This window comes from Ixodes scapularis, unplaced genomic scaffold, assembly GCF_016920785.2.
Source record: "Ixodes scapularis isolate PalLabHiFi unplaced genomic scaffold, ASM1692078v2 PGA_scaffold13__105_contigs__length_92229423, whole genome shotgun sequence".
NCBI lineage: Eukaryota > Metazoa > Arthropoda > Arachnida > Ixodida > Ixodidae > Ixodes > Ixodes scapularis.
Window position 1 is genome coordinate 81,867,206 of NW_024609839.1, and position 70,721 is coordinate 81,937,926.

A 70,721-nucleotide genomic window follows, 5' to 3' on the forward strand; every position below is an offset into this window, starting at 1 on the left:
CTGGGTCATTCAGTTCCCACTAAACTACCCTATCAGTACAGGTGCGGATGCAAGGGGGGGGGGGGGGCAACAGGAGCGCCCCCCCCCTCCCCAAAAACAATTCGACCCCCCCTTCTCGTAGGGCAATTTGACATAGGCGGACACCCGGTGCACACGAAAGAATGGGAGAATAGCATCCTTACAAATTCCCCCCCCCCCCCCCCCCCCCCCCCAAACGGAGTTCTGGATCTGCCCCTGCAGGGGTCCAGTTAGTCATTTGGACCCATGTAGACGTAGCATGCTCGAATAATCACAGCAATAGTGGGTGGAACAGAAACCTTCTTGTACTTTATTTAAGCTGTGGCTGCTGCTGTTGGTGACCTCCGTTCCTAGAATAAATAAGGCTACAATAAATTGCAAACCAAAGTGGGTGTTTGAGTGCTATTTGCCTTAAAACTGAAGATATTCATACCTTCTTCTCTACCCTGTGTCTTCATCTCGCATGGCTGCTTCTGCAGCAGCAGCTTCTTCAGCCCTAGAATGACAAATAGCCTTAATAAGAGAAGAGAAATTTGTTCGAAATGTTGCATGAGCATTAAATGTATCAATAACGCACCTCTTCGCCCGCCTCCTCAAGTCTCCAATTTTCTCATTGATGAGGTCTGTCACCTTCTTCTTTGACTCCTCAGATGCCAGGTTCTCGGGCATCCCCATTTCCCGAAGCCGCCTCTTGTAGCAGTCTGGAGCAAACATACAGTGCACAACAGTACAGCTAAGTTAAGGTGAAAAAAAAAAAAAAAAAGACAAATTGTGAATCATAAGATCTCTTCAAACTGAGCAAGCTGCACCAAAAATTGGCTTTTGGCGCAGTCTTGGCACAGATTGCCCCAATTTCTATTAAATGTAGCAGGGTTAGCCTCTTGGTGCAGCAATTGCATTGCTGTATGAAACAAACATGCATGACCACAAATGAAATCGGGCGTATACCTTGGATGACTGCAAGCTTGTTAGGCGAGATCGGCCGTTTCTTTGGCTGGTTGGGGAACCTTGGGCTGTGCCTGCCTAGCAACAAAATAAATCAAGAACTAATTATGCACAAGAACCTGTAATCAATGCTGAACAGTGTATAAGCTGAAACTACAAAGCATATTAACTTGAACTTGCCAGTGATAACTCTTTAATTTAAGACAATGAATGGCTTGAACAAATTGCAAATACACCCTCTGCTTCAGGCTTCTGCAGCCACCACTATCTGGAACGGCTAAATTGAGTGGGCAGTTAACATACTTTCTTTCATACCATTACTGTCCCTTGCAAGAACTACCGCTGTATGCTTCTATCAATTTGGGTATAGCAAAGAAAAAAAAAAGTAGCCATTCATCACTGTGCTTAAAGCCATTGCGTAGCAGGGGGTAAGAGCACCTCCCAAAGTTTTAATATATATAGGAGGTAGCTAAAATTAACAACCTGTCACTAAACATTACTAGGCCAATATCTTGCATGTCAGTCTGCCGAGTGCCATACTTCTAGGTGGATTGTATAGTTTGTTGTACTGCTTTTTTTTTATAATCTACAAACAAGCAACTGACCACAAAGAGATGAAAGCGGGCAATTTTTCTTTCTTTGCACTTGGGCTAATATGCTAGTCTAGAGTGTTCTTTACGTTTTAAGAAAGACAATGTGTCGGTCGAAGATTAACCACAATCTTGTCAATTTTCGAAAAGCAGGGGTAATACAAACACCAAAGGAGTTCTTCGGGCATTTAGCAAGGACCTTGGAAATGCCATTGAAGGCACGAGCATGCCATTGAGTTTACAGCCAACCAGTTTTAAGAAAAAAAGAAATAACTCGAGGCTGTGCTTCCTAAATATGCGCCTTGCAGTGAACAAAAACAATCGCCAGCACATTTTCTGCAATTAGAAAGAGCAAGGTTATCGTGACCTTAACTACTTTTTGAAGGATATGACTGGGGAAAAGACCTGGCTTCTATGCCAACTTTAAAGGGTTTAACTTGTAACTCATGCCCATCTCTTTTGTTCATATTTCATCACCATGTTTTACTTAAGTCATGACTACTAAAGCCCTTTTTTCTCTTTAACCATATCCCAACAAGTGTCTTGTTCTTGGTGTTTATGGCCCTAGTCGCAAAAACCCAATCCAAATCCAAGACTTGGCACAATACTTGTGATTCACAAAAAAGGCTACTATTTTATTTAGTTTAACATTGGATGTTCCTTTTTTTTTTACTCTCTAGTGGTTCATTCTTCTAAGCACTCGGGCCGCACACGGTTAGCCCAGCCATCACAAAAAAATTTCTTTAGTTTACTGCTCGTTACACAAAAACCACCTTGCAAAACGAGGCACCCAAATAATTCAGAACCTTTCTATGGCAACCGACTACAGGGGCTCCTGTGTAAGCTTGGCCTTTCACTCCTCTGCATCAACTATCACAACACCTGTTGAAAGAATGCCATGCACCTGTAAAAGCTTGATTATTGAGCACCCACAAAATTAAGAATACAGCTTACCTTTGGCTGATCTTGCCATCAGTTCCTGTGACCCATAAAGAGCCAAGGCCAGCTCCTTCACAAAGATGGAGGTCTTGGCACATCCCTGAACGTCCTCCCATGCCTGTGATGCCAGAAAGATCCCTCTTCCAAGGTCTACCTGTAAAAGAAATTTATAAAATGTAACTAGACAGTTTATACAGAAATGACTGGCAAAAACTGTAGCTTCTGATTGGGAAGTGAATTTTTGTAATGAATGAAGGATTATAAATTTTAAATTATGTTCACAAATATGAAATCAATGAGTGAGTCAGAATTAGCAAATTGGCAGGAGTTAGTAGATTGACTGCAGAACATATTTTCTTTATGAACAAGACATGAGATGCTTCATTATAAGATTAAGCTATAAGCACTGTTCAAAACTTGGCAACAGAAAGCTGTCTATACCATGTCTTCCTTGGCGGTCATAAGTGAGTCGTCATCCCGACAAACACTCAGTGGGGCGTCTTTCGAAGGCTGCAGCTCACCGAGGCACCTTCTTTTGGGCACTGCTGTAATCAAGCAGAGGGACTATGAAACAATGGGCATTTTCTGAAATGTTGGGCACCATCTATCGGCAAATCAGGAAGAAGTCGTAGTTGATGCAACTAAGACTGTAATCTTGCCGCAGTCGGAGATTAGTAATAAGGCATGCTAAAACTGTTCTAAAATGTGCAGCACCCTTCCCATTACAAAATGTAGCACCCTTCCCATTACAAAATGTAAGCTGAGCGAACTGTGCAGGCCTGGCTTTAGCATACGGCAAAGGTAATGGGAGGGAGAACTTATGTGAGCGGGCAAGGGGAAAGTGAGCGACTGTGCTTAAACTCCCTATTCTTACTTTTTCCACATGCTTGATCCTGTGCAAGTGAGAAGGAACCTACAGTTGCTCGCGTGCGACATGTTGGGATCTTTAGTCTAGTAACACACTACACTACCCCCGACAACTATTACTGGCCACCAATATGAAAACATGTGCATCACTAAGAAATTTAAATTAGTCACATCTGTTGCTGCTAGGCATAGGCAGCCTTGGAGGTTACAATATGGCTGATTGACCTATAGCTAAGACGTCACATTCGTTGGTCGTCGTTGGGGTTGTCGTTGGTAATACTAACTGGTACATGAAAAACCTTGCAAACAAGGTTTTCTTGGTAAATGACTATCTTATAACAATAGCCAAACTCTTGGGTGCGTAGATGCTGGGAACTTGCTAGCAAATAGTATACAAGCTTCAGTTGCCTCCTGCCTCCCACAAAATCCCTGGTATCACAGGTTTCACTGGTACAAAAACACCCCCCTCCCTTTCCTCTCTGTAGAAATCACAAATGGTGTAGTTTTTTTATAGTGACAAGCATGGTGAGAACTCGAATCCCTAACAGTTAATACAACAAAAGCCCACTCTTCGTAGGCTTTTGTTGTGATCAAGAGACACAATAACCCACCCCAGAACACAAGATAACATTCTCTTCTGTCAATACTCAGATTTTAAAGAAAACAAGGGTGACCTCTTAGCAGCACTAGTGACCACACATTCAGCTATGCCCATGTAAAGTATGATGGCAATCTTTCTTTTTGTGTGGTCATTGTGTTGATATTTCAAGTCTTTCTGATAAATCTGAATTGCAAAAAATGTTTCCAGAGAGTATTTTTTGGATTTATCTGAAAAAGTGGAGCTTTACCTATGATTGAACATTCACATAACAAATTAGCTTGAACATTTCCTGCATACTGACCACTCTCATCAAGGCCGACCAAGGTTTGTCTTGGTGAAGACGCTGTGCTCATGAGATGACTTGCTTGGTGTGGTCTTCCATTATCTGAAACACATCAACCAATTGAACTTGTGTGTAGTATCCAAAAAGGTGAATGCACTACCAAACAATTAAATAATCACACGGACATACAAATGACATCATAAAATGACCAAAGAAAAAAATATGAATTTTGTATTAGTGCCCATAAACATACAGATGCAGTGAGAGCAGAAATGGCGCATTCACGGCATCACTTCGCTCACTCGAAATATACTGTAGGCCATTGCAACTCAAGAAGGTAGGGTGAGGGAAATGAAGGCTGGGGAGGAGGGAACAGACGGAATGTTGGAGAGAGGGGGAAACCTCCTCCTCTTTCCAGTGTTCCACCTGCTTCCTTCTCCTCGCCCTACCTTCTTGAGTTGCAACGGACTATAGTATGCTATTAGTTATTCCCCATCTTACAACTCTTCGATCGAAATGCTTGTGATTGTAGTTGTATCATACCTTCCATTTCTTTCAGCAGCTGGTCTTGAAGTCGCATGTTCAGGCCCCTTACTTGCACCAGCTCCTCCTCTTTTTGGGCCAGCTGTTTTTCTAAGCTTTTGATGTGCCTTTTGTCTTTGGTGTGCCTCTCTAATTCTTCTTGGCCCTGCCTCGCTGCCTCCCGCTCCACGTTCTGTTCTAAGTTGGCACTGTCCATTTTTTTCCTTTTTTTTTCCAAAAGCCTTAAGAGGCTTGCTTTCCCGGATGTCTCCTGACGCTCCTTCATCTGCTTCTATATCATAAAAAAAAATTTAAGGAACGTTAACACCATATACTGCTAGTGTGATCTAACATGCAAATCCTAAAAATCAGTAAATCACCTTTTCTTGTCTCTCTGCGTCCTGCTTTTTCTCGGGGACTTCATCCTCAGAGGATTCTGAATGCAATACTTTTTTAATCCTTATTCGTTTCCTTGCCATCTTTGCAGCAACGTCTTCCTTGGAAACTGTAAAAAGAAAAGGAATGTACATTGCACATGGAAGTGTGCTTATATAGGGGGTATTTTCTTAACGCCAAATGTGTGCCTAATGTTCACAACGCATGCTTAGAACGACCATTGACTGTATGTTCCAAAAGCCTTGTCCGTCTGTACAGTCGGGGACAAAAGTCTCCAGGACACGCAAGCTGCGACTGAAATGCATTGCTCTGCCATCTGCCGGCGGGTCGCCTGGTTTCGAGATCACAGAGAAGCGCAAGCGCGTCCTACTGTGCCTGCCAACATGTGCGCTTTCCCGCTCTTCTGCGGCGCGGCTCCCAACTCGGAGTCGGGCGCGTGGTACCGCTTCTGAGATAGCGCTTACTGACATGGCACCTATAGCTTATCTGAGCGATAAGCTGAACTGGTTATAAAGCAACGTGCGCTGACACGGCGAAATGCGGCGAAATGACCCAGGCGGTATCTCGAGTTTCGGAGTGTGTAGCCGACGCTTGTCAGCCGCCAGCGCTATCTCCGAGGCGGTATTACGCGCCCGATTCCGAGTTAAGCGCCGTGCTGCAGAAGAGCAGGAAAACACACATGTTTGCAGGCAGAGTAGGACGCGCATGCGCTTTTGTGTGATCTCGAAACCAGGCGACCCGCCGGCAGATGGCACAGCAATGCCTTTCAGCCACAGCTCGCACGTCCTGGAGACTTTTGTCCCAGAAAATCATCAAATTTTGCGAAAATCAAATGATTTTCGCAAAATCATCAAATAGCATTCCAATTTTTGGGCTATGTGGCGTTAAAACTCACTAAATGGACAGGAAATAAAATCAACACACATATTATTGCCTTAATTTTTGGCAAAATAAGCGCAAAGTAAAGCAATGTTTCCTTCTTCTTTTTTTTTTTTTTTTTTGAGAGAGGAAAAGTTTTGTTTATTATTTTTTTTATTAAAATAAGGGTGCGTCTAGGCACTCTTCCAGAGAGGGTTCAAGTGTCGTCCGAAAAAAAAAAAAAAAAAAGACTTGGCCCTATCGTACACGATCAAAAAAACTGCGCCGACTTTACTCAACATGATTAACAATTTAATCAAACGTTTCGTCTCCCATGCGGGAAACATCGTCAGTGAAACCTTCAAGCAGGAATGATCATTATGACTCCCGGCTTTTAGAATATTTTTGCACCCATCGTGCACGCAGCTTCGCGGCATCCAACCGGCAACCTGAGGCCCGCTGTTCGACTTTTTTTTTTGAGCGATAATTGTAAAAAAAGAAATTACGTAAATATCACTAAATGTTCAAAAAAAAAATGGCTACTCGGGATTAAACCTGGGTCCGCTCAACACGTCCGCTGCGCATGAAGCGGACAGGTTTCCCCTAAGGTTCCCTACAACTACAAAAAAAACTTATTTTGACAATTCGTTTTATACGAGACTTTCGGACGGCACTTCAACGTGCGAGTAGAGTGCCGTCGAACGGCACTCTAGACTCCACGCACTTCTGTGTTAGGGTTAACGATCGCACACATCGCATGCTAAAACTGGTAGCAACATTTACTTAACGCTAAAAAGACCATTTGCAACCCATAAGTCAGATTCTTTCACTAAAAAAATAAGGAATGTCCATTTACCTCCCAAGAGTAGAATTCTCGCTTTGTAATAACTTTCTTGGTCGTCTTCGTCGTCGCTGTCGCCATCCCCGCATGTCCAACGGACGGAATATTTCGCACGATCATCGAAATCATTTAGTCCTTTTGGTTTGAAGTCCTTGACGTAGGAAACCGGCACAATTGCCTGACAGTGGTCGTCTTCGTACCGTACGCACGCGTGCGTAATCATCCTTAACAATAGCTCACGAAAACGAACAAGGAACGGGGTACAGGCACATACGAAGTAAGAACAACGCGCGACACGAAATGCGTAACCGGATTGGATTGGATCCGCCTTCGAGTTGAACCGAACCACTGCGGCATTCTTGTAGGCATCTTATTTTATTTATCAGTATAACTTTTATTAAACATGCGATGATTCTTTTTAAGAAACTAGCATTATTATTAAGAAGTTTTACCGTGTAGTCTGTACCAACCACTGATCTCACCAATAATTGTTGGGAGCACTTGGATTCAGTACCATTGCAGTTAACATCACGCCAGGACCATGGCTGCCATGGCCACGAGCATGTGCCGTACCACGAGCGCACGAGTACGAGGGCACGAGGGGCCCACCACCCGCTAGCATCAACGTTGGTCTGTGTGTGCGTGTACGAGTGCATGGCGTTGTAGTGCATTCTTGTGAAGTTCATTTAAGAGAGGCGCCTCCTTTCATACGAACAACAGAATGGGCAGAACGGGGGATACACCCCCGCCTTCGTCGTCGGGACGATCTAGCACGCGTCGAAAGAAACGAACACGTTACAAGCAGCATTTATATCCCGGGTCCCAAGAAACAGTCCCGCGGTCGACGTGGTATGCACGAAAAAAACAGAAGTCTTCTGAAGTTGAAGAGGTACGTATATAAATAACTTTTAACGACGTTTGCTGAATGCATTCAGTCCCGGATGTCTATGTACCGGCACATCGGTGTATCGGTGCGCTTCATACAAAGCACGGATGCGGTTCCTAATCTCGATTCAACACTGCTAGCGCTGAGTTAGCGCTGCGCTATATGGCATAGATAAATGAGAAACATTGCAGCCAACAAAAGAAGCATTGAAGCTACCCCCAATAAAGAATATTATGCGCTGAGATGGACCGCAGAAATCGGCGACCTGACGCGTTAACTAGTACCTTTCCTCACATATTTTACTGGTCACATTTATACGTTCAAATTTCATTCAACTTCGAGTAAAAAAAATTATATATAATTTTCTTTTTTGAAAACAGGGCACTTACATTTTTCTTTTTTTTTTTCCTTTTTTTTTTTTTTTTGTACTCTGGAGTTTATAATATTTAAAAATTTGAGGCACAAATAGGACACATTTGCAAAGTTTCTACTTGATGCATTAAGTTATAATTTTTGTGGGCCATTAAACTTAGCTTAACTTTGTACTTTGCCGTAGCAAGGGGAACAGCTTTGTCATGTCAGCAGATGCACTTAAAAAAATATATCGGCACATTCTGGAAGTGTGTCGACCACACAGTATATATGTTTTGCAATACAGCTAAGTAAGGCCCTAAATATAATGCATAAACAATTTTGAACCCAAGTGGATTTGGAGGGAAGTGTGCTAACAAACCATATTTAATTATTCAGACTGATCCTACTCCTGCTTTGTTTTAGGCACCTTCTGAACCACAAGCTGGCTCGTCACGGGCTAGTAATGAGCGAGCACAAAGTTTGAACTTTGGTTACGACAGCGACTCTGTGAGCGACCCTGTAAGTATATTCTTAAAAATATCTAGCTGCTGATCTGTGTAAACGATTTGCACCCACGTTTGATACTTTTTAAGTTTTAGGCTGAATTACTTTTAGTGCGAGTGAAACCGAAATGACAACACCCCTTCTGTTTTGTTTTAGATGCCGTTGAGAATGCAGTCACCCTCCTTGCCTTGCTCTGGTAGCGAGCATGCAGACAGTTTGAACTCCAGCTACAGCAGTGACTCTGTGAGTTACCCTGTAAGTATATAGTTTCAGGCTGAATTGCAGTCAGTATGATTGAAGCTAAAATAACAACATCCCTTTTTGCTTTGTTTTAGACACCCTTGAGGTTGCAGGCACCCTCCTCGCCTGACTGTGGTAGCGAGCATGCAGACAATTTGAACTTTAACCTCAGCAATGACTCTGAGGATGATCTTGTAAGTATGCTTCTTTGAAAATTATTGCATGGTATACACCAGTGACTTGTAGTAATGTTAGAGATTCTTTTAGGTTTCAGGCTAAATTAACATAAATATAATTAAAATGGCACGACTGCACCTCATCTCATTTTTTTTTGGCCATTTTTTATTCTTTTGGAAAGCATAAAGAACAGCAAGCATACCTACCTCCAGTAGGGAGCATGCAATAAGTCAAAGTCTAACTACACAACTGGTTCTAAAAATGGTCTTATATATTCTTAGACAGTTACCATTGTGGATCCCCAATTATATTATTTACAAATTTTATTATTCTCCCATGATGAAAGCAGCATGCTTATTAAACCATTTTCTTGCTTTGTGGTAGGTGTCCTCAGAACAGCAAGAGCTCAGTGGTCACACCTCTAGTGCCGAGCATTCACAACTTTCAGATACCAACTACGACAGTGACTCTACAAATGGTGGTGTAAGTATATTCTGGAAAATAGTTACATCACACATATTGTATAGCTAGAAGAAGAAAAATATGAAAAATACTGCAGAGCCTTGAAGCGGGTGGTTCAGACGGAGCTCAGCCCTGAGAAACTATCTATTACTGAAACATCATCTGCTCTCTTGAGGTTTACCCAACCCAATGCTTCCTTCTCTTCTTGTAGAACATTATAATACCTGAGAAGCCTGTCTTATCGCGTGTTTTTCTCCACCCTGCAAGTTTTGTAGAGTACTATCAAAAACACAGAGTGAAGCACTCGGCAGGAAAGGAAAAGTTCTACCTTTCTAAATAGTCGTCGTGTACCTGCCCCACATGCCTAGTGGAGATCACCTTATCCCCTGGAGTTTATATAAAAGAGCCATGGTCTCTCTTCTCCTGATGGGTTCTATAATGCTGCTCAGAAATTCACATAGGGCATTAGCTAATGTAGGTTAACTGGACAAGAACCATTGTACTTGATGCAACTGCACTGCTTTGTTTACAAATTGAGTTTAAAGTTTGCGTTTCTGTCTGAATCAGGGCCGACACAATGTTTGTCTTTTAGCAATAAGCACTAACCTGGTACCTTTGAAAAGTGTGAAAAATAGGCAAAGGACATATTGGGTACCCTTCCCAAAATTATACACCTACCCAGTGAACAGATGCTCCTCTGCGTTAGCCATTTCTCTAGGTGCACGAGCACTGAGAGGCGAAGCTCCCCCTATTTTTACCTTTTCCGAATTTTTTCCCTTCAAGAGGTATGGGAGCAAGCACCCATACCTCTGGTTTTCAAGATTGATCTTCAAATTTTTCGTCGGAACTTTCTCGATATTTTACACTTGTCACTGTCATTTGACATTTTTATTGTTAGTGAAATGTTACATATGTTGGAAAAACATGTTTGATAATTTAGGGCATTCGAGTGCCCCAGGAAATGTGAATAGTGTAGCACTGATATTTTATTGTCATGATCATATTGTAACAAAGTAAATCACCTTTTTACTTATACAATGCATTGTAACTTTCTCTATTTTTCAGGACTTGCGCACTGAAGATGCTGAGCTGAACGGAAGTGAGCACCCCACGATGCAAGCTCCTGCGGACGACGGTGCAACATTCTTTGCAGATCTCTTTAAAGAGATTATCAAGGAACAGGTCGTAGTGTCAAAGGGAGAACTTTTGCTGATGGTTTTGAAGTATGCTGTGAGTAGCAACCTCACTTTTACAGGTCTTTCTAACCTCCTGAAAATGGTGAACTCTATGTTCAGCCAGCCTGTTTTGCCCGAGTCGCGTTATATGATTTCCCAGGTGCTGAAGGACACCAACAGCGATCTCACTTTTCATTTTTACTGCATTCACTGTTTTTTTTACGTCGGACTACTGGAGGACTGCTCTTCATTTACATGTCCGCATTGCACCCGTGTATGCAAGGTGTCAAGCCTGTCCGAGGCACCTTTCTTTGTGACGCTTGACATCCGCTCGCAACTGCAGGATATTTTGAAGTCTGGAGATTTCTTAGATTTAACTCAGCCTCTTCCTTTAGATGACACTCTCACGGACATTACAGATGGGGAAATGTACCGGTCATTTGTCAAGGCTACTGCCAAATATGGTCACAGAGTAAGCATGACGCTGAACACCGATGGGGCTCCAGTGTTCTCATCTTCATCCACTGCAATCTGGCCCATCCAGCTCACCATTAACGAACTTCCTGCTCCAGTTCGTATGGGCAAGCTTGTGCTGGCAGCTCTGTGGTTCGGGAAATCGAAACCGAAGATGGATGTATTCCAGAATGTTTTCGTGGATCAGGTAAACAACTTGTCCGTAGAGGGGTTTAGTTTGTTTTATAAAGGTGCCACTGAAACTTTCAAAGCATTTTGTATATGCTGCGCTGTTGATTCAGTGGCCAGAGCCCCCATGCAAGGCATCCTCCAGTTCAATGGGTATTATGGATGCAATTGGTGTTTGCACCCTGGAGAGCGGCATGGGGGTTCTGTCAAGTACCCTACCCTGAAAGACGACCCTCCAGAGAGGACGGAAATACAAATGATTGCAGACATGGAGGAGGCACTTGACACTGGGACGGTAGTTAGAGGAGTCAGAACTGCATCTCCCTTAATCAACCTGGAACATTTTGACATAGTCTGCGGGTTTGTCCCAGACTATATGCATTGTGTTCTCTTGGGGGTGGGGCGCCAGTTTCTTGAGTACTGGCTCGAAGCCACAGGAGAGAAATTCTACATTGGGAACAGAATTGCTGAACTTGATCGGAAGCTGCTGGCAATGAGGCCGCCAAAGGATGTGAGGCGAATGCCACGATCCCTAAAGGAAAGAAAGTTCTGGAAGGCGAAAGAGTTAGAGAACTGGATCCTGTACTACAGTGTGCCGGTGTTGGATGGCCTTCTGCCAAATCAGTATCTCCGGCACTGGGCACTTTTGGTAGAATCCTTGCACGTCATGTTAGGAAAAAAGATCCCCGTCTCGGATATTGATGCAGTTGATGGGATGATGCTCGAGTTTATGATTACCACCCAGCTTTTGTATGAAAAACAGAGCATGACATACAACCTGCATCAACTTGGACATCTTGTTAAAAGTGTCCGCCTCTGGGGACCCTTATGGTCCCATTCTGCTTTTCCTTTTGAATCGGGAAATGGCTTCCTTAAATCTCGTATCAAAGCTTCTAACGGAATCCCGCAACAGATCTGTCGAGCAATGGCACTTCAGACTGCTGTGTGCAAATTGAGTGAGCAAACTGTCAATGCCAAGGTTTCACAGTATTGTAACTCACTGGATCTGAACGTAACTCAGAAGACTATGCTAGTGTCAGGGGAAGGAGTGCGATTTTTTGGCAAAGAAGCCCCATATGTTACGTTTCGTGGTCCTCTCCGAAATTCTCCGGCATTTTCTTCTCGGGCTGTCGAGTTTCAACGCGCGATCAAAGACAAGTCCATTCTGACAACTTATTCCTACAGCCTTAACAAGAAAACTAACAACTCTTTTGTCGAACTTGCAGATGGAACATTTGGCAGGATTGAAAAGATAGTTTATGACACTTCCACATTTGTCATCCTGACACCCCTAAAGTGCTTGCCAGCCCCATACTTCCCAGTGTCTCGAAAGAATCATTTTCATCGGGTGTCAGGAGATCATGCATATGCGCAAGTTGTCCCCATCTCTGAAATCTCAAACGTGTGCACATATGTGATGTTACGGAGCAAGTTCATTGTAGCTGTTCCCAGCGCTTTGACATTCTAAATCGTGAAAAGAAAGCATGAAACATAAGCTGGCATTGGGAAGCAACATAATTCTTTTTTTTATTACCGTAGAATACCGCACATCCGCCCAGTCCACATTAAGCGCCCATTCCCAAATTTGTAAGATCTGAGAAAATATGCACATACATTTATATGTAAAATTGATGACCAGACAAGCGCCCATCCCCCATTTTTTTGTGATTATCTCCAATGTTTGAGTGGGCGCTTGCCCAGTATTTTACGGTAGTTGTGTTCATCCTAACATTTAAAGTCGTTCATGCCATATTTTGTGCTGAAAGTAGTCGTTTCTTGGAGATTTTTTTATTTATCGATTTCTGACGTCGTATAGGCACATAGTGACACGTCTTTCATGGTTACAGCAAACTACTGAGTTAATTATCAATCTTCTAGAGATTATCACCAGAAAGGATTGACCTTCGCATGCCATACAGTTGAGCCGGTTTGTGGGTCAAAACACTGTAAATGCCCTTTAACTTAAAGGAGTTGTGCAACAATTTTAGGGCTTTACTTAAATAATTGTGGAAGTTGATGCCTGACACTTCTGAAGTGAACTACAGAAAAAGATTTTGCCTGGATACCCTAGCTTTTATTTAAAGAAATGAAAAGGATCAAGGTTTTTGCCACCTTTCAACTCGTACGTCGTCTTCCGGGTCACGTGCGCAGTGATGTTGATGGTGTAGGCGCGGGTTCTGCTAAAGTTCTCTCTTTAGAGCCATCAGTGAGCAGCGAGAACTCATCCGCTTGTGACCGCGTGACCACGTGCTGGCGGGCGCCGCGCGAACAATACAGTGAAAGGAGGAAAGTCTCATCCGGGTCCGGCCATACCCGTCCAGCCCTGTCCCCCTCCAGCTTCTGTCGGCTGTTCGCGGTAGCTTATAGAGCTGACGGTTTTGTGGACCTATATAGGATAGCTGGCGCCACTAAACCTCCGTATAATAAGAGTTTTGTCTATGATACCAGGTTTTTGATGCATTTATATCTATGTTGGAACGATATAGAAAAGTTACCTTTTATCGAGCAGGTATTCAAGTAACTTGGTCTTTCTACAAGATTCTCCATTGACGTCATGCCGCGTGTTTCTCATGGCCGCCGCTCGCGGCTGCAGGTCAGGGAATATTCTCAGTTTTGCCTCACTATTACGCGGCGGAATCGCAACATTTCGATGAAAGGAGGTGTGTTTTCTGTCATTTGTGACAAGGTGAACAATATCAAAAACAGAAGATGCCAATTCTTTCCACGTTAAAATCGTTGCACAGCTCCTTTAAAAATTCAAATCCCATCTCCTCTCATCCTGTGCTACTTTGCATACCTTCTTGATCATATTGTCAAAGTTTCATACCATTAATATAAATATTTTATTGCACAACTAATTTTTAAAAAAAATGTTCCAATTCAGTTTCCACTCCTTGTTTCTGAATTGCTCATATTTGCATCTGAATAGATAATAGTCAGTGTAGATTGTCACGGTTGTCATTCAATCACACATTATTACTGGTTGATCAGTGGTCATTGTGCTTACATGCCAGAGCTTGGCAGCCTGTGTAGGGAAAGTTTGTGCTGCAAACCTTTAAATAGAAGTTCTTTTCTTACTCCTGCCTCTTTTGATTAAGAGGGGTGTTGTACACTGCATTTAGGCAATCCCTACTGTGTGATACTCGTTAAAAACACCAGGTTACCTTTACCGCTTCACTGCCTGAATTGCCACGCCACAGTGATTTTGTCAAATGCTAGTTGAAGGCATACTAACTTCCCGCTGTCTAAAACAGGATGTCTACCAAATTACTTCTTTCAAATTCCTTGACATTTCCAGGTTTTTCTGACTATTTCAGTTAGATCCTCGACCATTACTTTTATCGAAGGAGTGCTCTTTTGACCTAAAAGTACGACTTTGACATACTATTCGTCTTAGAAATCAATAATGGCTCTTCCTTCTTAACCAGATGGTTGCTTGTTGTTTAGTGATATTTTGGGCAATATTACTTACCGCAGCCGTACAACGCGCAGCCATCGGGCTTCATTGCACATTGCTGTGGCACTTGCATGGGTCATTTTCCTGATTTAGCGAACGTTTTTTACAATTCCCTGATAATTCTGACTTTTCCAGATAAGCAAAAGTCTCTGACAGTTCTAGATTTTCCAGATTAGTAGACGCCTTACTAAACATATGCAGTATGAACTCGTTAAAACAGACCTGGTTACAACAGACATTTGGATATAACATATTGCTTTCGGAAGTTTGGTTAATTTGCCTGTCTGTACCCTTGGTTCAACTTCATATCTGGATACAGCATACTCCTTTTGCAGCAGACTGAAATTTTGGTCACTATCAAGGTCTTTTTAACCAATTTAGATTGTATGCAACATATTTGACTTCGACATCACAATGCCATAGCTTCATGGACTTAAACCAGCTGTGACTATGTCAAAATGTTCCTGGGAGTCCCTTCATAATGATTAAAAGTTTAGTAAATACCCCTCCTACTTTCGGTTTCGGTTTAGACGGGTGCTGCACCAGCATGCACATTACGAGTCACCTTCTGTCATGCTTGCTAGAAGATGAGAGTCACAGCAGCTCTCTTTTATTTAGATGGTGGCTTGCATCACTAATGACGTTTCGGCAGTGCTGAGAAGTACTTTACCTAGAATTCTGCGCATTCGCTCACTCCACATTAAGCGTCCATTACCAGATTTGCAAGATCTGAGAAAATACGCACTGTACATTTATATGTAAAATCTATGACTGGACAAGTGCCCATCCCCAATTTTTTTGCGCTTACCTCCAAAGGTTCAGTGGGCGCTTTCCCAGTATTTTACGGTATGTACATTATACATAAAGTATAATGTACATGATTTAACACTCCTTATACCCTCTTCGGTGCAAGCAGTGCTAAATGAAGAAGTCAGAGAGACTTCTGAATTCGGCGCAATTTTCGAAAATAACTATACTCTGTGGCCACTTGGCTTTATCCAACATTTGCCGCCATTTCCAAAAATAACTGATGCACCCCTGATTACCCCTGGAGCAATGCGTACCAGTTAACAAAAAACACTAGGGAAATGAAAGGGTGTCATGAAAGATTGTATAAAAAAATGCTTGTACTTTACAATTAAAGTGCATTGTATTTATAGTACTTTACTTCAAATACACTATATGCATGGTACTTCATTTACCGCTTTACTTAAAGTGCATAAGCTCTCATTCACTTTGTACTGTACTTCAAGTACTTTTTAGATGTACTTTACCCAACACTGCATTTCAAGCAATGTTACTCAGCGTGGTTGTTCCGATGCACGACTGCTGGGCTTTAGTGTACACCGCACAACGACTTTTACGGGTCATTTCCCCTGATAATTCCTGGTATTTCAGAATAGTACACATCTTGTAGTTGGAGTTCCCTAGCCATATCTTCATGTGTCAAATAAGACAGAGCTGCGACTACATCGTAATGTTCATGAGAGTGTCTGAATTCTAAACAAAGCCACGCTTAGCACATACATGTTACTTTGTGGCAAATGCTAAATAGACCTTTTCCATAACTTGTGCTTGTAAGTGCTACTCCTGATGCTTCAAGAATGTGAGGCAAGTGTAATCTCACAAATGAGTGTGCCTGATGTATTCTAACACTTTTTATTTGTATGTTGTGTTATAGATAAAAAAATGTATGTTATATATTATGCTTTGTTCGTGCACTAGGCAGTAAGTATTCAATTGTTCTAAAGGTCTGATTTATGTATGCTTTGTTGTATGATACTCATGACCCTTCTAATGGGTAAATTACAAGTTATATGTAACCTAGAAGTGTTCTTCAAGACTTGAGGTCTAATCTGTTATCTTGCTTTATTTAAGTATAAAACTGCCTGTTCCCCTTTGAAATAAAGCTCTGTGATAAATTGCTCTCGTGTCCGTAGCACTTTTTTTATGAGCGAGATTGCAACTCTGATGCTACTTTCTGTGACAAAGTTTCTACAGCATTCAACCATTTGTAAACCTGTATAAACTATTCTTTGTTTTGCAACCTGCTTAAGTTAGGGTTCCACATCTAATAAATGACAAATGTAACTGAATTGTTTCAAATATTGAACCATCTATAAGCTATTTCATGCCAAATGCCCTTAAATTAGAATCTTTAAGAATACAGTTTGTTTTTAACTGATATTTTCTTCATTTCATTCCGGCTATTATTTTGGGCACTGGTGCCAAATGCAAGACTTTCTCTTTATTTTTCATTTTTAACCAGATAGTTCAATTTTTATTTGGAACCTTATTGAGATGCCAGCTGAAACCCATTAAATCTCCAGTTGGAACCTAGTGAGAAAACAGGCTGAAACCCATTGCATTTCCAGTCGGAACCTATTGAGGTTCCAGCTGACGTCCATTGAATTTCCAATTGGAACCAGTTTAGCTTCCAATTGGAGATGTGCCAGTTAAGCTTCCAATTAAATCCCATTGGTTCCAGTTAGTGCCAATTGGAAGTCCCATTGGAACCAGTTAGTGCCAGTTGGAAGTCCAATTGGAACCAGTTAAGCTTCCAATTGGAAATGTTTTGCCAGTTGGAACCAGTTAAATCCCATTGGTTCCAGTTAATACCAATTGGAATTCCAATTGGAGTTAATGAGATTTTTCAACTGGGCAATCAAGCGTTCGGGAACTCCTCAAGACGTTTTGGACCTTGCGCATGCAACTTCGTAAAATGCACAGTTCAAGTAACCATATTTCAGAAAATCATCAAAATTCGTCGGGTCATTATCTACCGCGAAAGCACTTCCATAGGATTTCATGATTTCATCTCATAGTCAGTTAATTTGTCCTTTGATAGAAGCTTCCCATGTGAAGTAAAATCACTAAATGATGAGGGCAAACGTAGGGGTTCAGGCAATCAACCCAACCATTTTCGATGCCTTGTAATTTAATAAAACAGACAGACAGCAGTCACATATTAATCTGGCCATCAATTCCAAGCACTGACCTTGCTGAATCAACAGCCATATTTATTCTCTAATCTCATGTCCACATCTTATACACCTGAACAGCGTGTCCCCCCCCCCCCCCCCCCCCCCTCCCCAAAAAAGGTTAGTGTTTTTCCCACCGCAGAAATGAACCATGCATCGCCGAACGGTCATTCTCCACCCAAAATCAGGGTTCTCCCCAAAGTGGGCGGCAGTGGTTTTGCCACCCACCAGTCTGGCTGACTGTCTACCTCTATATTTAGCCTCCGCTGGACAAAAATACTGATTTTGTAGATGCACGACAGCCCAGATTGTTGTGTTTGGCAGACTTGTGTGGCACTATGCAAGAGAACCGCTAAACCCCCTAAACGAAATCAGTCCTGTGCAATAGAGAAAGTTCTGAGAACTCCAATACGCTCTTCCCTCCTAACACCCTGGAAACTTCCAGATGTCCAGATCTTAAGCATTTCTGGAAAGAACCCTGGCCCAAATGTAGCGCCAGGGGTCCGAATAAGATGCCAAAGTTTCAAAGTGATTTTCCGGATATTTCAATGGGAAAATGGGGCCAATTTTAGCTCGTTTTCGTAAACTGGCGCCATAGAGCTCCATGTATTCTAGAACACCATCGGTCGTCATTTTCCTATTCAAAAATTTAAAAATAATGTTTAGCTCTGAAACCTTGGCATTTGGTTCAGATTGCTACCGCTACATTTGGGCAGAAAATGAGCATTTGGCGATGCATAGTTTATTTTTTCAGCAAAAAAAAACACCTTTTAAATTTTATATTATGGACTCGTACGCTGTTAACGAACATGTCAGCATTTGGCCACACCAGGTGTGGGTACTGCACGTGCGCAAAAACCATGTTTGTGTAAAGCTACTGCACAGGCACCTTGCCAACAAAGGTGCCTATATACTGAAAGGTAGCGCAAACCTCATCTCCCATGCTGTTTCCTCCTTTCCACTGAGGCAAATCCTTCCCGCTCAACACTCCCTCCCAGCAGCCGTCCTGACTTCAATGCGCGCCTAGACACACCTAAGCGGGCCCGCTTATAATTGTTTGGAATCATGTGCGGGGGCTTGGCGAAGCTTGTTCTTGAAATACAATGATAACTCTGTTTTACAAAAAAAAAAACAACTAGTGTTTCTGCCGCTTTGTGCCAGAATGGTCACAGATTAATCTGTGTCCTTTAGTCCCTGCTACACAGCTTGGTTTGTCTGAGACTCAACTCCTATGGAAATTCAACGAAGCCACCGGTCTCCAAACAATAGCGAGCCCTATTCTTTAAAGACCGGTGGCTTTGCAATATTTCCATAGGAGTTAAGCCTTTTTCTTTTTATTACTTTTTCCTCGGGTCAGTTTGCTCTTTGCAAATTTTATGGAAAAAATGCACCACCTGTGGGCAACGCTGCACAAAATCGTAGCGCGATAGTTTAAGAAACCGAATTTTGTGGTCGATTTAAAGAGCCTGGCCTCAACTTGAGACACCCGGTGTTTGCACCACACGCAGCACAACAGGGGCTTTAATCTAGACACTTGGCAAAAAATCCGGCGGCTATGATTGGCCGGCGCCGAGGTCAAGTCCGACGTTGGCCAATCACGACTGTCCGATTTCTTGCCAGCTTTTTCACCAAGTGTCCAGATTAGGGTTCCAGGGCGGCATCGCGTTACAAGAAAACAAAAAGCCCACACGGTAATCAGAGGAGCAGCGGGCCCCCTCATGGTGTGGTTTCGAAGCAGACAACAACCAGCTGAAGATAGATTCACGCGTGCTCATGGGAGGTTCGGGTCATGTGTCAAGCCCGATCCAATTGAGGAGATGAAAGCAATCAGATTTTAGCGAGAGAGAGAGAGGTCGTGGGAGGGGGTGGAATTTCTCTTTCTCATTTCGAGCCTCCACTCTTTCCACTTAACAAAGGCGAGTGAACTCTCCTTCTCTCCAGCATTCGCTAAAGTGGAAAGCTTTGCGGGAGGAACTAACCCGTGCTCCTAGCTTGAGACATGCATTTCTAGCGAAAGTACTGGCTTTGTGGAAGAACTTTTGAAGGCAGAGACCTCGTGCACCTTATGCGTTCGTGCTTGTGACATTGGCCGCAGTCGTTAACCAGTCATTGAAACAGCCCATGACACGGCAGAATGGCGTAAAGCGAGGCGACACCGGCATACGAAATGAAAGTTTGGGCATCAACCATGCAAACAGCACAGTTTTGATACTTGAACGCATTTCATAAAACCAAAGGATATATTACCAGGTTTTTCGTGGGGACAGCATCCACCCTCAAGCGCACGGTTTGTCCAGTCCTGTCGAAGCACTCTTTCTCAAAGTGGTCCGAGCACACCACACTCTCCCCGGACGGCTGCCAGTTTCGTCTGCCCCCGCCGATGTTGATCAACCACTGTCGATAGATCTCTGGTCGACTTCGTGGAAACCTTAGACAAAAATACAAATATGCACACTGGTCGTACCGGAGTGACGAGAAATTCGCGATACTCACGAAGGATGGGATACTCACCGGTGAAAAGTCGCCGACTTCTGTTGGTGATTAGAGTTCCAACAGGAATATACACAACACACTCTCATGCCTACCTTTATCACGTTTGACGCCTGAAGACAAGCAAGATGGCTGATCGAGCCAAGTTGGTCAAGCCGGCCAAGTCAAGCCAATCATTCATGAATTGAGAAATCACGACTCCGCAAACATTTTGATAGTAATTTATTGTATTCTATTCCCCCTCGTCATTTTATTTCTGTCAAGATAGTTATTGAGCGTTGTTTATTATTATTTTTTTAATTACTGGCACATTCTACCTGCCCAATTTGTTGACGACAGCTAAAAATGGCGACTTGGTAAACTTTGCTAACCCGTTTGACGACACTGACAACAATGGCGGCCTCGTAGGCAGCGAAGGCAGAAAATCGCTTGGGTGGTGTGTTTAGCTAGGCTTCTTCCCGTCCGGTTTTGCCATATTTACCCGTGGTTGCGTTTAAAATAGGGGCCTTTCATTCACGCGTACCATGTAATAGAGAGTAACGGAAACGCGCTAGGACCCAACCCCCCGCGACAAAATGAATTCCGTCGTACCGCTGCCGCGGATTATCCTCCCCAAGGGTTATTCCGTCTGCATCTTCAAAGGTCTACAAAACTGCCAGCGATTCGCGACCAAATCGACTTGGGCCCAAGTTCTGAAGAGTTCGCGCGAGGGCTGCGGTTGCTCGGGTAAGTTTATCACGTCTTGAAGCAGTTCGTCCTGCTTGACTCTTCGTGAATGAGGTGAAATGTCGATTTTGCGGTCTCGTAGGAGTCCTAGTTCTCTGGGGATCCAGAGGTTCTCGGCTCGGTCGCTCCGGCGCGTTGGCCGGGTCCGCCTTCGCTCATCGGCGACAGCAACTTCACACGTCGTGCAGCTTGGGCGATGAGAAACAGCAGAACCAGCCTGCTATGTCCGAGGTGCAAGCCACCATCGTCAAGGGTAACTTATACGCCTGCTCTTAATTTTCATCGCGTTGCTGCGGTTCGCGATCAAATGAATGAAAATCAATCACAGGCTTGCCTTTTTTTTTTTTCTGTCTTTCTTGTTAAAGCTTTTTTTTTTTTTTTAGTTGTTTATGCCGGCGGTTGGGTGAAAAAGCCCAGCTTTTTCACCCAACCGCCGGCATAAACCGCCTTGTGTCGTCGTCTTCTTACCTTGTCCTAGTCTTTCGGCGCTTGTCTTTTCCCATTATGAACCAACTGGCTCAACTCACCATTTTGTTAAAGCCCAGCTTCACATAAGAAAAAAAAAAAAAAGACGAACTAAAAAGAAATAGCCTTTTCAATTTGCATGCTAGTTGTTGTGTTGTGCAAACACCGGAATGCAGAAAAATTAAATAACACAGAAGCCGTGAAGTTTTCTTTACATTTTTTTTCCTTCTCTTGCTGGCAGGCTGCCACGGCAGCTTACAAGGCCGCCCCTCCACCTGTGCAGCGTTCACGCCGTCCTTGGCTGCGATATTTTTAATCGTAGTCACACAATAATAAAATCAAAGAAACAAAAGAAAAGATTGGTTATAGGGGTGTTTATTCATTTCAGTTGCCTGTTCTTTCTCATAATTAAAAGAAAATTATACTCTTTAAAATTTGGAAACATGACAGTTAACTTCTCAGCAAACGTGGTTTAGGGGAAGTCTTTAAAGTGGAGAAGATGTACAGTCGGCAGCAAAAGTTTGCGGGGCACGGGAAGGCCAGCCAAGATGACTGGCTGCGCCTCCTGACTGCGTGCAGCGGCTCTCAAGACTCTCGCTTCGAGAATGCGCTTCCTTTAGTGTTCACAGTCATGTCTTTTCGCTTCCGGCCGACACGCACGAAACAGCCGAGACCAAGGCAAGGTACCGCTTTGGGAGTTGTCATGCAGCAGATCTGCCTCGGCCACCGAGATGGGTGGCAGTGCTCGAATTCTTCGGATAACATTTTGCAGCCCCTTGCACCAGTCCCTGTTATCTCGTGCACGTCAAACAAAAACAAACACTATAGAAAGTGCAAAACGTGTGCCTTGAGAGCGGCGACGCTCCACCAGGAGTCGCAGCCAGTCATTTTGGCTGGCGCTCCCGTGCCCCGCACGCTTTTGCTGCCGACTGTACACATGAATAAATTGACTTCCTGCAGAGTGGATATTTGTTACACTCCATCTCATGTGGAAGTGCATTTAATTTTATTGTTGTGTATTCTATGTATGTATGCACATGATTAAAAGAGAAATATGAAAGGATGAAACACAACACGGTGTTTGACGCTTCAAGGGGTACTCAAGTGAATTTTGAGATTGTCTATTTATGGTGATAACTCAACCTACAGGCTCTAAAACACCCAAAATTACACTCGTGAGTGGCTGATTTCCCTAATAAAAATATAATCGGAGATTGTGACACGCCCCTCTTTCTGCTCCTCGGAGCTGTCAGATGACATTTTTGATAGTTCCTGTATAGGCTCCCTAGAAAAGCCAGAGTTGCGCGTTTATCCCTGTAGCGCCGGCTTTGCTGCACGGCATTCTGCTCCTCACATGACTGAATTCAGCGAATAGCGGTGGTGCGCTGCACCCTCTTTCTCCTCCTTTTCCTGGAAAACAGGAAAGGAGGAGGAAACAAAAGTAGGGGAACGTATGCTGAGGCGCTTGCAGCGTCGACGAAGCGGCCGTATCGGTGGCTTTCCTGCATGGCACTTGAATTTTTCTCCTCACGTTATTTCATCTCAGTGAGTAGCGGCGCGTCAGTACGTGGAAAACAAACCTGCAACTCTGGCTCCTGTAAGGAGCCTATACAGAAACTCTAGCGTTTTCAAACTAATTGCTGTATTACGTCTCTTACGTTTAACGATTTCGCATTTTTGGCAAAATATAGTGCACAACGCACCTAAAAAGAGCAATGATAGTAATGTTCGCAATTTCCACGCAAATAACTATTTTCATTGGTCATATTTTATGGAGGTGGCAAGGACCTGAGCATGCCGTCCCCCCACAATGTGCTGCAAGCAGTAGCTGTTACTTTAGTATACGAGCAGTTAAGCTGTATCTCATTGTTTGCAATCTTTTCATTAGGTATTGAGTTTCTTAACATCTCACTTGTGACCCTCATCTGGAGCAAACATGATTGGGACAATATAATGTTGGCAGTTAAAATGCATGGTTGTAAAGCGACAATGTCGCGTTAAAGGGAGAAGTTACATCTTGCTTTAATGTGATGTTCTTGCTTTACCCAAGAAACATTTTTGTTTTTGTTCAGTTCTTCCCGGATAGGACACACATGTTACAAATAAAAATTCCTCTCCAAAAAAAGCATTTTTTTTTTTTCAAATTGTATTTTGCAAGATATGTTTTGAGTTTCGAGCAGTTCTGATACTTCGTCATGTCGAACCAAATAGTAAGAGGTTTCGAAATTAGTTTGAGGGACACACTGAACTCAAGAATATTTTCATAATCCCCAGATATCACAAAATAAACTTTCCTTAAAGAAAAACATTATCACAAGATGTTTGTTGTGATACTATTTTGAGTAAGGTGTGATTTCGAAATGGGGGCTTCTGTTTTGGCACTGCACTTTGATATAGAAGCACGAAATATCTAGGCATGTCATAATGCTCGAAATGAGTGTCTTAACCTAAATGTTGTCCTAAAAGGTTTTGTTCCTTTTCTTCTTGAAAAGGTTTTTTTTTTTTTTCTTTTGTGGCATATATGTTCTATCTAGGAACATGGAACATGAAACAAAAACCTTTCTCGGGATCGTTCAGTGTCCGTTCTAGCATTCGAGCATGATGTCATCAAAACATTTTAAGCCAATGGGCGGTCGCCCTGCTTTCACCTATTGCATGTGATTTGTTGTGCTTGTCGCTTGACTCCCTCTGTATGACCGCATGCAGCTGTCTGTGGCCATCGTCCCAAACTGGACGTCACAAAGGAGTACACGGAGCGCAACTTCGTCACGCCCGTCCGGGTCATGAGCGAGTATATGCTCAAACCAAGGTGTGTTCATCTCCTCTCGACGCAATTTAAAGGGTGGTTCCTATATCTGCATTGGAGTGTGGACCCTTAAGGTGGAAGAACACACTGGCACTTTGGTACCATCCATCGGGGAGCCCTGGTATATATGTGATATATATGGTGTCTGAAATGTTGAGGCTCAACCTAAAATGGGCCGTAAAAATCGGCGCCTGCACGTATCAGTCTAAACTTTTCGTCAAAGGTGTATTTTATAGGTGGGTTTTACCTTGTAAAATTACAAGGCGTAGCTTCCTTTCTCTAAAAAATACGGCCAAAAAACCTGCCAGGGTCAACGGTAGACACAGACGACCTGTGGTGGGGCGTGTTTGACGCACATACTGACAGATGGCACCAGCTCCTTGTTCCGGCTTGCTTTTAAAAAATATGAAGATTGCTCGCGACGACCGTGGTCTATTAAAATGGACATAGTAATCTTTTTGTAATGTACCTTTGGTTTAAAAATAACTGTGGAAAATTATAGCAAAACTTGGAAGTCACGAAAATTAAAAGAAAACACGCTTGTAAAACGACGGCGCTCTTGGGCGCTCTTGCTGCCAATAGATTTCGTATGCGTGCCTGCTTTGCTGGTCTGCTACATCTTCCGACGCTGCTCGTACGCAGCCATTGCACAAAAATAGTGCACAGATTTGATCTTGTAAAGATTGTAAAACTGTCTAGTTTGATTTTATTTATCTAAGTATACTGTAGGACAAAAGGCCCAGGTAAAACACACACACACACACACACTCCCTCTAGAATACAGAGATTCATTTTCGTCAGTGGCCTGAGTACCATAATGGCATACGACACAACCTCTCAAGAAAAGAAAAAGGAAATGCTGAGAGCAAGTTTGTCTGCATCTTGCACAGGGGTTGAGATGATGTCGGAACACTGAGCTCTCATTGGCCGATTGAAAAAAAATATTGGATAGAGCTCACGCCATCTAACATTGAGTTCTACCCACTATCCTTTCAATCAAAGCCAATCAGAGCTCGGCGTCGTTCTGACGTCACTACAACCCCTACGAGAAGCAGATGACTTGCTCTCAGAATCCCTATAAGCCCCAACATGCACAATACATATATACACAAACATCATCGAAAATATGCAGACGAACGAACCATACTTGCTCGAATGAAGCGAATTCCACAAAGTCGCTGAAAAACAAAAGCTTTGGTGGAGCTGGCATTTGAACTCCAGGCCTCCCAGTATTAGGTCGGGTACACTGATCACCACACCACTCCGCCTCGTCTTGCTGGCGTTTCCTATCTGTCTTATTAGCATGCCGAAACAAAATTTATACAATCAGAGGTGTGGCTCTTGATACCTGCGCATGATGATTATGTTTCTCTAAAGCCCATAAACAAGAAATAATACATGTGCATGTGACGAGACGAATAGCAAGAGCAATTCTCGTGCACAGCGAGGGTGTACCACATGCCAGCCCACGTCGTTTGACAATCCATGCGGCGGCGTCTGCTTCCAGAACACCTCTGATTGAATACATTTTGTTTCTGCGCAATAATAAGATAGATAGGAAATTCCAGAAAATCGAGGCAGAGTGATGTAGTGGTTAGCCTACCCAATCGGGTACTGGGAGACCCGGAATTGAAATCCCGGCTCCGTCAAAGGTTCTGTCTTTTGGCGGCTTCGTAGAATTTGTTTCATTCGATAGAGTATTGTTCGAATCATCTGCATACTTTCGATTATTTCCTTTTTGGCGACCACATACGATGATGAAAGTGCCCATGATATATGCAAGGTGCATATACAGTTGAGCCTCGATTTAGCGAAGTCACCGGGACCCCCTAATTATTTCGTTAAATCGGGAACTTCGTAAAGTCGAGAAAGACATTCTTCGGGATAGGCTGCGCGGGGAATCCAAATTTGTTCGTTAAATCAGGAAACTCGTAAAATCGGGTTTCGTTAAATTGAGGTTCAACTGTACACCTTTATTAATTGTTCATGCTATACTTTGACAAATAAATAATAGCAGTTATACGGATAGGATCACCTAATAAACGGTGTTCCAGGATCACCTAATAAATGGCACCAGTGTGCCAGTGTATTCTCCCGTCATAAGCAGGCACAGCGCACTCTGTCATACTTGAGCGCAAATGTGTGAGACACTCATAGAATGGACAGCGTGTCTCACAGCGTTGGAAACTTCTCTGTGCAGCGACCTTGAGGGCCTGCGCAAGATTCAGCGAAGAAGCCCCTACGATGACGCCCCACCGATTACCGTCTACCTTCGTAAGGATGTCGAAGCCAAGTAAGCAATGATTGTTTTCAACCGTAAGCTTTCGTTGTCTCGTCGCATCTGGTTGGGCATGCAGCATTGAAGCGTGAAACATTTTCTCAGCACATCGGGGGCTAAAATGAGGGCGATTGGGGAACCTGTGGATGATGGTCCAAGGGTTGATGGTACTGCCGAACTGTATCGATCGGCCGCAACACTATGGCAGATGAAAGTGGGAGCCCAAGCTTCTAGAAGGGGGGTTTACGAAGAGATGAGAGACTGTCGCATGGCAGGGCATTGCGAAAAGTAAATTTCAGAAATTACTTTTTTTTTCTTTGTTTTGCAGATTCTTTCCATGTATGGGGAAGAGATAAAGGCATGGTGCCTGACAGAGTTTCTGCCCCTCGACAGTTCAGCAGTGCAACATGCACAGTAGATTACACGTGCAGAATTAATTTCGCTTTTCAAACAATTAAACTTCAGGCAAAGCAGACAGTGGTTCAGGGACAGTGTCAAAGCCATGAACCTGGCATGTAAATGAAAAGCTTGACCGATTGCTCACATTTTAGAATTATCGGACAAGACACCATTTGCGAACCTAGAGTTACGGCAGATGTTCCAGAACGCGGGGTTGAACGACATCAGTAAAAGTCGGCGCCTGCGAGAATGTTGGACGTGTAAGCTTTGTTGTAATGAAGCAAGGTAGCAGGTTGGACGAGTCGTTTTCTTCTGTCTTTTTGTGTGCAACTTTAATCATGTCATGGTGAAAGCTTAGTGGGCATTGCAGGCAGCTCTGATGAATAACCAACTCAAGATTTAATTAGTTTTTTTTTTTGTTGTGTCAAACATAATGTTTGACATTTCAATGGGATCAGCAAGTTCCGAAAACTGTTTTATCTCTGGTTTCCATTAATCTATTTGAACCGCAATCATTCTAGAATTGCACAGCCATACCATTGCAACCTTTTCTTTGCTCAACAAATGGAGGCTGTGCAACCTAATGTTTTACTGCTGTGCAGTAACTTTTCCCCTGGCATAACGGCGCGCTTGCCGTCCCCAGGGCTCTGGAGATGTGGGGCTCCTACGACGCCATCCGCATCGAGCAGCAGAGGAGGCGGGACGAAGAGCTCAAGTACAGGGAAAGTGAGTGACCTCTGAGAAGCAGGGGTTGAATCGGTCTCGTAGAGCCGCCAGATAGGTTACGCTTCAGAGGGGTGACACTTCGGCCATCTTGTTGCCTAAGATCACTGTTGCCAGTCGTCCAAAGCTTCGTCTGAAATCTCACAAAACTCTTTATCGTCCCCCAGAAGCGTTAAAACAGTCTGCGACAAAGTTATACGACGTCACCCAAGCTTCTCAGTGCCGTGTTTAAAGCTCTGGAAGTTGCGTTTTTCCGTTCGTAACTAGCGCCAGTTACATTCACTCTTCACTGGGCAACAAAATGGCGGTGCTCGCGAGGTGGTTGAGTAACGAAGTGTCTATACTCTAAGCGTGGGTAATTTGGTGGCTGTAGGTTTCGCGTTTAGGTCACTCCACACGCCACGAACCGCAAACGTTGCATGGGCACTGGCGAGCCGTGATGGCTGCCCAACGTCGCCGCTTTCCCCGCAGGCATGTCAAATGTAAAGAGCATCCTCAAGGAGTACCAAAGGGCGGAGAGAGCAAGCCAGGAGGCCAAGGTTTGCAAACTTCATAGATTTCTTGTTTTCCCAAAAAAGCGCACTTTGCAAGGAGAGACTAAGGCACATCACACTTCATTCTTGCTTTCATCTCGCAGAGGAGGGAGACCATTCTTAAGGGGTCCGGCCGTGTGGTTCAGACGGCGGTGGTTATGTGAGTGTGCGGCAGCGCTGGGTGGCGACACCCCGCTGGCTCGCTCTTTTTTCGCCACAGAAACGGGCTCAACTTTGCCTTCAAGGGCATCGCCTGGCTCTACACTGGTTCACACTGCATGTTTGCCGAGGCGATCCATTCTCTTTCCGACACCTGCAACCAGGTTTGTGTTTATTTCTGTTCCCGGGCTTCATTTGCAGACGCCGTACAAAGTGCGGCACTACGAGCTGACCCCAGCGGCGTTTGGGTTGGGACGGTACGAAGGCAATGCGGGGAGCCCCAAGTTTGTTAAGCCTTTTAAAGAGGAGTTGGAATGGACTGCCGAATTTCCTGTCATAGCAGTGTTGCAGTCGGTTTCATAGCTTAGCATGCCGAAGGTACCCCACGCAGCATTTTATCCCTTTCGGCTAATACGAAACTGAACCGGCTCATATTGCCGCTTACTTTTGAGGCTTTACTTGCTGGAAAGGCAAGTGAAGAAGAGTTTTTTTTTATGTTCATTATTTTAGAGAGGCAGCTTAATTAATTGCAAAGTCCAGTTTTTTATCGCATCTATTCGTCCCATTTTTTAGGTTTTGTTGCGGTGGTTTCTGCTTTTTTTTTTGTCCACCATGCTTCGGAGGGAAATGCTTGTTTCGTTTAAACTCCCGGAGCACATAAAGAAGCATGCCTTAGAAGACGCCTTGAAATTTCCGCCAGGCTTACTTGGAGCCGTTGAAACACACGACTGATTGAGAATTTTCGCTCGGATTCACAGCTGATCCTCTCCTTTGGAATACACAAGTCGATCCAGGAGGCTAACCCTGACCACCCGTGAGTTTGCTTGGGCTCTATGAAATAACTGCCAATCTTCGAAATGGTGCAGGAGTATATAAAAGCGTCGATTGAACGAACGTGAACTGACAGAGTAAGAACAGCAGGGCGTCTCTTCTTGCTAACTGGCCTCCAGCACAAGCCCACAGCTTCGCCGCGCTTTGTCTGCGTGCGCACACTCGAAGCTCACAAGGTGCCGAAGTGTTATCGAAGGTACAGTGCTCGCGCTGGAAGTGGTGGGATAACCGAATAACCTCCCTGCCATTCTAATTCTGTCGACAGCTAAGTTGTGGTCACCAACAGGGTGAGAACCAACGATCCTTCTCACCCTTGTGGGACAACGTCAATTCGACGTCTCTGCGACGTCTCGAGGATGTGTTTGCTGCTGCAGGTGTCTATGCGGAGCGCAAGTTTGTCTGCGTGACGTCAGAATGCCGAGCTCTGATTGGCTGCGATTGAAGGATGGCAGGTCGACCTCAAAGCAAGCCGCCTTGAGGTCTACTTGCTACCCTTCGATCAGAGCTCGTGTTTCTGGCATCACCACAACGCCTGCAAAAGAAGCAGACGAACTTGCGTTCCGCATTGGCTGCTTGAGCTTTTTTTTTTTTGTTTTTGTTATTTTGTTTCGTGGTTTTCTTTTTGAAAAGAGGCCCGGAAATGTTTTGGTGAGCGGCGTTTTCGTGAATTTGCACAGGTATGGGTATCACAACATGCGGTATGTGTCATCGCTCATCAGCGGTGTCGGTGTGTTTTTCTTTGGAGCCGGTCTGGCTTGGTACCACGGGATCAAGGGACTCCTTCACCCTGAGGAACTGGAGTCTCTCTACTGGGTAAGCGTAGGCTCCTACGCCACGCCTATGGTTAAATTTGCATAGTACATATAGTTTATTCTTTTTCCGACTGCCTTTCTTATAGTGGTCCGGAATGGTAATGGCACATACATACATTGCACTTTTTGTTCTTCACTTTGAAGGCATATTGGCAGGTGTCTAGCTTTACCGCTTAGTTTAGTGTGCTAAACGAGCACTTTCCACCACAAATGTCGTCATAATGGCAATCTTTAAATTCGGAGAAAAAAAAGGATGGCGATATCCTGTTTGTCGCACGTGCAAGTCTGAAACGTTTTGGTGAAGGAACATTTTAGTTACTTCACATGGAGTTAAGTAACTACAGTTACTAGTAGTACATGTCATTGCTGGGTGATTTCAGATAAGATCGACCAAAGGATGGCTAGTCGACAATTTCAAATCAACTGATGTTTTTATATGTTATTGTCTAGTGTCTGGTATGAACGAATCCAAACTTAGTTTTGACTAGAAAAAATACTTGGGGACAGGAAAAATCGTAAGGCATGAGGTGGTGGACAGTTGCATTAACGCGCACTGATGGAGGGGGCCCGTTTGAGAGTGAATAACTAAAGCGATAACATTAGGAGAACTCTAATACGTTTTAGGCGCAAACTATGGGTATAGCTTGCTTGTAATATAAAGTAATCATATTTGTTTAAAATTTATTTATTTTTCTAAAAATTGACAAACATGCCTGCTCGAACGACAAATGGCAAACTTTGGAGGTCTGTATCTCATGAAATAATTTAATCATTATGATATAATTTGCAGATATTATTCTACTAATATATAGCTAATATTTAAAAAATAACTAAGGTATCTGTGTGATACAATAGTTAGGATATATTTAGTCAAACATGGAAAAAAAATCAAACAAAGAAAAATTCCGATGCGAATAAAAACAAAACACCACCCTCGATTTTTTTAAAATTTAGGTAACCTGTTATACTCTATTTCGGCATTCATTTCCATTAAAAACATGTTGCATCATTTTATTGAGAAAGAAGATACAACTCCCCAAAGTAGGGTCCTTTTTCTGAGCCTACACTTAGCAGTGTTTTATACAAGAACTGACTCTGAGTTCCAGTTTCATGAAACCAACACACATCTTTTATATATTTTTATTCAGATGAGGCCAATGATAACTAAAGAAATCGTTCACACACTTAAATTAAGGAGAAACTACTGTGTACAAAGAGGTATCATATTACGGACTAGTGATCCGAGAAAAGATAATGCAGCCATCGGCCACTAGGAACTTTGTTTACTTTATTCTCCTGCGACACTATATGCTATTTCCTCTTCCGCTCTACCTTCATCTCTCTCTCTCTCTCTTTCTCTCATATATATCCCTGATATATATCCAGAACAAAAACATGTTCAAGCATTCCTTTTCTGCGTGGTAGTGTTCTGTGGCTAGCAAAAATCATTTCCTCGCTAAGCTCACGATTATGGAAAAATAGTTGCCGGAAACCGCAGACGACACTCGTCGCTAGTTCTGGCAAAACGGCCGATACAATCTTTTTTTCGCATTTCCCCGCTCGCTGTCAAGGACAAGGGGGTTCGCTTCAACCAGCAAAACATGGCCGCCGACGCCTGTTTACTGAGCAGTCATGCCTGTCGCCATCTCACTCGCTGGCGTCACGGGCGATAATATCAGGCACAAAGGGGCACACCAACCGGCAGCATTATCCCCAAATACTCGAGCCTCGCGTAAATACATAGAGTGTAAATGCTGTCGCCATGTTATCGTAGTAAGACCGCCCCCCCCCCCTCCCCCAACGGGGGACTGCAGTACGCGACGGCGTACTAACACAACGGCGACGATATCGACATCGCGGGCTCCGAATTTTCCCATAGTTCTACTCCACGGGCATTTCTCAAAACGCTTGATCTTGTGTACGCCCGCCTGGAAGGATTTCAGGCGCGTAGTTAAGATAAGGCGGTTCTCCGCGGCAAAAGAAAGCAATTTCACAAAAGCTTAAAAGCGGCGGCGACGCGTGTGCGGTGAACGCTTGTAGTTTTGCTGTAGACAGGGTGTGTGTGTTCTCGTTGTTGACACCAGCCGGCGATAAGGCACTGCAGGCGGTAGCTCAGTACAGCAAGGGCTAATCCGAGTGACCATCAACGTAACTCCACCGCCAACCCCTCGCGAACCGGTCGCCGACATGGCTCAGGCTGTGTCATGAACCACCTGGTAGAAGCTCGGGTGCTTTCATATCAGCGCGTGGAGGGACGACAGTGCGATTCCGGAAAGTCTTTTTCGAAAACCGCTGACCACAATTTTTTGTCTGGAGACTTTCCCTCTTTCTTCCTTTGACGTGGATCAAGCTTTGCCGACAGCCTCAGTTGTGACCTCTCTTTTCAAATGTATGTTTGCAGTGAGTGAGCTCCTCAGCCTCGGACTTGTCACTTGTGCACCCAGTAGTTCTTTCACTTGGCAATTATATGCCATCAGTTGGGGTTTAATTTCTATTATTTATGTATACATTATGAAGACGTCCTGGAGCTCCGAACGAGTGTTTTGTGCAGATTACTTTTGCAAACACAAAAAGACTATACCAAAGCAGCGGAATTTTCGAAGTGTTGACGAGTTGGACCTAAACTCGTTGAAGCAAATTCTTCCGCCTGACTGTTCCACCAAAGTGAGTGCGACGGACTACCTGTGCTACCATTGCATCATGCACATCACTAAGGAGATCTCGATGCGAAGCTCAGAGCAGTGCCCTGACATATTTGTGCCAGCTGAAGAAGCAATTGAAGATCTAAATCGCAGCATACTACCTACAGATGTGTCGCCGCTGAGACAACCAAGCGTCGTAAGAAGTCGGGACAGGCCTGCCTATGTCAAGAGAAAGCAGACAGAACTGGAGCAGGTTGCTGTCAAGAATATACGCTCAAGGCTACGTATTGCGTACGACAGGGACGCACCATCGGGGTCGTCCGAACCAACATGCTCCACATGCACTGAGTGGGTGGACAACTTTCGGTAGGCCTTTGAAACCGCCACCTCTCTCCGGGAACGTTGTCAACTGCTTACACTCCTGCCGTCAACACTGACGAAGAATGAGGTTCAAAAGATGATTCCACAGGCCTCAATGTACCTCATCAGTAAATCCCGAAAACTCGAGGAAAAGCATGGCGTGTGGTATGAGCCGGATCCTTACACGAGGTGCAAGGTGAGCCCTGAGAACCTGTCTGCTGCCCTAGAGTACTTCACGAAAGACGAGCTACAATGTTCGCGCCAAAGTCCCACCCAGAAGGACGTCATCTCTGTCATGCTCAATGGAGAGAAAACGTTCGTGCCAAAGCGCTTCATGACACGCTTAATACGAGAGGCCTTCCGTATATACAAAGACAAGCATCCCGATTCCGGCGTTGGGCTAACGAAATTTTATTCATTGCGCCCTAGATGGGTCCAATGTATTCCACACCAGGAAGTGTGCGTTTGTGTGCGCTGCGCCAATTATTATCTTTGTATTGCCGCTCTAGAGAACGTTACAGGCTCAACATTCAACACTGGTGAAATGAACTCGGCATTTCTGTGCGACCCAGCAACAGAACTGTGCCTTCAAGGAGACTGTGATCACTGCCCAAAAGGCCAGTTTCTTACACTCCAGGAACTTGATATCCCGGAGGATGAAGAGATTGTGCTTGCAACATGGGAGTCCGGCGACCTTGTGAAAAAAACTTTGGAACCTGAGACTTTCCTAAAAGTCATCCAAGTGACGGTTGGAAGTTGGGTACTTCACAACCATATCCGGCAAACGCAAGGTAAAGCGATCTACGATGAAAAACAGTGCATGCAACGCGGGAGCATTGTCTTTCATTTTGACTTTGCTGAAAACTGGACCATCGTGCTTCCTGACGAAGTGCAAGCATATCACTGGAAAAAAAAACAAGTTTCGATATTTACATGTGTAGTGACGACAAGAAAATCTACAAACAGCTTTGCCATCATCAGTGAGGACCTGTGTCACGACGCCGCTCACGCTTGCTTGGCTCTAGAAAAAGTGAAGGAGTGGGTTGAAGACAACGTTGCGGTATACTCGTACGTGACGTACGTAAGTGACGGCGCCGCCAGTCATTTCAAGAATCGCTACCAGCTTCACCAATTTGCAAAGGACGATTGCCCACAAGCCCAGTGGTTATTTTCTGCATCTGGACATGAGAAAAATGCATGTGACGGAGTTGGCGGACTCGTGAAGCACCAGGCCACGCTGAACAACCTGAGAGAACGTTCAGTAAGCGCAATTCAGACGGCCAGGATAATGGTGAGCGTTCTATCAAAGAAACTGAAAGGCGTGCATCTTGTATATCTGGACGAAAATGAGGTTGTTCGGTATCGTGAACAAAAAAAAGAAGAGTGGCTGACGGTGCGCGCCTTCCCTGGCATTCAGTCTTGGCACGCGTGGCGGCTCAGCAAGTCATCAACAGAAGGGACCTGTGACGTATATGTAGCACGGACAGTCGGATCTGCTTGGAAGCAACTTTATTAAATGGGTACAGCGAGGAAAACCTTAGCGTAAAGTGCCGAATTTGATTTCCCAAGGACTGCTCATTTTGAATGCAGGGACATCTTATTTATCACATTTTTCTTCACGGGGTATTTAACCTACTGTTTTTGGTGGTGGTTACTAATAATTTTTATCTGATCACTATAAAAAAAATCCCAAAATGTTATCCTCGAGCAGGATAAAATATATCGGCTTGCCACGATTCATCCATACACCGAGAGCATCGAAGCTGCTCCAGTTAGGCACTATGGCATCCGTCACCTGAAATTGTTTGTAATCGTAAATACACAGCCAACCTAAATATCTTACTATTATATCTTTGTTTTTGTGTGTGGAAGTAAAGTTATTTATTTTACTCTAGATGTAAAATATACCGGAAGGTACAACTTCACACTGCATCATCTTTTCTCAAATCATTAGTCTCTAATATGATACCACTTTGTACGCTTATGTAAAATGCTGTATATAGTTTCTCCTCCCTTTTACTGTGTGACCGATCACTCTTTTTATCAATGACCTCATCTGAATAAATGTATATAAAAGATTTGTGCAAGTTTCATGAAACTGGAACTCAGAGTCACTTCTTGTATAGGACACTGCTAAGTGTAGGCTTTGAAAAAGGACCCTACTTTGGGGAGTTGTTTCTTCTTTCACAGTGCAATGATGCAACATGTTTTTAATAGAAATGAATGCCGAAATAGAGTATAACAGGGTACCCAAATTTAAAAAAAATCGAAGGTGGTGTTTTTTTTTTATTTGCATGGGAATTTTTCTTTGTTTGATTTGTTTCCCATGTTTGCCTAAATATATTGTAACTATTGTGTCACTCAGATACCTTATTTATTTTTTCAATAATAGCCATATATTAGTAAAATAATGTCTGCAAATTATATCATAATGATTAAATTATTTCATGAGATACAGACCTCCAAAATTTGCCATTTGTCGTTCGAGCAGGCATGTTTGGCAATTTTTAGAAAACTAAATAAATTTTTAATAAATATTATTACTTTATATTACAAGCAAGTTGTACCCATAGTTTGTTTGTAAAAAGTTTTGAAATTCTCCTAATTTTATTGTTTTAATTATTCACTTTCAAACTTGCCCCCTCCATCAGTGCGCGTTATTGCAACTGTCCACCTCTCCCTGCCTTACGATTTTTCTTGTCTCCAAATTTTTTTTCTGGTCAAAACTAAGTGTGGATTCGTTTATACCAGACACTAGACAATGTCATATAAAAACATCAGTTGATTTAAAAATGTCGACCAGCCACCCTTTGGTCGATCTTATCTGAAATCACCCTGCTGTTTTCAGCGGCTTGTTGGTGTTCTTCGCGTCGCGTTTACACTTCATGCTCGATGCCACGATCAAAGCAGCTAATAACATTTATATCTGAGGTTAGTTTTAAATTCATTTCACTTCAAGTAATTTCTTTTTCATGAAACAACACAGTAGAGCAGTTGACAGAGCATATAAAATGCATCTGTAATGAAATTTTTGTCATAATTTTCTCCCGAATTTAGAGGGCTTATGGTGGCCATTGTGCAGTTTGTTATTTTCAGCATAGTGGTTCATTCCTAAAAAGGAACTTTAAGAGGTTATGATGCATCTTGCAGATTACCTTTTGCTTCATTAGCAAAGTTCTTTATAAAAATATATCATGGTCCCCTTCATGTTTTTCACTGTAGTTTTCTTCTTTTCTTTTTTTTCAGGCTTTCTTTATTTTAGGAGGTTCTCTCATCTCAGAAGGAGGTATGTTTTTCGCATGATGCTTGGAACCGATATTTTAGAAAAATAAATGAATATAGTAACTTCTTGCCAGTCTGCTGATTTACCAAATTTAATTTGTGCTTTTGAACCAGCTTGATTTTGTTACGAGGATCATGAGTTGCCACAGAACGGCTTACAGTTTGCGGCAAGTTAATGTTCATGAATCAAACGCAGTCACAAAAAATTAATCACACAAACATTTCAAACGTTGTGGGAAAGTTGCCTTGCCGCACGGCCAACTCAAAGGGACAGCATGCAGCCAGGATCTTTGAAACGAGAAACATTGAAGCTGTCAAGCACCCAACTGTGCATCGCAGGCGCTTGCCCAATCACAAAGTTTCGTAGCCTGGAAAGATTCCTAACTGGAGCAGTTATTGAAATTCACGAAATAATTAAATAAACAAACTCAGCAGTGTTTGCTTTAAGTCTTTGAGGTTCCCTACCAGCTAGTGGAAATTTTTGGCTTGCAGGGTCCACTTCTGAAATGGAGAGAAACCTGAGTCTGTAACTTGCCAATTTTTGAATGTACTGTTGTTTTTTTTGTTGTTTTTTTTCATTTATCAATACTTGCAGGGACCCTTCTGGTGGCTTACAATGAGGTGAAGAAAGGAGCGCAGAGAGAAAAGATGAGCATGCTGGAATATGGTAAGGATCAGATAGGGCTTGGAATAGCGTCATCAAGAGGGAAGGGAGTCTATAGGTTTAGGATATTGCAGCATTCGGGACGTCCTGTCTAAAATAAAAACTTCTCATTGTTATTTATTCCACATACTTATTATCAAACACCCGAAGAATCTCTCAACTTGCCAAACTGGTGGTTAGCCATGCTTGACATTGCCTTTTGTTGTGGAATGCTTCTACGTTCGGAGCTGATCAGCATCAACTCGGCAACAGCTGGTCAATCGGGGAGGGTCGAGAAAAATTTAAAAGCCCAAGAAGCCTCAATAATGGTTCAGCTTTCTTTTGGTGCATAGCACTGCAGGCCTTCTAAGCCACGCGCTTGCCTGTGCTTTTTCATGTCATCCGCGACTGTACCTTTAAGCGAAACAAAACATTTTCCAAGTAGCATCACGATACAAATTTTTCAGTTTGGCCGTCTGGTGTCCCATTGTAACCATTTTACGCTCCTCAGGTGTGGAACAAGAGTCACTTTTCGTTTGCACGGGCCAGTTTTTTAAAAGGTAAATTGCGAGGCTCGCATTTATTTTATTTTCAACTCCCCGATTTTTTCTCCTAACCGAATGGCAAAATGAATGTCTTAGCAAAACAAGCGAGTAAAGGATTGCCTTTTGACAAATTATAATCTCTTTAGTGGGGGCCACAAGCCTCATAAGTAACGAAACGGAAAAATAACTTTTGTAAAAAAAAGACACTGTTTTGTTTTCATATTTGGGCTACATTGACATTAAGCTGACGATGTTGGTAGAGTGATGTCATTGGCATCCAGAGGCAGGAGTGGCAGAAAAAGTATGAAATCTGCGTTTTATGCTTCGTTGCACACAGTTTTCGCTCACATCTGTGTCTAAAGCACCCTTAGATCGGCGGATCATTACAAACATTGCTCGTGGCGGGTGCACGCTCCTATCATTTCGGTTCCCCATTAGTCTAATGCAACAACGTAACCGACAAAAAGAAGTGGTGTTTGGTAGTCTAGGTTTATTTCAGCTCTTACAATAGAAACAACTCCAATTCTATAATAACAATAATATTTTTGTCACAATTCACTTTTCCCCCTACCACAACCAAACGCCCCAAAATTGAATCCAACCCCATCCCCAGCTCACAGCCCTAGCCAGAAATTTGGAACACTCGCCCAGGTTGGCGGTCTCAAATGAACCCCAGAGTCTCGCACCCCACTTTTCGCGTGGGTAATTCAAGTTCAAAATCAGAAACACGTTGCAGGGCCCCTTCAGCTAACAGACGACAAAAATGTACTCCCATCCCGCGCAGTAATCAGTCGTCCCGGGGCGCCACGACTGCCTCCTTCCCGACGGGTTTGGTTCTCTGTCCCAGTACGCCGCAGCCGCGACCCCAGCGTGAACGTGGTCCTGCTGGAAGACCTGGCCGCGGTGGGGGGCGTGGCGGTGGCGGCGTCCTGCATGGGCCTGGCGGCCCACCTGGGGAATCCATTCTACGACGCCTTGGGCTCGCTGCTGGTGGGCACACTGCTCTCCTCGGTGGCGGCCTTCATCGTGTACTCCAACGCGGCCGCCCTCGTCGGCCGCTCCATCCCCTTCGAGGCCATGCAGCAGATCAACAAGGAGCTGGAGAGCGACGTGATGATCAGGTGACGGCGCGTCGTGGAATGGCACGCGTCGAGCGTGCTTCGCAAAGTAGTATTGTAAAATCCGGAGATATGCCCCGGCCCGGAAAGGTAGCCCGCCCCTTATTTTTGGCTTGACTTGCTATTTTATTTTAAACATTGTAAGATGGCCCACTCCTAGTGATCGCAGAGTTCGGATCAATGACAACGTCGGCGTAAATGTGTCTAAGTTAGCTGTGGCGCGATATAAGCGAACATCGCTGGCTGGGAAGTACAGTCATCTTTGCTTGATTTCCCCTCACCGCTATAACAGGTTTGACAGAGACACATAATCTAAAAATAGAACTTCTTAAACTTTTTCTCGATTGCACACCGAAAGTTAGCCCACTCCGGGTTTTCACCCGATTTTCTCTCAATTTTAGGTGGGCTATCTCTCGAGACTTTACGATAGGTGGAAAGGCAGCATGCTATCAAATTTGGGACAAAAGGGTGAATCGATTTAAATGTAAATGTAAAATGAGATGACAGGCCGTCGTGTCTAAGGAACGGATTGGAAGTGCATGTGGTGACAAAATGGGATGTAATAGCATATGTATGACAAATTATTACTGTAGAACCCTTAATGTTTGCGAGCCCTCAGTTTTTGCGAATTTCACGAATTGAAGAATTCGCGAAATTTAAGGGCGCGCGAAAATTTCGGCCCTTGAGATTTTCAATGCAGGCGTCTGGAATTCGCGAAATTTAGTGGTCGCGATTATGTCATCTGTGACCGATTCGCGAAAAATAGGGGCTGCGAAAATAAAGGGTTTTACAGTTTTTGACAATGTGGCATGTGACAAAATAATGTGGAAAAACAGCACGTGGAAAAACATTTGGGGCAAAAAGAAGAATCGGCATGGTTACAAAACGTGTTGTGACGGGCTGAAGAATGCATAACAAGATATCTTGTGGCAAAAATACGACGAAATTGCATGTTGCAATAAATTTATGACATGTAACACGGTACGGGTCAAAAACAGCGGGAAATGAAACGGCATGTGACAAAATTACTATTGAGTGGAACGTGACAATGGGCATGTGGCAAAACAGCACGTTGCAGGGCGTGACACAATGCCATGTTACAAAGTACATGACTAAAGGGGCACACTGCAAAACGATACGTGATGCGAGAAGACACAGCAAGATGGCACTTTACGAATAGCGGGCAGCAAAATAGTTCCACAGTTGTAAAGAAAGAGTGACTTGTGTGAATGCAGTAGTGACAAAACTTGCAAACAAGGTGACAAGATGTGCCACACTGAACCCTCACTATCCTCAGTTCCATGACTTCTTTGTGGTGGTGTGCCTTGAATGGCATTGAGATAATGGTTTAGAGAAAGCTTTAGTTTTTTTGAGTGCTCATACAAATGTAACAGGTTGCAAACCTGTGTATGTTCAATATTTTGCCTTTGATGTAAGCACGCGTGCAGGCATGTATTTAACGCACTACGTAAAGTAAAGTATGTAAAGGAGTAAAGAGTTACTTCTACCTAGTTACCCTTCTTGGTAACGAGTAACGTATTTCGTTGCTTCATGCTTAGTTAAGTTTGAGGCCAAGTAGGAGTAACTGTATTTCGTTACTTTTGTGGAGTAACATGTACAACACCACAGCCTCATTTTAATTGTAACCTAAGCGTCTATTGCAACAAAGATAGATTGGCAACTTGGAAAACAACTAAGTAGTATGACAGTGTTGCAACATTTATTGCTGAACACGTCACTCAAACTCTACAGCTGGGAATGTCCTTTGCCCAAAGAACAAAATGAGGTTTACTGCTCTGCGATGTTACACTTAACACATAAACACGTAAACTATGCAACGATATGGAAGCCAGATAGAACATGACATTCGTGTGAAAATGCAGAATGACAACTGTTTTTTTTACAGCGGAGCCGTTAAGGTCTCGTTTCCCCAGTATCGTGTCCGCGAACAAATGGTGCGTCGACACAAAACTCTGGACAGCTACTGCCATCTATGAGCGACGGTGGCAACCGGACAACTGGCTTGCCGGTTGTCTGGTTGCCATTGTCGCTCATAGATGGCAGCAACCTTTCCAGCCTTTCCACTCTAGTTTTCACTAGAGTGGAAAGGCTGAATTTCTCTATTTGTCGTCCTAGAAGTCGTCCTCGAGGTCGACCTAGAGGTCATCCTAGACGTCGTCCTTGAGGTCGTCCTAGAAGTCGTCCTAGACGTCGACCTTGAGGTCATCCTAGATGTTGTCCTCTAGGCATCGTCCTAGCAATCAAAAACATAACAGCTTCGCTGGGCCTCCATCCTCACGGGAAGTGGAAGTATGGTGACTATAAGGGGAGGTGTGCCAAACAGAAAAGCAATAGCATGCCACTTGTTGATGACGTCGGTGGAACCGGTACCCTGCGCCTGGCGCCATCGGGCAGCGCACAATGGTACCAAGCGTAGAAGTGCGTCCTGCTTGAGCTTGCGGAGTACTAGACGCCCTCGTGCCCCGTGACTCTTCACACCACACCCCTTCGAGCAGAGAACACCGGTATCCTGGCTACAGCGCCACTTTTTTGTCATGAAGCGGCGGCACGTGGAACTACCCATAAACGCAGAGTGCTGGGTACACCTACCCCTATAGCCACTGTAGTGGAAGGGCTCTAAATGTTTTTGTTTCTTCTTCTTTCTTTTTATTTACATAGAGACATGCATCGCCTTTCTTCATCATAGCAGGGGTGAGTACATGAAATACATGAAATTGTAACAAAAACATTGAAACACAAACAAACTTGTATATACGTTAAACACATCCTTCAATAGCCAACCTATTCCATTCTTCTATAGTTTTTAGAAAAAAAGAAAACGCAAAAACACCAGTACGGCAAAAGTAGGGTCGGATTTTGTTCTGGTGGTCCGCCCTTCCCGTGTGGAAAGGACTGGGACGATTAAAGTCCCTTCCACAGTTACTCAGGTACATACGCGTCATCTAAAACTTCAGCATTTCTCCGTTTCCTAAAACACCTATGTCTACAATTGCCCGCCATGACATTATTTTTCAATTCCATGAATTATCAAGCAATCTTCATGCTTCAAAATAATTGTATGTAAAGGGAAGAAGAAACAAAAAATAAACAGTTGTTATTGTGTGCTCTCATGAGTATGTCATGTTCTTATCTGTCTTCCGTATCGTCTCATAGTTTACGTGTGTACCTATATGTTAAGTGTAACTTCGCTGCGCAGTGTACCTCGTAATGTCAAACCAACTAGCCCGAATTCAAGCATTGTTAGCACAATAAGGTTTGTTGGTTGAACCTTCTAGAATCGTGTACAGACCGAATGTAAACCCTGAGGTTGCCAACGTGGGAAGGCACAGGACCCACTGTCAACTTTGAACTTTACAAGCAAAGGGAACAAAAGGGAGAGGGAAGTCCCAGATTCACCAGCTTTTTCTGAAGCACATCACTGCCATTCTTCAAATGCGTCAATAGAACGACTCTTCAGCTTCGCCGGAGATGTATTCTCAAGGAAGCGGGGAGACGTAACTGATGAAGACTTCGACAGTCAGCTACTGCTCAAGTGCAAAGACTACTGAAAGGAAAACAATGAACCGTAATACAAAAACAGTTGTGTATTTCGTCGTCTAAGTAGCGAGAAATGTAACTTGTTTGAGGTAAAGTAACTTGTTTGTTTTGAGAATCGGTAACGATTAATGTGTTTACTAGTTACTTTTTAAACATGTAACGAGTAACGGCATTTAGTTACTTTTTTGGTAATGTGTACATGTCTGCGTTTGCATTGAAGAATTTTTTTTAAAAATTCAACTGAATAGCCTCAACAAGTTTGTTTGCACCCCATCAACACAAGTTTATAATAATAATAATAATCATAATATTAATAATCTTTATACGTGAGGCCTAGAAAAATTAATGTTATTACAAGGTCAGACAAATAAGGGGGGCCCTAACGCACATGCGTCTGCATTCCAGTGATCGGGGTCTTTTACATTCAGGTATATTCCAAGATTACCAAAAATGTTGGAGTACGGGGGACGCAACGAAGTGCTCTATTCCTGAGTGACAGTTAAACCCAGAAACCGTTTGTTAAATCTTTAAAGCCTGGCAAATAATTAACGACGAGCTGCGTTCGTTCTAGCTGCGCTAGCCGTTCCAGACAGTCCACCTGTAACTGCTTTGCTTGTCGTCATCGTTGCCTTGCGTGTTGGCTGGAGTAGTTTCTTTTCTTTATTCTTGGATGTCCAGGGCCATCCACGACGTAAAGGCCACAGACATGGGTAACTTCGTGGTGCGATACAAGGCAGAGATCGACATCGACGGCAGGGAGTTGACCCGTTCTTACTTAGACACCCAGGACTTGGAACTCCTGCTAGAGGTGCGTGGCCGGCTTCCCCCTCGACCGCATTTCCCATTCTCTACGTCTGTCTCATGTGCGTTTGGGCTTTATGTGGTATGTAATGGAGCAGGTTGTAAACGCTGAACGCTCATTCTCTCCATGCAGTAATTATTGATATTAACAGTTTCAAGGGTTGGCAAGAGCAAACATGAGTATTCAAGCCTTGTTTTTTGCTGTTTGTTACTATACTCGGCGACAACTTTTCTTGGCAATGCAGTGGAAGGTACGTCCCGCGTCCCCTCTTCCATTTTGAGTGTACGCAGGCTCTCCTCCTCTCCCCGGAAATGGTGGAGGAGGAGAGCCTGCGTACACTCAAAATGGGAGAGGGGACGCGGGACGTACCTTCCACTGCATTGCCAAGAAAAGTTGTCGCCGAGTATAGATGTTGTTTTGCTAAGTGTTTGGTGGTACTTGTGCATTATTTATATAGGGTTCTGTTTTGAGGCATTTCACAACGGCAACATCTACCAATTACAGGCCGAAGCCGTAGTAGACACACCAAGTCAGACGAGTTATACCTGCCATCTTTTTTTTATATGGTTTAGCCAAATGGCTGTCCTTGAACAACTGTTTTGCGCCAGCAGATTCCACCGTTTAAAGGATGATTATTACCCTTCAAAAAAAGGATAATAATAAATATTTTAAGAAGCGAAAGTGTGCAGGCTAGTTGGTTAGGAAATGTCATAATCTAAACCCCGAGACACGGAGAAAATTTCCTCCATGTCTCAAAGTTTAGATTATAAAAAAATAATAATTTTTATTATCCTTTTTTAACTGCTTGATTTTTTTTTTATATTGTTGCGTGTATTTCTTCTTTTTCTCCTTCCTTTACCATGCTCAAATTTTGATTCAATAAATATAACTTATTGTAAATATGATATAGCTACCCTTTTTTCGAACGATGAAGTCGGCTATGGGTGTGTCCTATTTCTGCAGCAACAGAAGCGTTACTGAAAGGCACTTTTGAACTATTCGGACCATTTAGATCATTCTAGCGATTGAAACTATGGAACACTTTCAGGAGGTGTCGAGGATAGAGACGATAGAGCAGTTGGATGCTTTCATGCTCAAGCATGGCGAGAACATTGTGGATTTGCTCGGTGCTCAGGTGGATAGGATTGAGAAGAACCTCAAGGTGGGTCCTTCACTCTTTTTTTTTTGCTGTCCATTCCAATGACCGCATTCTTCCCTCTATTGTCGAAGTTATCTTAACCGCTGTAGGCGACAAATCAATTCGAAATATTGATTTCAGACATTCAACAAACCTAGTAATTTTCTCCCGTTTAAACGAAGGGTGAACTTTCATGCTACAAGAATGCTAGAGTTCCATCATGAGAGTTGCACTGATGGAGAGAGTCTCAGGCGAGCTTGCAGTATATGTTTATGTTGGATACCCAATACCTAGGGTATTCTTCGTGCTTGTATACTTCTAAGGTGAACTTAGGAGCTACAGAAAGATCCAGGACACCCAATTTCCGTACAATGTTGGAAGTCTGCTCTGATTCGTGTTCTGTGTTGCGCAGTGTGAAGTTTGATTTAAGTATCTCTTAGCCTGATAACATCTGGCAGTTTTTATAACAAGCTAAAATAATTTGCCTGAATTCTTTTATTTGTTTTTTGTCGGGTTTTATGGAAGGCACTGCCCTTCTGACAGCTTGTGACTTCACATGACAGCTTGTAGTGCTTCCCTGTGAAATCTGACGGTCATTTCGTCAAGTCTGATAAAGTGATCAGTAGATCTGATCTGGTATTGTCTTGATGCTCGTTATCTCCCTGCATTAATGCACTTTGGGCATGGCAGGTACATTAAATAAATAATTGTCGTCTTTGCAGAAACGTCATCCAGAGGTGCGACACGTTGACCTGGAGGTGCTTTGATCCGTGGCGCTTCTTGTGATAACTGGTGCGCCGTGGCAGTGCTTATTTAAACAGGCCCTTGTACATACAGTCATAAAGGAACAACCTGATGGGTTGACCATACCAATGCATCATGCTGGATTTCATTATGTTTGTTGTTGGTTGCTTGCTATTTTCAAATTTTTTCATTACGTTGGCTGTTTAAATGTTGCTTATTGTTTTATAGTTCATCTAAAGATTTTTTTTTTTTTTTTATAAAAAATGTTACGTGCTAAAACTTTTGCAACTACATAGTGAATTTTTGTTTGGAGGTTGACATTTGTAGTAATACATAGTAGGACAGTCCTTCCATCCAAGTGGAAAAGGCTGATATTTGCACTTAGTGGGCTGTACTTGGTGATGAAGGTGCTTTTTTGAAGGTGTATTTTAGTGGTGATAATGCGCTTAATGCAAGGGCACAAGCGAGCTGGACAATTATAATGATAACTTCTGGAGAAGGGGAACAAGGGGACAAAGGATAAGTGCAAATCTCCAAACACGGCTAGGTGACTGGTGCACGACTGGTCCCTGGTTGCGTGGCACCTAGTTGGTCGAACAACGTTTTAGTGAACGCAGACTTTTCATTGAAAGACTATTTAGCGAATGGTCGGCTGCTGTCAAGAGGCATTTACGGGTGGGCCAGGTGGGTTAACATTTTTGTAATGAGCCGCCACAGACTGTGGTTGCGATGCGGCGTGAATGCAGGGGGGCATGTGGGTTGACATTCGCCCCAGTGATTCGCTAAAATGTTGATTCACTCACTTGACCGCTTTTCGCTAAAATGTCATTTGCTCGTGTGATATAGTCCCGTCCCTGGTGTGGTACCAGGAAAAAATCCGCCTTGGGCAGATTTTTTTTAGTCGCGGATCAGTCACCTATTGTAAAATACCGGACAAGCGCCCACTCAAAATCTAGAGATAATCGTGAAAAAATGGGGGATGGGCGCTTGTCCGGGTATCCACTTTACTTATCAATCTACGGTGCATATTTTCTCGGATCTTAGAAATTTGGGAATGGGTGCTTAATGTGGAATGGGCGGATGCGTGGTATTCTACGGTAGTCTTGTTTGGAGATTTGTGTTTGTTCCTTGTTCCCCTTCTGCAGGGAATATTGTCGGTATTTCGGTGCTTGGCTTTAGCCTGTAAAATCTGTTCCTGGAAAACAGTAAAAACAAAATCCCTGCAATAGTGAGTCCCAGGAATCACCTTGACAAAGACCAATGAGGTAAAGGAGACGTTTAAGAACAGCAAAAGTGCGTTGACACAAATGCCCTAGTTTTCTTTTCCGCTCTCCCAGGCGGCAAAAGTCACTGTCTCAAGTAGGTCTTCTTGGTTTATCCATCCGCCGTATTACTTGTAGCCTGCGTCGCCGCCAACTAGGTGGCGCCATGTGTCCAATCCTGCTTGCTGTCCGCCAGCGCCTTGTCCTGTATGTATTTCTCTCCTCTGTGTCCCTGTGTTTCGTGCTGTTTTTCATTATGAGTCTCTGCCAAAGTGCTGTTTGGTTCACTGCAGAGCCGTATATTGAGAGAGTTTGGCCATTCATTGGGAAATATAGGAGGAAAATCAGGAGGCGCCATTGGCTGAGAGTAAGCTGGGCATGTTCCAGGGCGTCTTCACCAGAGGTCGGCATTTTAAGTCGCCCTCACTCACCCTCACCCTCACAGCCACACTGACCTCAGCCCCTCCCTCACCCTCACAGCTACACTCACCTTCAGCCCCTCACTCACCCTCACCCTCACAGTCACACTCACCTTCAACCCCTCACTCACCCTCACAGTCACACTCACCTTCAGCCCTTCACTCACCCTCACTGAACCTCACGCACTCACCGCCCTCACGCCCCTCACCGCCCTCACGGCCCTCACGCCCCTCACTCACTCATGGCCCTCACGCTACTCACCGCCCTCACGCCACTCACCGCCCTCGTGGCCCTCACCGCCCTCACGCACTCATAGCCCTCACGCCACTCACCGCCCTCACGGCCCTCACCGCCCTCACGGCCCTCACGCCACTCACCGCCCTCACGCCACTCACCGCCCTTGCGGCCCTCACACCCCTCACGCCCCTCACGCACTCATGGCCCTCACGCCACTCAGGCCAGCTTCAGATGGGGCGATTTCGCCCAGAAACTTTACGTCGCAACACCAGCAACACGGGCCGCCCACGATCACACGCAGCAACCAATTGCTGCAATTTGCCATCGTCATCATAAAATTTTATTTTTCTTGCACTATATAGACACAATTACGCGTTATAAACATGTTTTTATGCATTTAAACCTCGTTAAGAATACTAATGCACCTTCTGAAACAGTTTATTTCCAAAAAACGATCGATTTGAAACCAGAACCAAGTCTTTCGGTGTCGTCATCACCGGCACGAGGTATCACGTGGAAATTTTGCGTTCCTGATTGGATGCAGCCGCTTCAAACGTATTCGAATTGCTCCGAGTTGCTTGCTTATTTCGAGCCGGACCCGATCTCAGCCATTCGTGTCGATCTAGGGAAAGCTAGAGAACAATCCGCTATTAACACCAAAATTGCTGAGAAAGATGCTCGATCTGAAGGGGGCCTCACGCACTCACCGCCCTCACGGCACTCACCGCCCTAACGGCCCTCACCGCTTTCACGGCCCTCACCGCCCTCACGGCCCTCACCGCCCTCACGGCCCTCACATACTCATAGCCCTCACCGCCCTCACGCCACTCACCGCCCTCACGCCCCTCACCGCCCTTGCGGCCCTCACACCCCTCACCGCCCTTGCGGCCCTCACACCCCTCACGCTCCTCACGCACTCATGGCCCTCAGGGCCCTCACGTCCCTCACCGCCCTCACGTCCCTCACGGCCCTCACCGCCCTCACAGCCCTCACGGCCCTCACTCACCCTCACACTCATGAATTTTCCTGGTTCAGAAACTCCCTCACCCTCACCTCACCTGTGAAGATGAGGGTGAGTGAGGGTGAGTGAGGGCCCTCATGAGTGAGGTTTGCCGAGGTATGGTCTTCACAGATACGAATGTGGCCAGCCAGAAGCCACAAATAATGCCCGACGGTGGTCGTAAGAAAAAAAAAAAAAATAAGTGCGCCAAAGTAACTCTTGGGGATTGAAAATATGGTGCATGTGGCGGTAATGCAAATCAAATGGTAATGCAAAATGAAATAATATTTTGATTTTGAACATATATCATTGTACTTTTGGACAAGAACAAACAAACAGCAGTGGTCTTTCATGTTGCAAAGCCGTCGACTATCCCAGTGATACCCCAGATATTTTCTAGAGGAGGAAGCTTGTGCTTTCTGCTTTTTGTAAGCTCACCGTTTTGCCATCTTTAGCTGTAATTTGCATATACGACTACTTTCCACGCACACCTGATGTTATAAAAAGGTTTAAAACACGAGGGTTCTAGCAGTTTTCAATAGAACAAGAGCAAGCGGACCGTCCTTGACCCGTAACACAATTCGCTAGGCTCAACAGCCATAGAAAAAATATCTTCATATGGCAGATTTTTTGTTGTTTTTAGAAAATATTTGCATTTTAAATGCATTTCTGGCAACTAAAAGCTCGAGCTCATAACTTTATCTTCGGCAGTTGCTCCTGCTCAGCGAGAGTTTGAGGTGCCTCCTTGAGCAAAAAGCTCGCACTTCTGGCCTAATATAGTAATACTGCCATTCCGGTTGATTTACATGACAAATTGCCGAGAAGCAAATATTTAGACGAATTAGTACTCCATCCTAGAGAAAACGACAGTACAAAATATGGGACGATATAAACTATTATTTATGGCGCATGTGGTGCTCGAGGCATAGGAATGGGAGCTTGCATCCGTAGGGGGCTTGCAGGCCGCATCCCAGAGTCGCGGGCCAGATGCGGCCCGCATCTACTGGGTGTATAAAGCGCTGGCCACAGGTGGTGCCTTTTTTTCTATAAAATTCGCAAAGTGCGAGCTTACCTGAGGAAAAAGTAAAAAAAGAAAAAGGCTTAGATCCTATGGAAAACGCAGCGAAGCCACCAGTCTCCAAACCAAGGACTTCTTCCAAAACCGACGCGCCCCATCGCGGCGAAATACCACGCAGTGCACTCTGGGAACTAGTTGGCCACTCAGTTTCGGTTTCGACTGAGCAGCTTCATCTCATGCTATCACGCTGCGACCGTCCGCTTCTTGTTACTTCATTTAGCGAAAAGCAAGCCGCATCCTCACAGGAGAATCAAAGTTGAGCCCAGCATTGACGCATGAACTTTTAAGGAAACGCGATAAATTCGACCCCACTACTGCACAAAAGTTACTTTGATGGCTTCCTCGTATCATCATATATCTCCCACTCAAATTTTATGCTGATAGAAGATGAAGTTTTCGCAAACGCCGAGATCGGCTAGCTACGACGGAGGCCCTAACAAGCGTCCCCTGCTCCTCGCTAAGCCTTTTTGGACGAGCATTCCTGACGCCCAAGATCTGTGCCTGAACGGTGTGTCCGAAATGATCTCGGCATACTCAGGCAGGAAGAAAGCAAACGCATAATAAATATGGCCATTAGCAACCGTCAACCGCGCTTTGAGTAGTTTCGTTCGTTTGGTTCATGCCCGTCCGGCGCACTTCCGGCGAACGGTGCAACATTCTTCACACAAGTGCTCGACTTTTGCTTTCTTAAAACGGTCTGTATGTGCGAATGTGCCTATATGATTGGGCAGGATAACTTTATGCGCATACGCGATGTTGAATATTAGTGGAATGCAAGCGGGTGGGGACTTCACTTCGTGCAGTGCTGCGGGTTAGTACAGATAAGAGATAAGAAGTTAGTTAAAATTGAGCTTTTCAATGGCGCCTCCGAGTTTTACCTCGCGTACTCGGGCGTATTAAGAAAAACAGTAATTGCAAAAAGTAATATTGCGTCTATGGACGCACCAAACAAACTTCCTGATCAACAACACCAATGTAAAGGCGCGAGCTCGATGTATGCATACTTATTGGTTGCTACAGCTTGTTGATTCGTACACAAGCAAGATTCCCGAGCTTCGCAGCGTCGAAATTCCAAGCACTGGCTAGTCCACATACCTCGATTGGAACGCTAACGGAAAGGCTCAAGTACAAAAATACAACAAGCATGTGTTAACTATACGTCTCGGGCCTGCGCTAAAGCTTCGAGGTCTAGCCATTTAGGTTAGTTTAGAGGCCACAAATGACGCTCTCGGGACCAGAAAATGTGAGATAACGGCCGTTAATAGTCCACGCTCTGTGTATATAATCTCTTGTCGACGTGTTGATCGAAACCGAAACCATGCCACCCTCCTCCCTGGCCAACTAGTTCCCAGAGTGCAACGCGCGCCGTGTTGCATGCAGGACGCCCTATGGTTCGAAGACCGGTGGCTTCGCTGCGTTTCCATATGAGCTAAACCTTTTTCTTTTTTTACTTTTTCCTCGGGTAAGCTCGCTCTTTGCGAATTTTATAGAAAAAAATGCACCAGATGTGGCCAACGCTGCACAAAATCGGAAGGCGATAGGTTAAGAAACCGAATTTTGCGGTCGATTTGAAGAGCCTGGCCGCTCCTTGATACACCCAGTATTTCACGAGGGCGCCGCCATCTTGAAATATCGTCGCCGTCGCCACGCCAGTAGAATAGATCTAGGATATAAGCGCAACCGTCACCCATTCTCGTTTTGTCTTCCCTCTACTATTTATTTTTTTTTTTTATTTTTTTTTTTACCTGCCTAGAAATTGAAATGTTTAATTTTTTTTCGTCGCCCGTACCGGATAGGCCTACCAGGTGGCTGGGGACGAGAGCAAGTCGGAGTTGTGCGTTCATGTCCGTAATGCTGGCTTTCCTGCACGGCCCGGGATTCTGCTCGTCGCGTTGGCGGCGCGCCCCTTCTCCTTTCCTGGTAACCGAAAGGAAGAGGAGACAAAATAAGGCGAACACACGCCGGGGCGCGTGCAACGAATCCCGGAGAAAAGCTCACCGGAGAAAAGCTCACCGGAGATAAGCTCACCGGCCATTGAGCGCATGCGGAGAAAAGCTCATCGATTTTTTTTCCTTCATTTTATATGGAGGCTGTTGGATCATCTGTAAGATACATCAATTTATTATCATTTAAATTCCTCAGCATTGTAGAAAAGAAAATGTCATTTTTTTGTATTATCTGCCAAGCTTATTGGGTATATTGCTCCCAAATTAATAATTACGGGCGAGTGTTTTCTGTGGCTTACTCTCTACGCAACGAACGCCTAACTGAAAACTTCATGCACTTGAAGAACAGGAAAAAGTTCGAAAACTTAATAATGTCTGCCTAAAACCTAAATATCAGAACTATAAGTGCCGAAAATCCGAAGGTGCATGCGCAACAACGCGGTGCCTGAAATTCTCTTTGTAGCTTTCGTTAACCTTTGAAAACAGGACAAAACAGTCAGTAGGATATCGAGGCTTCTTTCTTTCACGAACTTGCACGTTTTCTAGCCGTTTGTGCTGGTGTTTCCACACGTTGCCTTTGTGTGATAGTGCCCTTCTTCGGTGAGCCACCCCTGACCTTTAGGCTGCACGCTGTCACCGTTGTTACTCGTGACCTATACAAGAACTAGACTTCTCTAAGGTAGCGAATAGGGCGAGTTGGTAAACGTTATACATGGTAAAAACCGCTCACATGACGACGGAGTGAAGACAACAAACACGACATAACGAAGCTGTTCTCGCAACTGAAGTTTTTTTTAGTGAAATTAACAGAAACAAGACAGCGTAGCCGACACTGATTGCATCAACACCTACTTATCTATTAGGCACTACGCAATATTTGGAGCTGAAACGGTTCACACACCGTTATTCATATTAGCTCACAAAGAGCAAACCTCTTCATTTGACATAGCTATCGACGGCGCACTGTAAGCTGTCAATAAATTGTCTTGTTTACCGGTGTACGATGTTCTGATTTTATACCCCCTTGCGGCTTCATTAATATACAAAATGGGTGATTACTAATTTCTGAGGATTTAGTAAATATGCCCAATGAACTTCAAGAATATCACAAAAAGAAAAGAGGAAATATTTTTAATGAAGTGACGAATGCGAATTGTGCTAAATTACCACGTTTGACACAGAATCCGCTAAGTTAAAGAAAAAAAAATCGCTCAAAGGCCGGTGAGTTTTTCTCCGCATCTGCCAGTTTTGCGGTGAGCTTTTCTACGGTGAGCTTTTCTCCGCCGCCCGCGTGCAACAACGTCGGTTGGGCGAGGCGGCAGAACCGGTTCCTTGCCTGCAAGGCACTTGGATTTTGCTCCTCACGTGATCGAATCTCTGCGAATAGCGGCGCGGCGGCACGTGGAAAACGGACGCGCAACTCTGGCTCTGTTGCGATGTTGTTCCATACTACGTGCGCCAAACGCGCTCAGACACTCGGCCGTCTGCGTCGCCGACCGCCGTTGACCCTGCCAATTTCATTGGCCCCGTTTTTTACGAAAAGAGCTACGCTTTGTGATTTTACGAGATAAAACCGACCTGTGAAATACACCTTTCCCGAAAAATTTAGATTGCTACGTGCAGACGCCGATTTTAGCGGCCCATTTTAGATGGAGCCTGGTTGGTTCAGACACCCTATACATTGGCTCATTGCGCAGAACGAACCTTGACGAGATAAACTTTTGCCATCGTGACCTTGAAATTCGGAGGCTTGCGGGTAAATCCGAATTGTCATAAATTTTACCGGCGAGTGTTTTTCGGAGTATATCGGATTGCTCCGAAAACAGGAACCCTAAACATAATGCGGCCCGCTCACTCCCAGAAAATTAGTGTTATTCTTTTCTTCTCTATCGCGGAAATAAATTACTCATTGCCGCACGCTCATTATCCGCCCGAATCTTGCACTAGCGGACCGAACAAAATTCCAAAGTTGCAGAACTACGAGAAAATGGGGGCCCATTATCGGTAACTGTAGGAACTCTAGGTAACTGCGCCGTTCAGCTCCTCCTATTGTGAAACTTTAGCACCTGGTTCGGACTGTTCGGATCGCTAGCAGCACATTTGGACGGAGAATAAGCGTTCATTATTGCAATAATTTATTTTCGCGAAAAAAAAAATTGAAAAAAGAAAAAAAAACAATTTAAATGGGTTTCGCACACACACACAAAAAAAAGAAAAAAGTGATAATGGTCGAAAGAGTGATAAAGGGATATGAAAGAGCTGAAATAATACTTAAAAAACAAGCGAGCTGGTGATGATTCATGGTAATAAAACCCGAGACTCAGGAACACAGAAAGTTCCTGAGTGTTCCTGAGTCTCGGGTTTTATTAATATGAAAGAGGCGGCGTCCTGTCCACTCATCCCATATTTGTTTGTTGCAGCTGGAGATTCCGTCCTCCCTCCTCCCCCCCGCCCCCGCGCCGCGGGGGGGGGGGGGGAGGAGGAGGAGGAGGAGGAGGAGGAGGAGGAGGGAGGGAGGGAGGGAGGGAGGGAGGGGGGAGGCTCAACCTGGTGGAGCCGTGCCGCTCAGCCGCTGCGGCTGGACAGATCGCCGCGACAGCAGAAATCGCACCGCTTTCGGGCCAAAATCGCTGCATGTGAAACCCGCTGGCGCTCTAAAACTCGCAGCGCCCTCTCTTTGTCGTCGTTCCAAGCGCTTGCGTGACTGGTTTCCTTCCGTTCTCCCGGGGTGGCGGTCCAGTCGCGCGTGTCTGCTCTCTGCCAGGTGCCGGTCCCGTGGCGCGTGTCTGGTTTCCTCCGGCTTCTCGGGGCAACGATAATCACGCTAATGTAAAAAAAAAAAAAAAAAAAAAAAAAAACAAGTTGCCGTTTATTTTTATTTATTTATTTTTTTTTTTTTTTTTTCAATTAGAGCAACGCGTCTACGAAGAACAACGGCGAGATCGATAATATCAGTGGCGGCGGCAGGTGGCAAACACCACCGATGAAGATCGTGCAGAAATGTATTCGTACCTTTGTTCAAAATTCTTTGTCACGTCTGTGTCGTGTGGTAAACAGCTTCGCTGATCACTTACCTTCACAGAGTTGAATGAGTAATTTTTTTTTTCAAGTTTTCTTTTTGTTTTTGAAATTTTTATCGTGTCGTGATTACGGAATATCCTTATGAAGATGCTCCACCTCCGATAGATAGCGCAGCCCTATTTTAACACTTTTTTTTTTTTTTTCAAAAACACTGACAGATAGTTTACTCATGGTAATTGCAGTCCTTAGTCTTTGGTCTTTATTATTATTTTTTTTTTTTTTTGGCTCTGAAGAGCCTCGGCTTCCTCGGAAAGGCAGCAGCCCGTACCATGGAGGTCCGCGGTGCCGCGTCTAGTGAACCTGTTCATGTGATGAGTATATACATGCAAGGTGAGTGCCCTGAACAATGGTGAGCTCGGCCGAAATTGGGTTCTTTAGCTACGACGGGAGATAAGCAAATATTTCTGACCGGGAAGGGCAGTTGTCTGTGCTCCGTTGCCCTTCGTTTGGCAAGTCGCAAAATACAAAAGGAGCATTTTTACAATGTTTCTGGGATCGCACACCGAAAGTTAGCATAATCCTCCTTTTCACCCGATTTACTCGGGTGGGCGATCTCTCGGGTTATTATGGTAGAGAGATTCTCGAGAAGTAAGTTCCAAATGTTGGAGTTTTGCGAAGAAAATAAAAAAAATCGGATCGTTTTGTTTTTGCTTGAGGGATGGCAAGCTTTGCTTCCATCAAGCAAGAAAGAAACAAAACTGCGTAATATGACTCGCTATAACTCAAAGGTGTCTTGTTCGTCCTCCCCACGGACGCAAACCGCGCTTGGTTTCGGCGACGCCTGACAAATGCTCGCTTTCTTTTCCGAATTCACAAAGTGTAATTGGTCTACACCACCAATTTCGGATGTCTCACACTGTGGTCTCTCCAACCAGAGGGGCGGGACCTCTTGATCTTCCGACTTCGGGGGGTCAAATGAAGCGGCGGAAATGCGCACCTATAAAAAGAAGAAAAAAAAAAAATTCAAAAGTAGCAAGACGGAAAAAAGCTCATTATCCTCGGCTGCCCGATAAAAGGCTGCGGCCCCCGACAACGACTCTCGGGACGACGATAAAGCGGGCGCCCATAAAAAAACAGAAACACGGTCATCGCGCGCTTTCCCGTTACCGAATCCGCATCGGGATTGGCCACCTAACGTTCTCCGGGCTACACTCAAAACAACCCCTCTCGCTCATGGACGGCGTCTTCCTTGCCTGCTCGGAGGTGCCGTATACGTCCACCGGACGGATCCTGGAGTTTTTGTGCCTGTTCGGTGGTAGGGCCGACCGAGCGTCTCGGAAACCGCCGTTCTCTGTCGGAGTCACTCCAGTAGTGTCAAAAGTGCATCCGCACGGCGCTGGTCGTCTTTGTGCGTTTGCTGTGATCGGCTAGAACCAATCGCGCAAGTAAAAAAAAAAAAACAAAAAACGCAGGAGCGCGGTGTTGAAAAAAAAATATAATTCGACCTGTAAAACAAACGACTCCGTGTATCCTATTGGTTCCAATGTGTTCTTTGAATGCTGGTATAAGTTCCAAGTTGGTTCCTTTTTTAATATTTATTTTGTAGACCGATAAACAAACATTTCCTCGAAATACTGATAGAAAGAAGCAGTGGCTGGATTCCGGAGTCGTTTCAATTTAATCCCTGCTTATTCACCCGGTCGACGCGAAACATGCTAGACCTCCTCGCGATCGAAGTCTTAAATCTAGTAAGTCTGTGACACTTCAGCGCCCCCCCCCCCTCCCCCCCAAAAAACAACAAAAAAACAAAGGTATACACCAGTTGCTATATAAATTGCTACCGTTTTTATGTTTAATTTTGCGGACCTAAAAGCTCATAATACGTAATGCGCTTCCCAGCGAGCGATTTTAAATTTGTAACCGAGTCTTAGGGAAAATTGGAAGAAAAAATTAATCGCCTGAATTTGCCGGGCCATGTCCGACTATTAAAAAAAAAATGAAAATTTCTGCTTTTCTTTTGAGCAGAAGTCGCGATCTGACAAACTTCTGTGCACGTATTCGATGCGGGACGAGCTAAGCCTCAGTTGCAGACGAGCATTTGCTCGTCAGCAACTGTGGAGTCACACTTTGATAGAAGCGTCGGTATCGGCAAGCTCAACGTAGCTTAAACTAGTGCCACTAAATAGGCTATGTTTCAGAGTAACGACCCTTACCCATCTTGTGGCTTAAAATCATGGTTGCTGGTTATCAGAAGCTTTATCTGAAATCAGAGGTTCCGTCCTCCACGAATGTTTCGACAGTTCGCGTAGAGCAAACCAATATTACATGACCCTCTTAACACCGAATCTAATGCTAAGGATGTCGCACTTTTGAATCATGTCGATCGGCAGTTGCGTCTGCTTGCACAAGCATCAAGATGGCGGCGCCCACAATAATATCGGGAACAGAGTGTCGATACTCTAAGCGTAGCTCATTTAGTGGCTCTCGCTAAAACAAGTGAGCGGCGCTTTGCAACACAACTGTGTGCGCGAGCACAGCTGAGACGACAGCACGTCGTTTACTCTAGTGAATGCAAAACCTTTCTTCTACAACAACCTCTACAGATTAAAAAAGAAATTGAGGGGTCTTGAAGAGTCCTGAGGCCTTGTTAAAAAAAAAAAATGTGAAAGTTACATTAATGCGGTTTGTACAGGTGAACTATACGGCCAGGGGGACATAGTATAGGGGGCTAATCGTAACCGTCAGTCGGTCAATTAATTAAAATTCGTTAATTAACTGTTTAATTATTGAAAATAGACATATGGTTCCAATTAGAAACTTGCTCAGCGTCATCCAAAACCATTGAAGCAACACTTTTGAGAAGGATATAACTTAGGGGCAGTATTCGCGACTCCAGCGACCTATAGGGGGCGCCACCACCAAACAAACATGGCGGCTGAGTCCAGGTCGCGGCGGCTCGGCCGGGCCGCCTGAACAGGTGGCGCGTTCAATTTAACAGATTTTCTTTTGTTTAATGCCCAATTTTATAGGTATTTGAACTGAGACGGTTAAGTGTAGCCGGTGCAGATAAACCTGAAAGCACAGTAGAGTAGACAGTTGGGCGAGTTGGTAGTTATTGAACATAGTGACAGTTGCGCACACAGGGACAAGGACAGAGAAGAGGAACACGTAGAACACGTGCGCTTGTCTGTCGTCTACGTGTTCCTCTTCTCTGTCCTTGTCCCTGTGTGCGCAACTGTCACTATGTTCTGAAAGCATAGTATTGTTTTGCCGGTGTTTTTTTTTTTTTTTGTTCTTTTCGTGTCAAACTTTCGTTTCGGAGATTTCGTTCAAAACCGAAACTATGGGCTCCGGAGAGACGGTAATATACTAATCAGTTTTGATCACCTAAGGGAAGCGGCGATGACTACAGAATTGTTTCACAGAGCAACTTTTCAGCTAACTCGCATGCCCCGCCCATGCGACTTATCTGTCCGCGAAATCGAGCTTTTGTGCGTATCCGCTTTTACGAAACAGCTCCAGTCGTCTGCTCGGCCAACAACCCAGGCTGCAGGAAAATTACGAAAATTAAGCAACCGCTTCTTGAGCCAAGGACCATGTTAACCCGCCGGCGCCCCACTAAGCAGCTGATACTCGTATTTCAATTCAGGTTTTAGTAGCAATCGAGAAGTCTTTTTGACGAGCGGGTTATGTATTATATTACGTACTATGGGGGGGGGGGGGGAGGTCTCACTATAGCGATATTAGTATATCCTTCAGGTTGAAATATGAGCTTAGTTGACTAGCTATTAGGTGAGCTGCTGAATAAAAGTACATTTGACAGACGGAGACATACTACTTAAACTTAGTCAAAATGTTCTATAGCCGGCAGCACGGAGACAAACTGAAGAGAGTCTTCATTGAAGATCCGCGCAGAACCTCTCTGCATTGAACTTTGCTTCAAATCCTGAACGGAGAAAATTAGTATTTTTTGTGGCCGGTCAACCTGACCAATGTAGACGTATATTGCTGCTGGCTTCGACGTCCTCGTAATATAAATATTGGAGGCGCGATAGGTCAAAATGCGTGACGGCATATAACGTTGCGAGACTTGTCTCCCACCTTTCGAAAACAAATAATTTCCCTCATTCATCATTTTCAGCGAGCAAGTTTTCCTGAATCAAGTAATTACGAAATCAGCCAAACTCCTTCAGTGTGGTCCAGAGGCTTTTTCGGCGAAAAACAGCCAATATGAATAGCCAACGCACCGACCGGCGTGGGTGGCTCAAACTTGAAGCTAACCAAACACAACCAAACTCAAGAAAAGCAGCTATCGAACCTTACCATTCACTTGACTGACACATTGATGTTCCCTCCAGTATCAGTTACCTAGCAGTCGTCACTTTGAATGTGATTCGAGACAGACAAGAAATCAAGAAGGTTTTCCGTGATTCCTCCCCATCCAAGAAATCGAAAGCACGCGACCGTGTACTGTGGAGTAAACGGGCTTTCAAACACGTAATAGAAGAAAACAATCTACTGAGGCTTCACCGCACTAATGATCACACAGGCAAACTTAAAAAATATTTGGACCTTCGTCAAATTACATTGTTCGCCACCGCGCCGACAACAGGTCTCCGCGAAAGCCACCAGAGACGCGGAGGGGCGCGGAGCGACCTGGACCGGCTGGTTCCCGGTTTTCCCGCTTGGCGGCGTCCGTTTTGCTGGAGTCGCGAATATCGCGGCGTTCCGTAAAAACTCAATTTGGACGCGTTTCTAGGTGTCGATATCTTATCGGAGCGCATCTCTACGCCCGCGGTCCTGCTCCCCAGTGGCTGAGACGCGCTACACACAGGGGAAGGGGAAAGGGAAAAGCGTACTGAAATTGAACGAAAAGTGAAAACCTTCTCTGTTAAAACCTTCTCTGTTTCATAATTTATTTCTCAGTATTCGTACATGATAGAGACACAAACTTTACATAATGTGGAAGGCAATGAAAGGTTCTACACGTAGTATTATTTTAAAAACAAAAATAAACATAGTCGATTAACAAAAAAATCCGCAGTTTAGGTCACAGTTGTTCGCGGAGGCATGTTTGGGGATTTTTACAAAGATTATATCGACGAATAATAAGTAGTAGTTGGAATGTCGTTTTACCAACTTGCATATATACATCACAATAAAAAAAAAAAATATAGAAGCTCTTTTTTAAATACTTTGAGATTTAGAGTGGTTCAAAAACGCCACACACGAAAATCGTCAAAACCCACCATCGGCATTTGCTCTTTTTTAGCATGCTTAGAAGCTTAAAACTCAAAACAGAGGCAAATACCTCTAACGTAATGTATTCTGGCTAAAAGAAGTGTGTGAAGAAAACGTGACGTAAAAAAAAGAATTTTTTTTTTTTTTTTATATACAGCTTTGCTGAAATTGAACAAAAAGCGAAAACCCTCTCTGTTTCCTAATTTATTTCTCAGTACTCGTACATGATGAAAACACAAACTTTGCTGAATTTGGAAGGCAATGAAAGGTTCGATCTACACGTGGTATTATTTTAAAAGCGGTACTAAACACAGTCGACTCAAAACAAAATCCGCTATTTAGGTCATAGTTGTTTGCGGAGGCATGTTTGGGGATTTTTACAAAGAGTGGAGGCGACGAATAATAAACAGTAGTTATAATGTCGTCTTACCTACTTGCATATATATCACACTAAACAAATATAGAAGCTCTCTTATGAATACTTTGACGTTGAGAGTAATTCAAAAGCGCCACACACGACAATCGTCAAAACCTCGTCGTTCTTTCCCGCTTCTTTGAGATTTTTTTTCTTAGAAACTAAACATGTCAAGACATTAAAATAAAAAGGATTGTTATTCTTGGAACATGCGCCACGAAATATAAAAAAGTTTGAAGTAAAATACGAAATACGACTGCCACTCGTTGCCTGAATCCAAATGAAACCGCCCATATATAAATCAACTTCGAGGCCGCTGTTATTCATTAGAAAGATCACTCACAAAAACGTCGTACACGTTTCTTTAATAAATAAACCGTTTTCATCAGCCCTTTCGAAATACTGCCCTCTGTTGGCATATGTGGAATCCCTGCACAACGGCGGACTAACACCTCAACCTCACGGCCACGGTGTAAGATAATACTTTTCAGGTGAAGACAACGCGCTCCTCGCGACGTGCCGATAAAGTTCGCTTTTCACTCTCTCTCTTTCTCTCTCTCTCACTATGGTTTCAAGCTGCGCCGGCAGATGACTCGTCGACCCGTGGGCACCCAGAGTGGGCACCTAAATGCTCCACACGCGCAGAGCTCCAGCGAGGTTGTCGCACGTGCAGAAAGACCACGGTGTACCGGGGTGTCATGGCAACGAGATCATTGTTTTCGCTCTCGGACAGTTTCGCCGTTTGGCCGCCGCCGCCGCGGGCACGGTGGCCGCGGAATGATGCAGCCTTTCGGATGCCCGTCGAGCGAACACTATCTGATTCCTCGCGCCGCGCACTCAGCCCCGCCGTGTCTTCTTCTAAAGAGTGTATCTTACACCCTGGTCAAACCACACTGAGAAAAAAAAAAAAAAAAAGAAGAACAGATTGACAGAAAAAGGTGATGATCACAGTGACGTGGCACTTTCGATGTTTTTTGATTGGCTCGTCGGCTCGTAGCATTGGCCACGCTCCGACGTTCGCCATCTTATGGAATGACTTGCACGTTTCTCGATGCGCTTGTTCCGCCATTGTGCAGTGGTTCCGATCTTCTAATAATTGGCACGTGAATTTCAAAAGGGGTCTATTAGCTTTATTTGCTAGCGCCTTATATCTAATACTTCTTTGTTGCCGAGCGGTGCCCACAGGAGAGCAGCCGTGATTCGAAAAAAGAAAAGAAAGAAAACAACTGCGTCAGGTTATCGTCCGTTCTGCAAACGGCATGGTCAGGTTTCCCTGCGACGTCGATGCTCGCGCCTTTCCAACGTTTATCACCCAGAGAAAAAAGAAAAGAAAAAATAGCTGAGTCACTGGGATGTGGACGCATGCGTGCCGTCTTATATTCCGCCGAAGGGAGCATATTTAGCGTTTTATTTTGTTCAGTTCTGATGCTATCCTCATGGCAATCGAAAACTTGTCCTCCAATGCCACCCCTGGGGCCCTAATCTGAACACTTAGCAGAAAAGTCGGCGAGGAATCGAGCGACTGTGATTGGCCGTCGCCAAGATCAAGTGCGGCGTTACTGTTTTCAGGTAAGATAAGCGGCTGTACTCCACCACCTACTTTGCTCTCTACTTGTTCACGCATGGCAACAGAACTATTACTCGCTGCGCCTTTTTATTTTTTATTTATCTATTTACTTGAGTTTTCATTCTATCCTAGGAGAATTGCTTCCTTTCTAAGAGCGTAGGTTGAAAAGCCGGCGGGTCGGCTTTGCCGACAAAGCCGATTTAGTAATCGACTCTGCCGATGACAAAAATAAAGCAGAGGGGAGACGTTTTTTTTTTTTTTTTTCTGTCTTATGCGACATGTAGATCATTGCTTCAAGGACGGCTTTGTGCTTGAACAAGAAGTCTCTTCAATTACGAGGTTTCATATGTCAAGCCGGCGTTCCTGTTTATTATTGGCCACATTAGCAGTACAAGTCATCACTTACGATGTAGTAAATAATTAAATGATAGTTTCTTATTATTAGAGTTTTAGCAGCTCGTTTTCTCGCCGCGATAACGATACCTCCTCTCCGCTCCGGCGGCCTTCGGCATGCATACTACTATCGTTATCGGGTGTGGTGGTTGGGGTGAAAAAACGATCTGCTAAAACTCTCTATTAGTTCCCCTCTATGTAGAAAAAAAAAAAGTATGCTATCATTCCGGTGCTTAAAAAAAAAAAAAAAAAGGAAAAGAAAATTATTTTTAGATCAGAAAATTCTACTGCTCAACTCGGCGGTGCTCGATGAAATAGCTTTCGATGAAACGGCGTTTGATGGAACGGCCTTCGATGAAACGGCATTCGATGAAATGTCCGGACCCAGACGTGCACGATTCCCTAGACACCCGCTACAAACGAGATCGTCCAAAGAAGTCTGAGCAATTTGGCCAGTTCCGCGGAGAAAACCTCGGTACAAGCTACCCGACGGGGTTCACCGTCGCACGCCGCAGGTCTTCGGAGGCCTCAGCATGCAGGTAATCCCCCAATCTAGCGCGCTCTCCCAATCAATACGACTCGTCTAATGGGAAAATGAAAGCTTCCCCGTACCACTGTGGCCTGCCCCAATGAACCCGATGGGTCTTTTATTTGTTCTCGTTCCTTTTTCGTTCGCGACGGTCCTCCACCCAAATCGCGTTAAGACGCGCCGGTTCTTAGAGTGTGCAGGTGATTGGGAAGTGGGCTTAATAGCGTTAGCGGGCGAACATTTGCATGGCCGCCGCCCCGGCTGAACTCCTCGGGCCTTGGTTGATTCGGTCGGAGCGCGCACCAAAAGGCAGCGCCCGTATTGCTCCGTCGTCTGCTTGCTTTTGAGATCGCTATACCGGGCGAGTTAGTCTTTGGAAGAGTGTACGCATCTTTATCGATCTGCAGTCGGGCTTGATTGCTCGATTTGTGATCAATTTTGGCAGTGGATGTGCGCGGGAATCGGAAAGGAACTTGATAAGTACGCCGGACGTTCGACAGGAATAGTGTTCGAGGTAATAATTGTTTCAGAGGGGGTCCAAACTAAGGCTGGCATGTTGCATCCGACTCTTCGCGGGTTCGGGTGCGGATCGCGACTACCTGCTAAGCGTGCCCCACTTCCCCTCCTGTGTCCCAAAACAAATTAAACAAAAAATTATATAATTAAAAAAAAAATGCCAACAGTTTTTGCAGGCTTGTACTACATACACCACGTACACACAGCTGGTCTGCTTTTTGACACATGTATGTTCAGCGACCCTGTTTCCCTTGTTCCAGAAAGAAGTTCGAATTGTGCACATATAATGGGTGTCGGAGGCAGTGGCTGAACGTGCATTCATTTTTGCTTAGCGGTTGAAGAGACGGTCTGCTGCCTTTTGTCGTTTGTTGTTGTCGGGGTGTCGAACCGAAATTTTTACCGGTTCGGTTTGGGTTCGGGTTCACGGCTCAGTTTGGTTCAGTTCCGGGGTGCAAAAAGAACGGTTCGAACCAGTTCGAACCGCTAAATTAAGAATGCATTTTCCGCGTTGTTTTGGCGTTAGGTACAATTTGAACCGTGAAACGTGTAACTATATAGCTTTTTATCATTCGTACAATCCACTTCAATTTTCAGAAACCAAAATTTAAAAAAAAAAAAATGGGTTATTTACTTTTCGCGAAATAGTAAAAGAACGACTAGATTAACATAGATTGTCGTGTTTATCCGACCCAACATCTATTTACCTTTTTAGGCTATCCGTCTGGTAAGTCTCCTAAAATGGCACAACTTTGCGTCGCAAAGTTAAATACTAGTTGTGCTCTTGAACTTTTTAATTAATTACAGAGTAAAAAATCATGGAATGGGCACCTCGTCGTCATATAAATCCTGAAATATAGTTTACGAAATAGGTTTCAGAATATATACGATGACGATGCAACTGAGCTAAAAGCAATATAATTTCAAGATGTAGTTTAAGTTTTAGGACAAGCCCTCTCAGTCCACCTTTCATAAAAACACTGAGTGGCAATCACAACGCTTGTTTTCCTCACCAACTTTGTTTACTCTCAGCACCGTGATACAGACGAAGAATCATGCAGCAGAGAGAGATCAAAAATTTTGATTATAATGCAATTAATGCAAAGGAGCCAGCGAGCATGGACATGAATGACGATAATAATCCCTGGAGAGGGGGAACACAGGGCACAAAGGACAAACACAAATCTCCAAACACAGCTAAGTGATTGATGCGCGACCGAAGAAATACGCCTGGTTCGGGTATCGAACCAGGAACCTCTCCACTGGCCGTGTTCGGAGATTTGTGCTTGTCTTTTGTCCCCTGTGTTCCCCTCCTCCAGGGCTTTTTTAATGGCATTCTTGTCAGATCAAAATTGTCCCCTTCTAATTTATACTCACCTTCGTACTGGGATCGAATCTGGCCTGAAATAGCGCGTACCCGAGTGAACATTTTCGCCATACCTTGGCGTTTGAGGGTTGTTCTTGGTAAGATGCCGGTCAATGCAATTTCCATTTACCTGCCTCTTTTTTTTATATATATATAAAATGTGCAAAACTTTTAGACGGGCTATTCGTCTACGATGCTTTAGGGTTTGTATTTTGCTGGTTCCCCCAAACAGTGAAGGCGCATCAGAGGCCAGACTCACGAAGAGCTCCTTAGGTTTACGAAACCTTAGCTAAGAAGTTTGTAAGTTAAGAACAACGTAAGAGGGAGAAATCGGTATTCACTAACGCGTTCTTAAGCGAGAGGAGCAAAGCGGCGTTCTCGAACGAAAAAACTAGAACTTCCGGTTTACCCCAAGCTCCCGAACCCATAGAGTTATTATAATGTACGCTAGAGGTTCAATTGGCGCTAGTGTCTATGCAACTTCCGTGACGCAAATTGAAGCAGACAGCAACCAGTCTACTTTTGCGGTGCTCCTGTGCATTACTATGAAAAAAAAAAAAAAAAAAAAAAAAAAAAACGCGCGTGCATTTTGTTTTCTTGACAGAAAATAACACGGAGCACTTAGGTTATGTGGGTCGTACCGAATAGTATGTACCTTACTTAACACTGTAAAAGTGTAATTGCTTTAGTTGGCGCATTTTTCTTGATCAGTGAACGATGTTTAACTTTGCTACATTTCAGTCCCAAACATGTGTTCCGCAGCAGGTGTGTAAAAACAAGCGATTCAAAGCAAAATTACAATCGAAAGGAACATAGTGTGTGTTCAAGGCTCGCCAGCGTTCCGGTGACGCTAACATATTGATAATATGTCAGTCCTGTCACTATATGAAAATTACCCCGTCGTGCCATGGGTGGATAAAAACATTCAAAACGTAAAGAATCAAGTACGTGGGCTGTGAAAGGTGTCTCTTCGTATTGTTTTCTCTACAGGGCAGCCTTTATCGCGCAATTATTCTCAAAAATTTCGAGCGTGCGAGTGATATTTTGAACTTAGAACAAGCATCTTCGCAAGAGCAGTAAGAATAAAGTGGTGTACTTACTTATTTAAAATCGGGATACGCTGTCGGCCATGTTGATGGAGCTGTCGTAAGATTCCATCGTGACCTGCGGAAAAGTTACGATAATTTCGTTTTTTTAATACGAATTTGTTCTGACGTTTTGTCGTAAGACCATTTTGTGAGTCTGGCCTGCAGTTCTTTTAACTTTTCCACAAATAAACCTTACAGCACGTCTTTGAACTCGTTCCAATATTTCAGAATTTGATTTAGTATGAGGGTCCCAAGTTATTCTACCATTTGCTGGTTTAGGTCTAACAAGTGAATTGGAAGCCAATAATTTTACATTCGGAGTCGCGTTATTTTAGCTGGTGCCTAAAAAGACCCAGCTAACGCTGCGCCTTGATGTTTCTGTGTCCTAATAATTCGCCTGTGTACACATTTCTAGTTTAACTGCGTTGTGTAACTCTCATTCTAGAGAATAAAGCGTGTCTGCGTTAATAAAAATTTGCAGCTAAGAATGCAAATCCACTCGCAGTGCTTACATGTCGGAGCTGTTCCACGACATCCGATTGCTTACCTTGCAACGATATTTGATATTTGTTTACTAGACTGTCTGTTATTTCTAAACTACTGTATGGATGATAAAACATGTTTACGTCAATAAAAAGTTGTTTTTACGCCGATATATTCCCGCAAGACGCCTTCGTGCCAACGCTATCCCGAGGCACCCAGCCCGACTCGATCGCCTCATTGCGGTGACGTCATGGGAGGAGCACTCCGGCCTTGAATCTAGGTGGTGTTGGCTTACTTCCCCGATCTAGGTCATTGTATGGCGGCCATAGACGTGTGTGCGGCTGCTGAGCACTCGCTGACGGCGAGCTTCCACGGTTCTTTTGCAACGTGCATTCTGCATCATCAAGAATGGCGGACTTAGCAGGCTACTAATATGAGCTCGTGCTGAGCATGCGCTCTAAACATCGCCCTCAAATATGGCGTCCATTAAATATCCCCTATTGGAGGCGAGATGCTTTGGTGGCGGCTTTTCACCCTTGTTAGTGTTAGACTGGTGGCATCTGATGAAACCTGTTTGCTCTACTGACGTCTAACCCCTTGTTAGCTCAGTTGGTAGAGTGCTCCACTGGAAATGGATCCCGAGTTCGATACCCGGGCAGGCAGATTTTTTCGGTCGCGCACCAGAAAATAGTTGTGTTTGGAGATTTGTGTTGGTCCTTTGTCCCTCTTGTTCCCCTTCTCCGGGGATTATTTTCGTCATTCTTGTCCAGCTCGCTTGCACCTCTGCATTTAATTGCATTATAATTATAACCTTAAAGGGCCAATGCAACAATTTTTGTACTTTTCGCAAATACCACTTAGAACGGATCCTTGACGTTAATGACCTATGAAATACGCCTTTGGTTTTCATGCCACGCAATATAAGTCCCGGAAAAAAATAAAGAAAAACGAGCACCGTTCACCCCCTCAACTCGCAGCCAGAACAAGCGGCCACGTGATCTGGGGCCGATTATATGCCGCCAATGTTGATCATAGCCATGCGCTGGGAAGCGCAGGAAACACGCTGAGTTGCAGACATTGTTATGGCTCGACTTTTGTTGTCATTGCAGCGATTGGACACGGGCGACTACCCGAATTTTTCTCGAGCCAGTAATTATCACGATCCCAAATTGAGTGCCCACGCAATGCTCGGATCCAATCTACGGACCGCATTTAAGTATCGTCATATGGGTGTACTGCGATCCCCACGTTACGTCATCAAATTTTGCAAAGGAGCGATTGAATGAAAATGATCGCTTTTGTCCTTGAAATTACACCGCAACAAAGGAGTTTCTTGTCCAGTGGCGTTGCGTGCGAGTATCCTTGAGTCCCACTAGTGCCAGTAAGCTCGTGTATAAAGTGAAAACATTCTAATTGAATGTCGTTGCACCGCTCCTTTAAATTGCAAGCTTCACCCTTGTTGGTGTTATTGATGTTAGTCTGGTGGCAGCTGATAAAAGCCTTTTTGCTCTACTAACGTCTAATACCCGTGCTACACGGGCAACTCGAATGCCATTACAACGAATGCCATTTGAGCGGACGGCCAATCAGCGCGCGACACTCCGGGCGTAGCGCGTTCCACGCGCGACAGATTGCGAGCTGATTCGCCGATCACACAAATGTCATTCGTTGTAAATGGCATTCGAGTTGCCCGTGTGGCACGGGTATAACCCCTAGTTAGCTCAGTTGGGAAAAAAAAAAAGATTAGCTCAGTTGGTAGAGCGCTCCACTGGAAATGGAAAGGTCCCGGGTTCGATACCCGGACCAGGCAAATTTTTCCGGTCGCGCACCAGTCAATTAGTTGTGTTTGGAGATTTGTGTTTGTCCTTTGTCCCTCTTGTTCCCCTTCTCCGGGGATTATTTTCGTCATTCTTGTCCAGCTCGCTTGCACCTTTGCATTTAATTGCATTATCAGCTTAAAAGAATTCATAAGTTTGTTCTCCAGAGCGGCTCTTCACGAAACCCTGTTGTTCAGGAATATTCTTTCGTCAAACATCTGCGTAGAGGTGGGTGTGCAGAACAATTTCATATACATCCGACAAACTACAGAGGAGTGAGACAGCCGATAGTTGTTATCCCTAAATCGATCACCAGACTTATGCAATGGAACGACAACAGAGGTTTTCCAAGCGGCAGGAAGTTCCAGATTCAAGTGATATGTTAAATATATAGACCAAAACTGTACAAAGTAGTTGAGCACAACCTCTTACTATAAAACTTGAAATGCCGCTTGCTCCCGTAGTTAACTTTGGCTTCCATTTTTTTCTTGCCTCCAATAGTTCAAATTCGCTAATTGAAGTAACAGTAAGAAAATTCACGCGGTTTGTATCCGAGCTTTGCGATAGGCCATCATTCGTACCAAAAACAGGCACTAAAATGACTCGCAAAAATATTAGCCACGGTCAGTGACGTGATCCCCGTTATCTCGCAATGTGATTGGGGTGACATTCTATTTTGTTGCTTTCTTTGACAAACTTCCAAAAAAAAAAACAAAAAAAACTGCGGCTGCGTGCTTAACGAGTTGTCCGCAATGTCAGTGTGATATTGCTTATCTTGCTGATAAAATTGTTTCGCCAGTACACGGCATTGACTAAATCTCGTGAACCAATCGGCATGTCCAGTTCTTTTGTAGAGACGATAATAACGTAGTTTGTGCCTTAATCAATGCCTTTTTTTTTCAAAAACCAAGGTGGATAGTTAATTTTACGATATAGTTTCTTTGGTACGAGCGATTGCATGCTTTCCTGAACAGTAGTAGAAAGTGTGCAAGTTGATAATTCAACACTCTTATCATCTAAGACAGTGATCCAGTCATAGTCCCGAAGGTAATGATATAAGGAATAGTGATCACCGTTTAAGGAGGAACTAATTGTGAATGAAAAATGCGCTTGTCAAGTCGGAATACAAATTATACAATAAACGGTGGATGATAGTTATCCACCCGAGCTAGGGGTACTTCGGCGAGACTAATATCAACAACAGGGGTGCCCAGAATAAGGTCGAATATGTTTCCACAACGATTGCGGAATTATTACGTCGTTCAAAATCATTGAAATGAAGGAAGTCTAACAGACAAAACAGCTTCATTTTGGTGTTCGTATCACTAACAATGAAGTTGCCCGGCTCCTAATCGTAAACAGGAAGGTTCAAATCGCCATACATGTGCATTTTGAGGCGTTCATTTCTGTGTCTGTTCCTACGACTAAAGGTTTTTTTGTTTTTCTTTCTGTTATTCATTCATTCATTTGCTTTATTTTCAGTGCCACACAAACAGCTATACGCCTTCTTAGTGGTGCACTACGTCGAAATAAAAGGAATTCGGATCTCAAGAACAAATGTTGACATGTCAGCGCGAAAGGAAGACATCGATGCACTTTCTAAATGTTCGTTCGCATCCAAAAATATCAATACCAAGTTCATCTAAGTTGGATCCAAATTTTTAAAAACCAGCTGCAGTCGGGTAATAGGGTCAGCGTTGTGTAAAATAGAAGGATAGAACAATGAGCGTATGCCAATAGACCGCTGAGGAACACGCAAATATACTCTGTTCAGTAACGCTGTGCAGTCAACAACACCACTAATAACTTTATGCAAGAACATGAAATCACGCGTCATTCGCCTATTACACAAGGAGCGTAAGCCAATTTGTTTACATATTCTTTCATAGTCATAAAATACCTTGAACTGCAAGTAACGATCATAAAAGACACGTATAATTTTTCTGTGCACTCGCTCAATACTAGATGAGTTAGATTCTCCAATGCTGCTGTTCCATACAACTGAAGAAAACTAGAGGCGGCTTAGCACAAGAGAGCGAAATAACATTAAAAAACACTGTGGATTTCTAAAATTTCTCGATATACGCGGTATGATACCAAAACCATTTAGAAACGTGTTTACAATATTCATGACCTGATGATTAAACGAAATTTCAGTGTTTAAATATACACCCAAATCCCTAATCAGAGACACAGGACTGATAACACTTGTGTCTAAAGCATAGCAAGATTGCAAAACGTCACGTTTCCTGCTGAGAGAAATAATTTTTGTTTTCGATTGGTTCAATACAAGGCCATTGGTCAAGCACCACAAAGAAATAGAGCATACGTCACGCTGAAGCAAAACACAGTCCTCCACAGTATTTGTCCGTCGATACAATTTTATGTCGTCGACAAATAACAACATTTTTGAGTATTTCACACAAGAAGTGAGGTCATTTACAAAAATTAAAAAGAGAAGAGGCCTAAGATTGCTTCCCTGTGGGACGCCCAACGAAGCCAAGAAAGGATTCGATAAGCAACTGGACACACGTACCAAGTTCTCGCGTTTAGACAAATAGCTCTCAAAAAGCTTGCAATACTTGGGGCATAAACCATGCCTATCTAACTTGGCCAATAAATGCTGGTAATCCACTTTGTCAAATGCCTTCGTCATGTCAAAGTAGACCACATCAGCTTGCTCCCGTTTATGAACAATGGGCACAACATCACGCAGAAAAGAACACAAATTCGTCTCCACCGAACGACCTTTAAAAAATCCGTGCTGTTCGGGTACAATTTTCTGACGAAAATACGCAAATAGACGATTGTGTAGTATTATTTCGAAAACTTTTGACAATGTGCAGAGCAGTGACACAGGTCGATAATTGTTCACTTTACTTCGGTCACCCGACTGGAACAACAAGAGAACTCTTCCACATTGTCGGGAATACACCCGATTCCAGAGATAAGTTAAAAATGTGATGTAAAACGGGACAAATCGTTTTCGCACAGCCTTTTACGATAAAACTCGGGATCCCATCTATACCCTCAGATAACTTCGGCTTTAGCCTTCGAACAGCCTCCATGACTTCGCACTCAGTTATCGGGTTGCAAGACAAAAAATCGCCGCGTCTGATGTCCGGACTTGTCAAAGGTATGTCAGCGGCATACCTTTGACTTATGCACTCGAAATTTTGAGAAACCTATGAAGTTAATATGTTCACAGAAAACAATGTAATCAAACATCGGCGGAAAGTAGTAATCACTAATAAGAAAACTGCCACCGTCGGGAGACATTACTTCAATCCACAAGCTCTCAGGATAACACTCAAAATCCTTCCACCTATAAACTTTCAGACTCCTGTCCGCAGCAATCAATACGCTTCCCCCAAGCTCTTTCCGTCTTTCTTATAATAGCGATTAAACGAGCCCCGATTATATAATCTCGGTTATTTGATCACTGTCAATTTTTCATGATCTCTCTTATAATTTCTCATAATCTCGATTAAACGGGCGCTTTTGGCGCACGTCTGCACTTTTCGCAGCACTATAGCAGATTTGACAAGAGACC

At 44.1% G+C, this 70,721-nt stretch overlaps 4 protein-coding genes across 7 annotated transcripts; 3 read left to right on the forward strand and 1 right to left on the reverse strand.

Moving 5' to 3' along the window:
- Positions 1-301: 301 nt before the first annotated feature.
- Positions 302-7,192, reverse strand: LOC115314648 (BEN domain-containing protein 5). 3 transcript variants are annotated; one of them, XM_029973772.3, is made up of 10 exons: positions 6,876-7,192; positions 5,146-5,270; positions 4,787-5,057; positions 4,262-4,345; positions 2,934-3,037; positions 2,508-2,646; positions 967-1,041; positions 596-719; positions 452-514; positions 302-368 (listed from the first exon to the last, which is right to left on the reverse strand). In XM_029973772.3, exons 1-9 carry the CDS (start codon positions 7,081-7,083, stop codon positions 460-462), a joined length of 1,185 nt encoding a protein of 394 aa, XP_029829632.2. In that variant the 5' UTR covers positions 7,084-7,192; the 3' UTR covers positions 302-368; positions 452-459. The 3 variants fall into 3 exon arrangements, with proteins under 3 accessions (XP_029829632.2, XP_029829633.2, XP_040354667.1); XM_029973773.4 differs by having other exon boundaries at positions 302-383; positions 6,876-7,171; XM_040498733.2 differs by having other exon boundaries at positions 452-719; positions 6,876-7,171.
- Positions 7,193-7,394: 202 nt separating this feature from the next.
- Positions 7,395-17,766, forward strand: LOC115314647. Of its 2 annotated transcripts, XM_029973771.4 has the most exons (5): positions 7,411-7,749; positions 8,524-8,619; positions 8,761-9,038; positions 9,406-9,504; positions 10,549-17,766. In XM_029973771.4, exon 5 carries the CDS (start codon positions 10,597-10,599, stop codon positions 12,766-12,768), a length of 2,172 nt encoding a protein of 723 aa, XP_029829631.2. In that variant the 5' UTR covers positions 7,411-7,749; positions 8,524-8,619; positions 8,761-9,038; positions 9,406-9,504; positions 10,549-10,596; the 3' UTR covers positions 12,769-17,766. The 2 variants fall into 2 exon arrangements, with proteins under 2 accessions (XP_040354662.1, XP_029829631.2); XM_040498728.2 differs by having other exon boundaries at positions 7,395-7,749; positions 8,761-9,504.
- Positions 17,767-20,604: 2,838 nt separating this feature from the next.
- Positions 20,605-30,006, forward strand: LOC8038835 (zinc transporter 9). The gene is made up of 10 exons (XM_029984273.4): positions 20,605-20,954; positions 21,037-21,207; positions 24,126-24,228; positions 26,426-26,518; positions 27,546-27,628; positions 28,097-28,164; positions 28,263-28,318; positions 28,379-28,481; positions 29,076-29,131; positions 29,826-30,006. Exons 1-10 carry the CDS (start codon positions 20,804-20,806, stop codon positions 30,004-30,006), a joined length of 1,065 nt encoding a protein of 354 aa, XP_029840133.4. The 5' UTR covers positions 20,605-20,803.
- Positions 30,007-36,213: 6,207 nt separating this feature from the next.
- LOC121835576 (zinc transporter 9-like) lies at positions 36,214-44,923 on the forward strand. The gene is made up of 6 exons (XM_042289999.1): positions 36,214-36,248; positions 36,840-36,911; positions 38,280-38,553; positions 42,787-42,916; positions 43,959-44,072; positions 44,771-44,923. The coding sequence occupies exons 2-6, from the start codon at positions 36,893-36,895 to the stop codon at positions 44,813-44,815; spliced, it is 582 nt and encodes a 193-aa protein (XP_042145933.1). The 5' UTR covers positions 36,214-36,248; positions 36,840-36,892; the 3' UTR covers positions 44,816-44,923.
- Positions 44,924-70,721: the final 25,798 nt, after the last annotated feature.

What these genes read in the sequence shown, in the direction of transcription:
- LOC121835576 (XM_042289999.1), top strand. An exon ending in GAGAGCGACGTGATGATCAG is followed by an intron (nt 38,554 to 42,786) that starts GTGACGGCGCGT and finishes TTGGATGTCCAG; the next exon opens with GGCCATCCACGACGTAAAGG. An exon ending in ACTTGGAACTCCTGCTAGAG is followed by an intron (nt 42,917 to 43,958) that starts GTGCGTGGCCGG and finishes GAACACTTTCAG; the next exon opens with GAGGTGTCGAGGATAGAGAC.
- LOC8038835 (XM_029984273.4), top strand. Translation starts at nt 20,804, where the DNA reads ATGAATTCCGTCGTACCGCTGCCGCGGATTATCCTCCCCAAGGGTTAT. An exon ending in GAGTATATGCTCAAACCAAG is followed by an intron (nt 24,229 to 26,425) that starts GTGTGTTCATCT and finishes TTCTCTGTGCAG; the next exon opens with CGACCTTGAGGGCCTGCGCA. An exon ending in GAGCAAGCCAGGAGGCCAAG is followed by an intron (nt 28,165 to 28,262) that starts GTTTGCAAACTT and finishes TTCATCTCGCAG; the next exon opens with AGGAGGGAGACCATTCTTAA.
- LOC115314647 (XM_040498728.2), top strand. Translation starts at nt 10,597, where the DNA reads ATGCAAGCTCCTGCGGACGACGGTGCAACATTCTTTGCAGATCTCTTT.
- LOC115314648 (XM_040498733.2), bottom strand. Translation starts at nt 7,083, where the DNA reads ATGATTACGCACGCGTGCGTACGGTACGAAGACGACCACTGTCAGGCA. An exon ending in GATGGCAAGATCAGCCAAAG is followed by an intron (nt 1,042 to 2,507) that starts GTAAGCTGTATT and finishes TTTTGTTGCTAG; the next exon opens with GCAGGCACAGCCCAAGGTTC. An exon ending in CAAGCTTGCAGTCATCCAAG is followed by an intron (nt 720 to 966) that starts GTATACGCCCGA and finishes TGTTTGCTCCAG; the next exon opens with ACTGCTACAAGAGGCGGCTT.